The sequence below is a fragment of the Castanea sativa genome, chromosome 8 (assembly GCF_040712315.1).
Source record: "Castanea sativa cultivar Marrone di Chiusa Pesio chromosome 8, ASM4071231v1".
NCBI lineage: Eukaryota > Viridiplantae > Streptophyta > Magnoliopsida > Fagales > Fagaceae > Castanea > Castanea sativa.
Window position 1 is genome coordinate 54,839,268 of NC_134020.1, and position 71,890 is coordinate 54,911,157.

The window sequence follows — 71,890 nt, forward strand, 5'->3', positions numbered from 1 at the left end:
TTACAAGCATGAAAAGCTGTGGAATTGGGGTGGTCATTAGGAACGAGGATGGACAGATTATGGGCGCGCTGAGCTGAAATTTGCTCCTTCCTTTAGGAGCTTTGGAGGTGGAAGTGAAGGCAATGGAAGAGGGGATTAACTTGGCTCGTGACCTAGGTTTGTGGGAGGTGGAATTAGAGAGTGATGCTTAGGTGGTAGTCAAAGCAATCACAGATGCAAAATTGAGGCCAAGCTCTATCTTAAAGGTGGTGGAAGGGATACTAATGGGGTTGGGTTCCTTCAAACACTGGTCAGTAAGCCATGCTAGCAAACGGACTAACATTGCTGCACATATCATGGCTAGGGAAGCTAGAGGCATACATGATTGTCATATTTGGGTGGAAGACACCCCCCTGTAATAGCAATCCAAGTTTAGTTGGATGTAAATTGTGAGAACAGTTTGTCCTAAGTAATGAATATGATGTGAGTTTCACTAAAATTAAAAAAAAAAAAGTGGTCAAAAGTTATTAAGATTTTTTTAGTACAATTTTATGACGTGTATTTTAAGTTAGCACATTGTTTATCTCTTTTATATGTGTGTGTTTAGTTATTTATTTATTTTTTAAAAAGGACCTACATTTGTGAATTCTTTTGGTCGGCAATCCCGTTAAATTGTAAGGAGCTAACATAAAAAAAAAAAAAAATCTAAAAAAATCACTTGGTACACACTTTGTCATAGCCCAAGTGTGTAGTAACAACTCCGCCAATGCATTGTCACAACCCAAGTGTGTGGTAACAACTCAAGCTAATGCTTGTGACTACGCAAGAAACTTGAGGTTTGTTTGGTAATGTTGTTTGTATTTTTTAAGAATACATGTAAGTAAAAAAGTATGTGAAAATACGTTTAATATTGTTTAAACACTGAAAACTGTTATTTAAACTCACCAACCAAACACATCCTTGGTTTCCTAAATACCAAATGTTGGACATCAAGATCAAGGACTCTCCAAGCATATGCATTAGAAAGAAATTTGTAAAACTTTTGCGCGACTTTTTTCTTAATAATTACTTCTGCCTGACTTAAATTTGAGAGTCCAAGCCCCTTCTATAATAATTTTCCAATAGAGTGACAACTTTAATTAAGACAAAGGCATATATATATATGAAACTTTCACAAACATAATTAATAAATTTTAGCTTCTGTATCTTCCCAATAGGCAATAGGCATATTCATCATTCTCCAAAAAAAAAAAAAAAAAAAAAAAGGCATATTCATTTTTTTTTTTTTTTGACTCTGAACCCATTAGGCACATTCAGATTCACAAGAATCTGCAATATAATTTTCGTCTTATTACGGGCACTATAATTTTCATCGATATATACAAAGGACTAGAGTGGTCCATTAATTTCAGATAATAATGTGCACATCAATAACAAGATTATTATTTGAATATGAACTTTTTTTTATTGATTTTGGCAGTGATTGATGCTTTGTGGTTCTCAAATAAAATTGTAAAACTACAATTGTGTATTCCACCATATGTATGTACATTCTTGTCATCCTCGTCAGCTTTGTCCTTGAATTGCTGGCATTCATTTTTTCCTAGTCTGAGTCTTTTGTGTCCTTTGTCCCTTTTTATTATTTTTTTGATAAGTGTCCTTTTTTATTTGTCTGTTTGGTAAAAGATAGAAATCAATTAATTATACCATGTGGGAGTCCAATTTTGGATCTAAAAAACAAGTTTTTTTTTGCGAGACAAGTTTAAATAAATATCATGAAAAAAATCAATAAAATAATATCTTGATTACAATAAAATTAGGAATTTAAATGAAGGATTAAGGTGGAGATTTAGGTTCTCTAAGATTAACAAAGCCCATAAGTCGATGTTGCATAATTTTCTTTTTGACTTGTCCTCTTCTAGATACAATAGTCTAGGCTGTTTAGCCTTATATGGCTAAGCTTAAATCAACTTTGCACAAGTAGTTAAGGTTAAAACTCTTTCCCCAATGAAACACCTTTCTTTGACTCGAAATATCTTAAGTGTTTAAAAATATTGTTGAACTCATTTGTTCATACACAATATTCACAAATACTATAGAAAAGAGAAAACAAGCTCTTTTGCTTAACTATTTCTCTTTCTCGTAACTTACATTTTTTTTATTAGTTTAGATAACTCATCTTTATTAATTTGATTTAAATTACATAAAGTTACTCTTTCTTTACTTTATTAAATAACTTGACCATCTCTTTTATAAGCTTTTGTTAATTAAAAATAATTTTAATTTTAAAATGCACTTACAGTTACTCCTCTCGGAACCCAAAAATTTCTATCAACCCACTCTTATATCAACAAGTTGATCCTTCCCTTCTCTTCTTAACCTAAAAAAAAATAAAAATTAAGACCTCATAATTATACTTGTCAATATTTTCTAATATATATTTTAATTGAGTTTACATTATATTCTATAGGGGTGGCAAAATTTGACACAACCCGTGTATCCGACATGACACGACACGAAATTAGCAGGTTATGAGTTGAGGCTTAACGAGTTCGTGTCGTATTCGGATTGACACGGCTAACCCGTTTAATAAATAGGTTGGGTTAGTGTTGAACACATAGAACCCGTTTGACCCGTCTGACCTGTTTAATTAAATGATATTTTACCAATATACCCTTCAAACTCTAGGTATATAAACTTATTAGTTGTTGTGATTTATTTTCTTTGACATATTGTGATTGATTATTTGTGATATTGGGATATGCTTTAATTTTGAATGATTATTTGTGATGTAGTTACTTGTTAGTTCTGAGTTTTATATTAAAAATATTTATTTGTTTGTTTTTTCATTAATTTTTATTTTTCATTTTGATAAAATCTGATAAATAGGTCAACACGACTGACCCGTTTAATAAATGGGTCGTGTTAGCGTTGAGGAATCTTGACCCGTTTAATAAAAATGTCGGGTTAGTGTTGACCTATGTAGTCGAATACTCATGACTTGACATGACACGAACCCGAAACATGAACACGAATTGCCACTCCTAATATTCTATATTTAATTTCTCAATTAAAATCTTATCACAAATATGATTTATTTAATATATAATTACCATAATTATGATATCTAATAATACATAATTACCATAATTATAATATCTATTAATATGTAATTACCATAATTATATATTAATATATATAATAAATATCTATTAATATATAATTAATAGATATCTTAATTATAGTTACCATAAATACCATAATTATATATATAAATAAAATTTCATTAACAAAAGTGTACTTTAATCTTAATTTTTTTTGATAGATTAATCTTAATTTATTTTTATCTTAAAATAATAGAGATATTTTTTTTTCCAATCATAAGAGACTTTACTAGTATTTTTTTTTAAAGAGATTCAACCTACGGTGTTCGCTCCTAATAATAGATCTTTATCATAATATCAAAATACCAATCAGTTTTAGTGTAGGCAAGAATTGAACCTCAAATCTCTTATACAATCAACAAAGATTTTACTAATTGAACTAATTGAAATTTACAAATAATAGAGATTTTTGAAGTATCTCATTTTTAAAATATATTACAAATTTACGCTGAAAACTAAATAAATTGATGAAAATAATCTCATTGATCAATCCCTAACGAAGACCAAGTAAATGAGCATTACAAATTTTCAATCTATTAAAAGACTTTGGCACGTAGCCAAGTGATATTAAATCAACAAAATAGAATATTTTTTTGAAGCCACAAGACATAATATTTTAGAAATAGAGAAAATGAACCGTACTTACACTTAAGTCTAAGTAAACTAGTCCAAACCTAGGTTATTAAACCTGAACCGGATCAGATGGTCCAATTGATTTAACTGGAAACTGGACTAGAATTTGGCTTTTTATATATACAGAATTGGATTTTTTTAAAATTTCGTGAACCCTTTATATTGCGGTTGGATTGCATGGTTTAGGTAGAACCGGTGGCGGTTCAATCACAGTTCAAACTTGTTTGTTAATTAAGAAAAAATGGTGTAGAATCTAGGCACAGGTGGTTAGACTAAGGGTATGTTTAGTGGGGGTAAAAACAGGAAGAATAGAAAATAGGGTAGAAAATGACATTTTCCATTATTTGGTTCAAGAGAGATAGAAAATGGGGAGAAAAATAATCCCTTCATACCCACATTTTTTTTATCCTCCTAATTTGGGAGGAAAATGGGGAGGAAAAGATGCTAACGATGTCATTTACACAAATACCCTCACTTTATTGCACTCACCTACCTCTCTCACTTTATAACAAGGACATAATAGTCAATTTATATAAATTACATTTTCCATCCTTCCATTTTTCTCTCCAACCAAACAAAAAAGTTTCCACCCTCCCACTTTTCCACCCCTTCAACCAAACATATGAGAAAAAACTAAATCTTTTCTATCTTCTCACTAATTTTCCATCTTCCACTTTTCCACTCCTCTAACCAAACAGACCCTAAGAGTTAAAGCCTAACCACTAAGCTACGCTTGCAAACTGTTGCCAACAATAGAAAAGAAACATACTTAAAGGATACTTAACTCAATTCTTTTTTCTTTTTTTTTTGAAAACAACTTAACACAATTCTATTCTACTAAATTAAATAAATATTGATTTTATTTTATGCTATAACAAATGATCATAATATTTTATTATATTATATATGCCAATTATCCATTTCAAAAAGTGAATAAATAAAAAAAATTATAATTAAAATCCTTCAAAGATATTCAACTTTACTTAAAAAATTAATCATAATTTTTAATGTTTTCATGCTTTATTATTTTATTTTTTAACTTTCTTATTTAGTTTGTAATAATATGCTTGAAAATCATTAAATTTTTCTCATTCATGTAGATATATTAGTCAATTTTGCTAATTTTATGAATTTAATATCTATATTTGGATTTAATTAATTATTAAAGTAATTATGACATCATCGTGGTTCGATCTCGGTCAAACCTTAATTTGACCTTAAAGACTTTAAACCTCTTCCTTTACCGGTTCTTTGAATGGTCCGAGTTTGAAAACTATGATCCAAACTCTAAATGAAAGTATTACAAGTTATGACTAGATCAAGTAGTAAAGTGTAATTCTGACTAATTCTTATCCAACAGCATGTTTTTTTTTTTTTGTAGCACTTATCCAACATGTTATTAGCTTATTATAGAAAAATTAAAATTTAATAATAATAATTCGTGGGATGACAACAGTGACTAAAAAAAAAATCAAGGAAGCACACGAAAAAATCTCATAAGAAAAGAAAAAAGAAAAAGAAAAGATGAAAGCGAAAGTCACGGATTTTTATTAAAATTATCAAATTTATCTTGTCTTTACGGTATCTTTTCTGTTTCCAGAACATCAAAGCCCACCTAGAGAAAGGCAAGCCTAATTTCATTCACACCCAAGATTAGACATAGCACACTCTTGTCACAATTTGGTCGATATTTGTACACGTGTCAGCCTATGATTAGACTACTTTATTTACACGTGGCAGACCTCAATTTGACACATGTCTACTGGGTAAAAAAATAATAATCAAAACCTGTGGAAGTTGTAACAAAGTTCGTGGCAAATGTGTGTCATGCTTCTCTTTCTATATTAAGGTCTGTAAATTGCAAATAAATACAACCAAGTACCAACCTCACTCCCTCGCTCTTCCATCAGAGACCACACACACTATCTTTCTCTCTCTCTCTCTCTACATGCAAAATAGAGAGATGGTCACTAAGGAGAAGATTTTGCTGTTTTCTCTGGCTGTTTTAGGACAGCTGACCGTTTCATTTGCAGAAGACAGACTTTTGAATCCAGCCAAGTTGAAAATGTTTGTGGATGAGCTTCCAGACATGCCCAAGATCCAAGGCTATGATATGGTTTCTGGGGTTCCCAAATCCAAGTCACTCAAGATTGGCATGTTCAAGAAGAAGTGGGTCAGTTTTTTTCTCTCTATTTTCTCTTTTTGTCACTTTGGAAAGCTGGTTTTCTTTTCCTGCTCTCTTGGATTTAGACAATATTTGAAATTTATACTTCCATTCTATACAAATTTCTGATTGATTGATTTTCTTTTTTAGGTTGTCAGTTGTTATAGATTCTATCAGCTAACTCTAATGTTTAAGACAGTGTTCCATGTCCTAGATTTGATTGGTCTCTTGCTTCATGAAAATATATATTGTCCCTTCTGACTCTTTCTGCTTTTTGATTGAATTATGGGAAGCCACAGAAGTAGTAACCGTTGCTCACATACTTCGAGTATTCAGTTTCGAACATTAAAAGCTAACCTCTATGAACATTTAAGAGAGATAATTAATAGCTATGTTGAATTTTAACACTACAATTCTACATCTTTTTTATAGCTCCCCTACTGTCTAAAACTCAGAGAGAGAGAGAGAGAGAGAGAGACAGGGAAGAATGGAAACATGTGTAAAAGTGCTTCTCTTTTTCCTAGACTCCCCCACCAGTACTACCTTTGCCAATTTATCAAATAGAACTACTAATAGCCATGCCATTGGCATGTGCCACTGCCCCCCCTACCCTTCTTTTGCAGTCTCTTTTCCGCTTTTACAATAATTCACTTGATTTATCCAAAAAACAAAAATTCTTTTTTATTTTTTTTTCAATATATTTGGACTTTTTTAAAATATAAACTGACTATGTGCTAAGCTGAAATACATTTGGACTCTCGTGTAATAAAGTGAAGTTAGTAGTGATTCTATATAAACATAATGTTGCTTTGATCAGAACTTATTGCCAACATAGTAGTAAGAGATATTGTAAATAGATTGGTGTCACTTTTTAGTTCTGGATCAAGAATTGGACTTATATTTTGTTGCCTAAAATTTTCAGCCTTACATATCATTAGAAAAATTGAAAATGCTGTCAAAGAGTTTGTTTGCTTTTTAAATTTTTTATTAATTTTTTTTAAAAATGTTTACTAATATATTCCCTAAAGGCAAACGATAATAAATCTCTATTATTATAAGGTTATGTTAATAAATACTTGTAGAGTAATTGTTAATAAGAAAGTTTTTACATTACTTTTATAGAAAATATTAAAAATTATCAATAATATTTATTATTTTTTCATTCTTTCAATAAAATATATTTAAAAATGGTTTGTAAATATTTTTCCATTTATTACGTACTCTTAGTTGTATAAAGTATTGTGCTTCTTGTAGTTGAGCGGTCTATTTCCTATCACTATAGTCTATTTCCTATCACTATTAATAGCACTTTGATTTTTTCAAAGCATTTAGTGTAACTATCACCAGCTATCATGATTAAAAAAATCTCTTAAGAACTGCCCCTAGATCTTTCGGATCTCACAAACTTAAACCAATGTTTCGATTAATTCAACTTAATTCCATTAAGCTATATTAAGGTGAGTTTATGATCTATTTATTTTGCTAAAATTAAAATTTTTTTTTCTAAAAGTATAGTAAATAAATATAAAAGTTAGCTAAAATAATATAATAAAACTCATATTTAATAACAAAAATAAATTAAATAATAAAATAAGTTGAGTAGGCACTAAATGTCTTTGCCGTGCCTCGTTTTTCAAAGAACACATCAGACTAAGTTTAATTCTCTTTGATAAAAAAATCATTCTAATGAGGTAATCAATAGTCGTAATTTTTTTATTTTGTTTTTTTGCAGAAATTCCACAAAGATCTTCCACCAACACCGGTGTTTGCCTATGGTACAACCAAGCACACGGCAACAGTTCCTGGTCCAACAATCGAGGCCCTTCATGGAGTTGAAACTTATGTGACGTGGCGAAATCACCTCCCTAAAAAGCACATACTGCCATGGGACCCCACTATCCCCACTGCCATGCCAGAGAAGGGCATTCCTACGGTGGTTCACCTTCACGGTGGAATCGATGAGCCCGAGAGTGATGGGAACTCAAATGCATGGTTCACCGCTAAATTCAAATCAAAAGGGCCCACGTGGACGAAGAAAAAATATCACTATCACAATAATCAGCACCCTGGAAATCTATGGTACCATGATCATGCTATGGGATTAACTAGAGTCAATCTTCTAGCTGGCTTAATTGGGGCCTACATAATTCGTCAACCTAATGTTGAGGCCCCACTTGGACTCCCATATGGCAGCGAGTTTGATCGACCATTGCTCGTATTTGATCGTGCCTTTCGTACTGATGGTTCCATATACATGGATTCCAAAGGAAATAATCCCTCCATACACCCCCAATGGCAACCTGAATATTTTGGCGATGCTATTATAGTAAACGGCAAAGCTTGGCCACGTATGACGGTACGGCGTCGTAAGTATAGATTTCGTATTATCAATGCAAGCAATGCTAGATTTTTTAGGTTCTTCTTTACCAATGGCTTGAGATTCATCCACGTGGGATCCGACTCAGCTTATTTAAATAAACCCGTGATGACCAATGATATTTTATTGGCTCCCTCTGAGATTGCTGACGTGGTTGTTGACTTTTCAAGGTCAAAGAATGAAACTATTATTCTAGCCAATGATGCACCCTATCCTTACCCATCTGGTGACCCAGTCAACGAAGCTAATAGCAAGGTCATGAAGTTTATCATCAATGGGCATCACGAGCTTGACACGTGGCGAGTACCCAAGAGGTTGATGAAATACCCAAGTCCTGATCTATCCAGTGTGTCGCACACACGGTACATTGCTATGTACGAGTACACAAGTGCCATTGATGAGCCAACTCATCTATATTTGAATGGGAAACCTTATGAGGCCCCAGTGAGTGAGACACCTAAAGTGGGGGCTACAGAGATTTGGAACATAATCAATCTAACGGAGGATAATCATCCTTTGCATATTCATCTGGGATTGTTTAAGACGTTGGATCAAACGGAGTTGGTGAAATTGGATGAGTTCAAAGATTGCATGACGAAAATCAACGATGCGATCAAGTGCCAAATAAGCAAGCATGCACGTGGCAAAAAATTAGAGGTGCCGGCCTATGAGAAGGGGTGGAAGAACGTGTACAAGATGAAACCCGGTGCTGTGACTAAGATTCTTGTGAGGTTTTCTTACATACACTCAAATGAATCATATGCTTTTGATGCAACTTCAGAGCCTGGCTACGTGTATCATTGCCATGTGAGTACTCCTCTCTTTATCTATTTATTATTTTATAAATTTAATCTTTTTAGAATTAGTAAATACAAAATTTCCTTCATCTAAACAATGAATTCAGGCCGGAAATAGTATTATAAAATTGGGTTAGATAAAAATATTATAATGAAATATTTTAGGATTTATATATTTAATGTACTAATTTTTGGAAGAGACTTATGTCTAGTGTCTAGTTTTGGACACGCTAAGATATGACTATGTGTTTAAAACTAGATACGTGTCCGCATCTAAACGTAGCCAGTAGAATTGGCAACTGGACACAAACCCAACTCCAATCCCGAATTTTTTGAATTATCTTATTATTTTACACTTGTCTAGTGCTCTAAATTCGTAAAAATATTCTGTGTAGTAGTTCATAACCTCTCTCTCTCTCTCTCTCTCACTCATTAAGTTTATTATTGTCTAAACTTTAATAAAGTGGGTTTTTATTATTAATTATTAGAATATAGGTTTTTGAACTTTTAATTATTGAAAGTTACAGCTGTTTCACGTACTTATGCCAGCTTACTTCTATAGTTTTGAGTACATTTTCAGCCAATGTTATTAACTTTCAAACAATTTAAATGAAGTGGTACCATATTCCCTTCTCATTTAACGAAAATTTGGCTCTTCAAATAAACTTGCAGATCTTGGATCATGAAGACAATGCGATGATGAGGCCCTTGAAATTCTACAAATAAAGTTGCAGAACTTGGGTTATGTAGACAATGTGAGAATTTGCTATGAGACGCCAAGAATTTTGTAAATTATAATTCAATTGACATTTTTTGGTGTTTCTAACGGAAATGTTCAGTGTTTAAATCCTCTCCGCTAGTGAATGTTTTTATTTATTTATAATAATTCATTGATATTTTTAATTCCTTAAATTTGAGTTTTTCTATATATGCAGGATCATAATTCACAACTGTGAAGTGTGAATAATCAATGTATAACTAATCCCGTTTTATGGTTATGTCGCTTGAGAAGATTAAAAAAAATAGGGGTTCAGAATTGGTTTTGCTCGGGACTTATTTTTATACGTATATTCTACCAAACATTTTTAGGAAATAGAAGATAGTGAAGCTTAAATTGGGAACCTTTGCTGTCTATATATGTACCTTCTAAAAAATAAAGTAATCTGGAATTCGAAAATATGTTTATAACATTGATGTCAGACCCATATTTATCTTTGTAGTTTGTATAGGCAAGAGGGAGCACCAATTGAACATTAAAAAGAAGAAAACTTGGGAAAAAAAAAATTCATTGTTCATTGTCCTTCTTGTCTTCAAATAGCGTGGCGTTGCTAATGCCCATCAATTGGTCCAGGAAAGGGTATTTTGGATTAAAATTTCATCCAAATTAATGCTTAATTCTTTCTATTTTTAGTGCATTTTTATTTTGATCTCTCCCAAATTGATTTTTTTTTTTCATCTCTCACATTTGAGATTAGTTTCAAAGTATTCATCTTGTCTATTTCGGGAAGAAACGTGATCTTATTTCTAACTATAGGATTTAATTCTCTTGCTTGAGTTGTCATTGCCATATCTAGGCTTGAGCACAAACTCAATGGCACAACATATGGAACTGAAGGACAAAGATGAATTGCCTCCAACCATCATCCCTTATTTGTGTAGACTAAAAGTGCACCAGTAGCCATCGGTTTTCTTTTGACTAATGTCAAGTTTTAGATTTGACTCCTAAAAAAAAAACTCGGGCCTAAAGCCACCCCTCCAACAGTTGACATGGCATGTAAAAATTATTTGACATGTATGTAGTAATGGAATGTGAAATTGTTTATCTAGCTTAGGTAGAGCGGCCCAACAAACTTTGAGGATTAAGGAGATATATTTAAATTAGTTTTTTTTTGTTAATACTTAAATAATATTTAGCTAGTTTTTAATATCATAATTTTTTTATAACAAAAATCCATTCTTTTAATATTGTAATATGTTTTTTTTTCCCGTTGATGAAATGTTAAAGCTATAACAAATTTGACTACAAAAAACTTATAAACAATGTATCAATGAATATGATTAGTGACACTTCAAGAAAATAATAAATAAGTATTTGAATGAATGATGTTAGAGATATTATAAATTTTACAACATGAAACTTATAAAAATGTATCAGAAATCACAAAAAGTAATTTAAAATGCATTTAATAGATTGTTGACGTTCACAAATCATATTAATTGTCACATCAATTTGTAAAGGTTTTGATTATAGTATTTCTAGCATTTTTCTATCTGAATTTTTTCTTGTAATTAGTAACACATATTTGTAAGTCCTATGTATTTAAAATTGTATTATCTTTAGCATTACTAAATTTTTTGGAACTTCTTAAAAGTAGAGAAAAAAATGTAAAACTAATTTTTTTTTTTTCTATATCTCAAATATATATATTTTAATTTTTACCCCAAAATTAGGTGCCTTTCTCTAGTAGGGGCTAGACAATAGCCTAAGTGGCCTAGACTTAGGGCTGACCCTGAACTTAGAATCAATAACTCTAATATTTGGTATGTAGGCAATGACGTTGTTCTACAACCTCACTTTTGTATTAAAAACTACTTAAAAGTCTTCGTTTTAGATCTCAAACTATGTCTATCTAGCTGGGCTGAACATGGCCTAATCAATAACCTTATAGTTCTTTCAATTTGTGGCATTTAGAGTAGGACCACAGTTTGTGCTAGAAACTCTTTTCGATGTGATGTATCAAAGATTATTACATTAGCTTATAGTTCTTTCACTTTCACTTTGTGGCATTTAGAGCAGGACCACAGTTTGTGCTAAAAACTCTTTTCAGTGTGATGTATCAAAGATTATTACACTAGCTTACAGTTCTTTCACTTTGTGGCATTTAGAGCAGGACCACAGTTTGTGCTAGAAACTCTTTTCAGTGTGATGTATCAAAGATTATTACATTAGCTTAGTAGTTTGTAAATGTTACTTTACTTTTGCTCTATGGAACATATTTTAATGGGACTAATGGAAATACGGAATCAAAGAGGAATTAGCTTACAACAGCTTAGCACAATGCTTCACCTAACTTGGTACTTTCTACCTAGTTTACTCAGTACTGGTAGTGCTAGTTTGAACTGGAAATCCAGAAAGGTATTTATTATTTATTCTCAGTTCTCACACACCAGATACACCTGCCCATGAAGCAGGTTGAATACATATACTTCAGAACTAGATTGAGCCTCTAAAAAGTATGCAATGATTATCCCTGCATCATACTTGTTTTATTTTTATTTTTTAAATATTCATGACACTTTTTGAACCTTTTGTGTGTGTGTGTGTGTGTGTGTGTGTGTGTGTGTGGAGAAACGACACTTTTTGAACTTAAGGACTTAAGGTATAGAATTGGTGGGTCTCTATGGTCATAATGAGGCAAGAAGTTGTAAATTCTATTAAGACAGCAAAATTTCCTTTGCTATATATTTAAGACCAGTAAGTTAGCTTTCTTTGACTAGAGGCTTATACATATATAAATTGATTTATCAATTTTGTGCTGTGTCCTATTTAAATTTTTTAGTTTTTATACTAAATAAATTATTAATGCAAAACCCAAAAGTTTATATAAAACACTATATAAATGCAATGCAAAACATGAAGAGTTTATATGACAAACTATATATATATATGCTGTAATGGAGAAACTGGACTGTCACAAAAGCTAAACTCTTTGAATTCTCTCTCTTTAATGGAAACCATGAAATTGTTGATGAAGCCTATTGTCTTTGCTGCGCCATCATTCTCTACCTTAAGTCCCTTTTCCCTCTCTCTCTAAGTAAATATTTCTTTATGTTCAATTATTGTTTCTTAATTTGTTTGTTTGCTTCTTTAATTTTTTTTACCATTCTCACTAAGGTTCATATCTCTCTCTCTCTCTCTCTCTCCAAATTTCCTATTTAGTTTTGATTCTCTTATTTGGAATACTTATGGGTTTCTGCTAATTAATTTAGGAATTTTGCGACTTTAACAGTTTAATTTTTATTGATTTTCGTTTTTTTTATCATCGTTGTTTATTGTTCCATGCATAAGCTCGGGTTATAGGCTAGTATAGTTTAAAAAAATTATTCAATTCTTTTTTAAAAAAAATTTATAGATTAATCTTTCCCCTATTGACTATAATTAATAGGAAAAAAGAAAGTATTTTTAATAAATGAATTTATTCAAATATAAATCTTCTATATTTATTTTTTGTGTTCTATTTATGCTTCACCAATTATGTTATATTGTGTGTTTGATTTTTTTTTTTTCATTTTAAGCTTTGATTATTTTATAAGAAAAAATAAATATAACAAGTTATAATTAGTGAAGTATAAAGTGAAACAAGGTAAGCGGGGGAGAGTTAAGGGTGATATGGCCTTCCTCTTCAAAAAAAGAAAAAAGAAAAAAAATCATATCGCTTTGAAAACAGGGATGGAGAGTTAAGGGGATGGCTTTGCTGCTCGCTGTGTGCGGCGGCTACAGCCTTTGAATTTACTGCTTTACTAGTAAATATTTTTGTTTAAAACTTTTTAAAGGGCTAAGTTATTTGTTTTGGGAAAAATAGCTTGATTGAGCTTAATTTTTTTTAGCTTTATTATTGGCATTTTTTTTTGTTGGGCTACTTTTTTTTGGGCTTGTATATTTTATTTCAGATATAATTTATAAATTTTATGGCCTTTAAAGGTGGAACATGCTAAAACTGCAAATTTTTTATAAATATTGATAAGTAAAAAGTGATGCAAGTGTGACGCAAGTGTGCAAATTAATAAGAATTTGATACCTCAATAGTTTGTAAAAAATTTTGTGGCTATAACATTATTCTTGAAAGAATTGATGGCATTATTAAGTGGGGACAAAGTGTAATTTTATTTTAAAAAATTACTAAAATTAGTACTTATTAATATACTGATATATATATATATATATATATATATATATATATATATATATATAAAATTTAGGGGGGGCTATTGCCCCCTAATCCATATGTAGCTCGGAGCATGCTTGAAAACAATATATATATATTGTGGGGTCATGTATTTTGAGATTTGGCCGAGAGCATGTGGTTTGGCCGAGAAGCATGGGTCGTCCGAGTCCGAGGAGCGCCATCTCCTCGGACTAAGGTTAAATGCAAATCTATTATAGATCCTAATGATCAAAGATGACCTTTCAGGAAGTTCTAATGATAGCAACGAGCACCATGAATGTACAAGAGGGATAAGGGCTCAAAAATATCTAAGGGGGAGCTGCTATCACCGCATTAATGAGGAAGTGACCTCCGAACAGTATTATGGCGGCCTACCACCCCAGAAGACTTTTAGAGGGGGATGATGGGACAAATATCAGTATAAACCATCAACTGTCCACATGTAGTCCACATGTAGGGTAAGGATGAAGGGAGAGATGTAATATAAATAAGGGTAGAGATCCCAGAGAGAGGGGGACGAAAAAAGGAGAAGAGAAAGCACTGTAGCAACCTCAACAACTCCTGTAACCGTGGTCATCCAATATATGCTAGAACAGAGCTTCTCGGATTGTGCCGAGGACAAACTTTCTTACACAAACCGGGTACAATTCATGTTGGCTCATCATCCAAAACCATACTAATTGCTATCCACGCACTAAAGCCTAGCTCTTTGACCCACTCTCTACAAATTTATTGTACTAGGTTCACTGGGCCAAGATCCCTTACATTTAGGGCTTGGTCTGAAAATCGTGTCCCTACATATATATATATATATATATATATAAAAGGTTACATTGAGAGACTAAGGCACGTAACATCTGTCACAACTCTTAAGTATCGATTGTAAGTAAACTTATGTCTTCTTAATTTAGATTGTAAGTAAACCTATATAATAATCATTCACCATTCATTGCTTCTTTTAAGTTGTGGCAGTAGAAGTAGAAGATAACTGGAATTCTCGCTTGCACGCCTTCATTGATTTACCATAATTCTAGCTACAAATCAAACGTTTAAAAACATATATACATCCCTGTAAAAGAGGTGGAAGAACATGATAACTCTTAAGCCAAAAAGTATTGTCTGATCAGACTGGACTAGTATTTGCTATTGGGTCATGTTAATGAGTACCTTTAGGGTAATAATTAATAATTCATTTTAAGAAAGTTTTGATATAATTTTTATGGAAAATAAAAAAAAACTGTCGAAATGAATTATTAACCATAAAAACTTTCTTTAAATAGATTGTTAACTATTATCTAAGGGTATCCGTTAGTATTTTCCTTTTCTATTTAGCTTAATTAAGGTGTTTTACCAAAATATGCCAAATTGCTAACCGCATATATAAAAGTCTATAACTAAAACGACAAACTGGTGGCTAAGTGGCTTTCCAATTTCCATAGTGATTAATAGTGAATAAATTTAGTATTTTGTTTTTTATTCAAATTCCACACCAATTAAAATAATCTATGATATAAATTCCTATTTTTTTAGTTACTCCAGATTTGGCTATTTCCATGGTGCTTACTGCCTAATGGTGAATAATTAAAGTATTTTGTTTGTCTGATTGCTTCCACTTCCGGACCAACTACATATATAAAATAATTTATAACATAAAATTCTTATATATGTTTAGTCATTTATTTATTTCTTGTTAAGCTAATTTAGGGTGTTTTGCGAGGAAAATCCTCCTTAGTGAATTGAAATTTGAATCTTTCTCCTAAAAAATTAATAAATAAAGCGTGTGCCAGCCAAACGACCTTGAATACAATAAGTTTGATAATATGCTTTAAAATTTTTAGAATACTATACTATAATTTTCAAGTTGTTAATTAAAAATGGAATGTCACTTGTCAACATTATGCCGATAGTACTGATTAAAATATTAACACGAAATCCAAATTCAGATATGGCAAACTTGCAAACGCTGAAACGCAATGTCACCAACACTAGACTTTGTTTTGATAGGCAAGTCTATCAAATGATGAATTCAATACAAAGGTGAAGTCAATTCAAAATGATGGAGCTTTTCTTATTTTCAAATCCCCTATATTATATATTAATCAGCCTAGATGATGCCTCTACCAGTTGCCTCTACTAGTTGTGTTAAACTTTGAATTAAGTACAAAGCAAGTTTATAGATGGAACAGGTAGGAAAGCCTTTAATTTCAAAATGAAGGATTCATACATGTAGGAGATGAAGACTTGGTTTAACATGTTCTGGCCTTCTAGATGGTGATATAGGGTTTATGGATGTAGCTAGTGCTCGGAACATGTCCTAATTATTTGCCACATGACTTGTTGCTATAGGTCATAGGCGGTGTTAATACCATTGAGTTATCACTGAAACCCTTGATAATTAGTTTCACTAATCAGATATACAGTTTTAGGACCATGGATATTGTTAAATTATTAATGTTAGGCAAAAATTTAGATACAATTCTTTAGATCTCGTGCGTTAAGTTCCCAAATTAGAATAAACCATACAACAATATTAACTAATGTAGTAAAAATAACTTCATGTTTTTTAAAGACAAATTAATTTCAATCATGTGATTCATTCTCCAATGCAACCACATGATAGATTTTAAGTAAAGAACCTAAGTTTTTCCCTTAATATTAAAATTTTAATTTCATATTCATTTGATTTTTATTAACATCCAAGGCCGGCCCTTGATATTTTGGGGCCTTAAGCAAAAACTAAAATGAAGCATTTTTTATATTTATATATTAATTAAATTAATATTATTTAATATATTTATATTATAATATATTTCATTTAAAATATATTTTTTTTGCCTTTTGAGATATAGATTGACTAATTAAATTTTTGTATTTAAGTTCTTCTAACATCTCATTTTCAATCGATAGTACAACTGATCCACTTAATCTTTCTTGAGACATTATTAATCTTAGAAATGATTTTATTAATTTTAATTTTGATAAACTTCTTTCTACAGAAGCAATTGTAACATGTATTGTTAGTAAAATTCTATAAGCAATACATGTATTTGGAAATGAATCTAACATTCTTTTTAATATAATTTAGTATGTCAATTGGAGTATATTCTTTTATTTGTAAAATTTCTTTTAAAACTTTTAACTCTGAAAATGAATCTAAACCATCAATATCATAATAAACATCATGTTTGAAAAAAAATTTCAAGTTTAAGACAGTATTTTTGCAAACTATCATCATCTTGCTGAGAGAGAGAGAGAGGCAAAGAGCAAGAGTGAGAGAGAGAAAAGGTATGAGTAAATTTTGGGGAATTGAGATTTTGATTTGTTTTTATCTGAGACTATTTTGTGGGTAATTTTTTAGACCGGATTTCCATTGTATCCAGTTGATTTTTGATTTGTCTAAAGGTTAATGATAATTTTTTGGGGATAATTGATTTTGTTTAGACTCAAGAATATCATGGGGTATCATTTTTTACAAGAATGTTCCAGATTTTTTGTTCTTTGGTCACAAGGATGTATAAAATTTTTTGGAGTTTCATCTGAAACTATATATATATATATATATATATATATATTTTTTTTTCTACTACACCTTCTATTTCAAAATTTTGAGGTCTCCCCTTCTACTATATATATATATATATATATATATATATATATATATATATATTTTTTTTTTTTTTTTTTTTTCTACTACACCTTCTATTTCAAAATTTTGAGGTCTCCCCTTCTACATGGGACTTTAGGCAATGACCTAATTGGCTTAGTGGAAGGGATGGCTCTGTTAACATCATAGTTGGATTTATTTATTATAATATATTTTACTATTTGATTTGATATAATATTTATTTTTATTTAAAATAATAGTAATGACTAATGAGAAAGATCGAAAAGAAATTATACGTCTAAGATCTGGAGGGGTGTTATTGGAATATGAGTGATGAATTATGTATGGTTCAAGAAATACTGCTAAATATTTAAAATAAAATTATAAATTATGATGTACAGTTTATATACGTACATTAGTCAATAATTTACAGGTAAGTGTACATAGATTTTAATATATTTTCTTAATATCACGTCCAAATAAGTCCAATTTAACATTATTTCTTGAAACTCATATATAATAGAGTAAAAAAATATTCACATGACTTGTGACTATAAAGCAGTCCTTAGAGCTTTAGTTGAAAAATGACTGTTACATACAAGAGAGAGGTGTGCAAATAAGTAAAAAATTACTAGAGGTGAGAAAATATTGTATATATCAAATACATGTATCATTCATCTTACCGTACATGCATGCGTAGCATCGCAGGATTTTTTTTTGATAGAGTAGCAGCCCAGGAATTGAACATGTCTTCAAATAGTATTATCACTATTATTAATTATGGAAAAATAAGGTTACTTTACATTCTCGCCAAGGATTCTTTTCACAAAGCAATATCTAATATCGTCTATCAAACACAAACCCACCTTTATAGTCCCTCAACCTTCCTATACATACCCATATCTTTCTCTCATTCTGTATATGCTTGCATGGAACCAATGATAAAGACCATGGAGAGAGTTTTGCTGCTTGGTTTCTTTTCTTTAGCTCTGTTAGGAGTGTTCACCACATCATCATTAGCCCAAGATACTAGTCCTCTTCTAAATTCATCCAATTTGGAAATGTTTGTGGATGAGCTTCTAGATATGCCCCAAATCCTAGGCTTTGATTCTGTGTATGGTATTCCCAGATCTAAGTCACTGGAGATTGGTATGTACAGTAAAACATGGGTAAGTGGATTTTGCTTTTTCCTTCTAAATACAGTCTTACTGCTTTAAACTTCTTACATGTGTTTTGTATATATAGTTCCTGCTATCTGATTTCGATTACTTAGTCAGTAATTAATGACCTTATCACAACCATCCATATTGCACTTCTAGGTTTTATTGTTAGTTTACCGAAAGAAGGCAAGTGACTAAGTTCTTGCATCTGGAGTAAGTATGCCATGCATGGGATATACATATATTCTCTATCTGAGCATATAAGTCATATATGACTATAAGACTCACATGTGAGAGGGAGGATACTTAAATCTGATGTATGAGATATTTATTACTTGTTTATATTTTAATTTTTTATACATATAAAGACATATATGGTTCCAATTGTGCTGCCCAAATTCTTGCTACATGGGTTTCTTTTTAATGTAATATTGGGGTCCTTCTCATCTCCAATATTCTAGTTCATATTTTGTCTGTTGAGATGGTAGATGGCCCGGGCCCTAATCCTCTTTTGCATCAACAACATATTTCATTCAGCAAAAAAAAAAAAAAAAAAAAAAAGCAGAGTTTTGAAGAGAGAGAGGAAAAAAAAAAAAATACAAATAGTATGCAGAAGCAGAAGCAGAAGCAAAAGCAAATGAATGAAATCCAAATAGGATGTTGGGGTGTTCCTTGTTCATATTAGTGTTCAGGGCTGGAATTACAATCATAGAATGGCTAGACAGTTTTATGTTACAAAGATTTCAACTTCAAGACTTTTGAAACCAAGGAAAATTAATTTTTGCCAATTGGTATTTGTTATAAAAGTTAACCAAAAGGGCTAGTTTTGTGCCTAATAAGGGGAATAAGGAATTGGAACCACTTAGGCCTTAGCTCCTTACGATGCCTTGTACGGTTGCACCCTCGTGTTTGGCTATCAATAGTTTATTTAATTTTCTTAGGTACTTCCGTGGTAAAGATTCTTCGCTAGTTATATACTATTTTTTTTTTCTTGAACTTTTCTTTACATAGCTGATCAATGCCTTATTTAATATTCTTTATTAATAAGATTTTATATAATTAAAGTATCAAAAAGACAAAAATCCCGTTTGTGTAATGATGTCATTACAGCAAAAGACAAGCATGCTGTCCTAGTAGAAGCCTTCCCTAGGTCTTGGTAAATTTAGAAGGAACGTGCTAGTTCAAACTAGTATTTATGCAAATTTTTAGTAACACAATTTATTTAATAATTATTTAATTACTTGTTCGAATGATTTAGGGGGTGTTTGGAAGATAAGTTTAAGTCATATTGTTTAGGTGTTTTTGATATACGTGTGGGTGAAAAAATGTGTAGACCCTACCGGTTTGTGTGTTTAAACTATGAGCAACATTGCTAAAACTAGGCTACCAAACTGGCTGTTAATATACATGAGTGGTTTTATAAGTTGCCTTAATGAGTTAGAGAAAATTTCTTAATCCAGTTTCGAAGAAAATTTTGTCTAATATCAATGTGCGATGCACCCCTAGCAAATTAGTTGTAATTTCATTTAATTTTCTTCACAGAAATTCCACAGAGATCTCCCTCCTACGCCCGTGTATGCCTACGGTGTATCAAAGGAAGCCGCAACTATTCCAGGTCCAACAATCGTGGCCCTTCATGGAATTTACACCAAAGTGACATGGAAAAATTATCTCCCTCCAAAGCACATATTACCTATGGACACAACCATCACAATTGCTGAACCAGCTGACAAGATAGGAATCCCTACGGTAGTCCATCTCCATGGTTCAATCGGAGAACCCGAGAGTGATGGAAACCCAAAATCATGGTTCACTGCTGGATTCAAAGAAAAGGGACCTGCATGGACCAAAGAAACATATAGCTACAACAACAACCAACAACCTGGAAATTTATGGTAATGATGATAATAATTCGATCAAAAGTTTATATTGTTAAGAAATAATAAATCTTCTCACACTGGGTCAATCTCTCCTTAAATAAGTGAGATTTTAAGGGTTCAAACATGAGATCACCATAATAAATTATCTAAAAGGATTAAACAATTACATCAGTTAACCAATATTTTATTGTAACAGGTACCATGATCATGCCATGGGATTGACTAGAGTCAACCTCCTAGCTGGATTGGTTGGGGCCTACCATATCAACCACCCCAAATTGGAGGCCCCACTTGGACTCCCTAGTGGTGCTGAATTTGATCGTACATTGATTGTATTTGATCGCAGCTTTCGTATCGATGGTTCCATATACATGAATTCCACAGGAGATAATCCCTCCATACACCCCCATTGGCAACCAGAATATTTTGGTGATGCTATCATAGTGAATGGCAAAGCTTGGCCACGTATGACAGTACGACGTCGTATGTATCGATTTCGTATTATAAATGCTAGCAACGCTAGATTCTTTCGGTTCTTCTTCACCAACGATCTAGGATTCATCCACGTGGGATCTGATTCGGCTTACCTTGATGAAGCAATGACGACCAATGAGTTTTTACTGGGCCCATCTGAGATTGCTGACGTGGTTGTTGACTTTTCCAAGTCAAAGAATGATAGTGCTATTCTAGCAAATGATGCACCATATCCCTACCCAACTGGGGACCCAGTTGATGAAGAGAATGGCACAGTCATGAAGTTTATCATCTTGACACATCCTGAGAATGACAAATGTCGAACACCTAATAAGTTGATCCAATACCCAGGCCCCAATTTATCTAGTGTGACGCAAACACGATATATAACTATGTACGAGTATGAGAGTTCCACTGGTAACCCAACTCATTTATATTTGAATGGGATATCATTTGAGTCACCAATCACTGAGACACCTAAAGTGGGGGCTACAGAAGTGTGGAATGTGATCAATCTAACGGAGGATAATCACCCATTACACATTCATTTGGCTCTTTTTGTAGCATTGGATCAGACTGAGCTAGTGAATGAGACAGAGTTTAAAAATTGCATAATGAAAATGAACGATGCGATTAAGTGCCAAATAAGCAAGTATGCAATTGGGAAAAGCATAGAGGTGCCAGCTGAGGAGAAAGGGTGGAAGAATGTTTTCAAAATGAGACCTGGATATGTGACAAAGATTTTAGTGAAATTTTCTTACATACATTCAAATGAATCGTATCCATTTGATGCAACTGTGAAGCCAGGCTACGTATACCATTGCCATGTAAGTATTTTCATTCTCTACTTTTTACTATGTTTTCGTTTTGTTTTACTTTTTGTTCAAAGAATGACAATAATTGTAAAAACAAAGTTATAATGGGTCAAGGCTCGGGCCTATTTAACATAAGTGATACAATAAACCTAATTTAGTTTGGTTAATTTTGCACAAAAAAGAAAGAAAGATGAGTATTAACAAGTGTCTTAAGAATAAACGTTAAAAACCACTAAATATTAACTATGAGCTATAATACAAATTAAAAAAAAAAAGTGCACTTACTGAAAATTAATTGCGTAGAACATACAAATTTTTTTTTTTTTTTTGAGAAGCAAAAAAAAAAAAAGTGCACTTTCGTACAAATTAATTTGTTGTGACTGGCTATGATTTTTTAAAAATTAATGTATGTGCAGTTTATTCATTTATTTATTTTTTACTTGTACTCTTTAAGGCTCCTCGTAAGTATTAACACTTAACAAAACTCTTAGAATATTCTCTCCCCCCCCCCCCCCCCCCCCCCAAAAAAAAACCTCTTAGAAGAATGAAAGCCATTTTTCCACCTGGAAATTATTTATATATACCTATGGAGGTCACAAGTTGCAAATGTCAAATGATGAAATGACATCAATGGTAAATCTAATGAGATCCAATAAAAAATATTAAATTAAGAGTTATGAAAATTATAGTGTTGGGTACTCTGTATTGTTACTCTTCATGCATATGATATATTAATGTGCATTTTTTATTTTCATAGCTTATGGTCTTATAGATTTCACGGTTGTGTAAGATTCACACTTTGTGAGAGGAGATGCATATTTTTAATACGCATGGTAGAATTAAGAATAAGAATTGTCAATTTCTCACTTTAATCTGCTAGATAAGACTGGATATGAACCTTGCCATCAATTTTATAGTGAAAAATATTGTCTATTTGCGTACAGATCTTGGATCACGAAGACAACGAGATGATGAGGCCCTTCAAGCTCATCAAATAAGATTGGGCATGAGAAAGATATATGAGGATCCTAAATAAGGTTTGTCACTCTGAGCCTCCCTAGTCTTAATTTTTTTACTTACCTGTTTGATACATTTATGCCTGAAATTTTGAAAATTCTCTCTCTCTCTGAATGCAGGATCTTACTTGTTCTCATGCACAAATTTGAATAATTAATAAAGAATCCCTCATCTTGGAGATTGATTTTAATAATCAAGAAATTAAGAATCCCTCGTCTTAGAAATTGTAGTCTGTATTTGTTGTATCAAAAAAGGAAAATAAAGGAAAACAGTTGTACAATTGATTGGTAAGAATGGAAAACAAGTGTACAATTTATTGTGTTTTACAAAACGTTTAAAATAACTAGCTCAATTGTGGGCATTTCGTTTCAATGTTTAAGTTTTAGATAGACCACTTTACGCAACTTTATGTTGAGGGTTATATACCAAAACAAAAGGACAAGCACCTAAAACCTAAAAACTTTATTTTATCCAACAACAAAAACTAAAATAAAATAAAAGAACAAAAAATTTGAACAATGTTAATATGAAAACCATATAAATTGCAATTATATTTAAGATATACAAATTTGGATAAATTATTTATGTAAATCTTATATGGGATTCATGCCAAGCATGGGCGGAGCTGTTATTGGAATAGGGGGGGGGGCAATGGCCCTCCTAAATTTTTTTAAAAAAAATTTATTATATTAATAGGTACTAATTTTAACAATTTTGTTTAATAAAATTACACTTTGCCCCCCTTAATAATGCCATCAATTCTTTTGAGAGTAATCTTATAGTCAAAAATGTTTTTACAATGTTTTATACAAACTATTGAGATAGCAAATTCTTATTAGTTCGTACACTTGCATCACTTTTTATATATCAATAACCATTCATCACATTAGCAATTTGTAAAAATTTTGTAGTTTTATCATTTTTCACCTTTTAAAGGACATAAAAATTAATAGATTAAATCTAAAACAAAATATACAAACTCAAAAAAATTAGCTCAACAACAAAAATTACCAATATAATAAAACTAAAAAAATTAATTCCAATCAATCTATTTTACCCAGAACAAACTACTTGGCCATTTAAAAAATTTTAAACAAAAATCTTTAGTAGTAAAGCAATAGACTCAAGGGTCGGAGTGGCCGCACACAGCTAGCAGCAAAGTCGCCCCCCTAACTCCAAGTCCTGACTCTGTCCCTGATGCCAAGAGTCTTGTACCTCAACACATCTCTTTCCAATGGAAATGTCTAGGTTTAAATTTCTTCATTATTAAAAAAATAAAAAATAAAAAAGAGGGAAAACAGAGGGATTCGTGTAAAACCTACATGAGCCCCACGTACTAGTGGTCTAACAGGTGACTTGCAAGAAGGTAGGAACTCAAATTGCAAAGAATGATATGTTTCTATTTGTTTGGGAGTGTGTGTGTGTGTATATATATATATATATAATGGGTTATTTGGTATTGTGAGAGACCACGCCCTTGGTACAAACCTTTCAACAGCTTTGGCACATAACCCACACAAATAGGGTAGAGTCATGTTTGTGCCTTTCAAGAGAAAATGGAGGTTCTAATAATGTTGTTCTCCCTTCTTAGTTTTACAATAGAGTTGCTACTTATTTTATTAGAGAAAATAAGAAACGAAAGGAATTGAAAAATATATCTACTTTATTGATGATTTGATATTGAAATCGTACACCTCGTTGATAATAACTAAAGATTACATCACTTTGGTCCTAGATATAATCTAAAACAAAATACAACACTTTGATTCTTAATTAAAATTACAATCTATAGAAATCTCAAATTACTAAGAAGTTGTTCTGAGTTTCCGAGATACTTGGAGTGTTATTGGACTGAAGGTGGAGAGGAGATTTATACTAGATGTATGGGAGTTAGAGTTTAGTCTCCAAGAAATGTGGGACTCCTATAAAATTAGGTTTTCTAAAGAAAAAAAAAATGTTAGAATCAAGGTTAAACTAAGTGGGGAGCAAGCCGAACCAAAAAAGGAAGATAATCTGGAGAATCTGGTCCAAGTGCCGATTGAATATTGGTCCAAATCCTCTTGGATCTTTTTTTTTTTTTTTTTTTGGGTCCGTTTGTTTCATTTTTAATTATGATATGATTTCCTCTTAATTTTGACTTCCTTTTTTGATTTTCTTGACTAAAAATAGACTGGTTATAATTAAGAGATCATAATCACCTGTGGTTGGAATTGGTTCCATATAAGTGCAGTTTACAGTTAAAAAGTGTTTATTTGATATCATTTAATTTTGAGGTCCGATTAATGCTCATGAACTATTGTTTTGATCGTTATGACCTAAATATTTGTTTTAAGAAAAATATTTAGAGATTAAACGGTTAAAATTACAATCTTGTCTTAGAGACATGAGATGCTAATGATATGCAATGCAATACAAGTAAGGTTAAATGGAAGGTGCAAAATGGGGTGTCTATTGGTACATATTCCTTATTTTTAAAACTAACAAAAAATTGTTTTGTGCTGTGTTCTCTAAGCTTGTTTTTAGTGTTTTTCTCCCTACAAAACTTGTTTGGCAATATTTTTCAGTTTTTGACTTTTTGTTTTTCATCCCATCCCATCCTTAAAGAACTTGCATCATTGTTTTTCATCCCATCCCATCCTTAAAGAACTTGCATCAATCCACGCAAAATAGATTACTGTAAAGCTACTTAGCAATAGTAGTCGTACAAATTTGCACGACTATTGTAGCTATGTATATGCAACTTTTATTCATGCTTAGTGTCTCTTAAAGATGAAAGATGAGAGTGGATAGTGGTTGTAATGTGTGAAGAGAGAGAAAAAAAATTGAAAAAATCAAGAAAATTTGATATTTTAATAAAATAGACATAATATGATCTGATGTAAGTGTTTTTGAAAATTGGTCACGCAAAATAGAAAAATTTAGTTTTTATGCTAAAATAGACAAAACATTTTGCACAAGTAGCTGCAAATTAATGCTCCTAATCCACAATCAACATGCTTATATTAAAGCCCATGCCCACCCACAACAGAACCAAATCAACTAAATTCACCCTAATCAACCAAGAGAAGTTATCTTATACGTCCAACATAGACTAACATTTAACATGGAAATCAAACCCACAATCACAGTAAAGGATGAAAAACCCATATTTTTGAGAACAAAAGTTGAAGAGAAAACCCCTTTGGGTTGTTTCAAATATCTATTTTGCACATTATTGTTAGAAATAATTTTCCTACGCGCCTGCACACACATATACATACCCATGCAAAACTTGCATTTTTTATTACAAATTTTGAGAGTAAGGTTAAGTGTGGGTGTAAACCCTAACAAACTCATGCCTACAAAGTCGTGGTCTACCCGCCTTGCACACATCAAGCCATGACAAACTCATACACTCCTAACCATTACTAGGTCACACATTTAAAGTCATTGTCTAGTATTATGCCACATGGGCTTTTTATGCCTTAATAAATGGAAGAGGTTCGAAAGCCTTTAATATATTAATAAATGAAGAATTCATGCATGTAGGAGATGAAGACTTGGCTTACCATGTTCAGGCCTTCTTGTTGGTGATATAGAGTTTATATGGATATATATAGCTAGTGGTCGGAACATGTCCTAATTATTTGCCACATGACTTTTTGTTGTAGGTTGTAGAGGATGTTAGTACCATTAGGCTATCACTAAAATCATCGATAACTAGTTACATTAATCAAACATCAATTTTAAACATATGCATATTGCCAAATTATTAATGTTAGAAAAAAAAATTAAATACAATTTCTTAGGTCTCATGTGTTAAGTTCCCAATTTGACATTCTTGATAACTAGTTTCATTAATCAAACAACAATTTTAAGCACGTGCATATTGTTAAATTATTAATGTTAGGAAACAAAATTTGAATACAATTTCTTAGGTCTCGTGCGTTAAGTTCCCAATTTGACATAAACCATATGACGATATTAATTAATGCAGTAAAAATAGTGTCATCTTTTAAAGACAAATTATTTTCAATCATGTGGTTTATTCACCAATGCAACTACATGGTAGATTTTAAGAATAGAACCCAAGTTTTTTCCTTAATATTAGTATATTATATTTGTAAGGACCAAAAATCATGCACAAGCCCAACAATAATAGCGTTTTATAATTTAAGGCCTAAAACAATGAATTTGTAGAGGGTATCAACAACAAAGTTTACGGCTTTCCGATCCCCCCTCCCTTTTTCTCTCCTCTCCTATTTATACTCTTTGCCCTTACTATCTCAGCCATACACCTCTCATCTACTCAACTCTATTTACTGACACTTGTCCATTCCTTTGTAGTCAGTAATGGAGAAAAGCTTTGGCTCTGTGCTTTGTACTGTTCAGGTCATTTCCATATTAATGCAACGGATAAAGCTGGTACTCCCTATTCAATGCAGCCAGGAAGCTGGGTGCAGAACATTCAATGTAATGTTCATAGTTATCTATCCCAACCCAGATATTTGCAATATACCCCACATCACCAATCTACCTTTCGTACTTTTCCGGACCATCCCACTTCATCCTCGAGCCCTTTACTTTTATTCTCCTCTATTTCTTACGCTTCCCAGTATGTCTTCGGGTCTTTAGGTCTTCGGGTTCTCACAATAGCCCCTTAAAACTTGGGCTATTAATCACGAATTAATAGCCAAGTTTTAACTCCTTGGATGCATTTCTTACGTGCATTTTGCTTTCACACGTATAAACGTCTTTTCGCTGCCTGTGACACGCTCCTGACGCCTCGTAGTCCACGATGTATCATTTATGGTGTCAGGCGGTTCCCTATCTCCGCACGTTCTACGGCTAGATTAATATCGTACGGTTCAGATTGCGCTCTCATTTATGAGTGGGAAAATTACCGCCCCTTTTTTACCCTTATAAAAGCAAACCTTGGGGCTGGCTGAGGTTCATTTTGGCGTTTTGAAGGATTAAAGGAAAAGGACCTCCCGAGGAGCAGTTTTAAGCATTCTTCAAAGGTGTGTCAGTTCTCCTATTGCTTCTCCTTCGTTGTTTATTTTTTCTTTTTCTGTCATAAAGTTTAATGGGTAGAAACGCTAAATTAGTAAAAACGCTAAATTAGTGAAAACGGATGAGGCAAAGGCCGCTTTTAAGGCTCAATATAGGATTCCTGACGATGTAGATATTCAATATTGTGAGGAAGGAGATTGGCTAGTTTTACCCCAACCACCTGAGTCAGTTTTAATTCCCATGATCGCTTTTATCAAAGGCGGAATGGAAATTACCATGGGTAGGGTGACCCGGGATTTTCCTATAAACTATAGACTTACCCCAGCCCAATGTTCTCCCAATGTCCTTAGGATCTTAGGATGTGTAGATGCTCTAAATCGTAAAATAGGGACTAACTTAACTTGGCATGATGTAAACTGGGTGTACAATTGCCAAAAAAGGGAAAAAACCAAATACTACATGAAGTGTAGGGTCCCAACTGTTAGGCTGATCTCTTGCTTGCCTGACTCAAGTAAAGGCATGGACGAGGATTACCTCATCATCTCGGGGAATTGGCATGACAGCTTACACTGCCCTACCCAAGATGGGGTGCTAGGTAGGGTTCCCGAGGACCGACGTGATACTTAGGAATATCAATTGTCTTCTTTTATAATCTAGTATTGATTAACTCTTCCTAACAATTTTTATCCCTCACTGCAGACGACTACCATACCGCTCCAAACAAATCCTTTGTGAACCGTCAGAATCTGAACAGAATTCTCCGGTCGGAAATATTTTTGCACAAGGACGGTCAACTTAGAGTAGCCCACGTCATTCTCGGCTACACTCCTTCCACCAAACGTTTTCAAAGTCCAAAGAACGTAATCCGGGCCAGGGATCTTCATTTAGCTCGAATTGACGTTGCGGTGCCTGACTTCTTACTACTTACACCCCGACCAGCAGGAACACAGGATGCACAACTCCTCGCCCCTCTCGCAGCCAGACTACTTTACTCCCGGGAGCAATCCACTGATCTTGCGGATGAGGAAAAAACTTCAACTTCCGAGCCGAGTTGCCCTAAGGTGACGGATAAAGACTTTGAAGTTTTTATCGTGAAGACACCCCTCACGACTCACAACTTCCTTCAACAAGCAACATGGGCTTCCAAGAGAAAGAACCCGATCTCCTGGATTTGCTACAAGCACATGCCGGCAGTTCTTCTCCTGCTGTGACTGTACCTCCTCATCCCATCACCCCAGCAATGACACGTACCCCTCCCCCCGAGGTCATGGACAAGAAAAGGAAAAGGGGTCAAGGTGGCAAAAATGTCATAGAGATCGAAGAAGGAGAGAACCCTGACCTCCCCTCTAAGGATACTAGGGCGGGAAAAAACCACTCCAAGAAGCCCGCTCATATTGGATCTTCCAAGGAAACTAGTAGCGATCCATCAAGGAAAGCATCTGTTTGGTGCCCCAGCTTTACCTTAAGCTTAGGCAGCCCTGTACTTGATGATGCCAATCTAAGAGATCCGAAAAAAGGGAGCTCAAGTTTGGTGGCTGAGTGTTTGGAAAAGGCCCTATGCCTTCCCGAGGACATGGCTGAACTGCGATCTTTCCGCAAAAGAGAAGTCTTCCTGTCTTTAAAACAAGACTTGGCTAAGGTATCTTTCACAATTCAATATCATCTTAGCTTTATTACTATTGAAAGCGTTAGTCATACTTTTGTAATTGATGTACATTATAGGCTGTCCAGGCTTCGTTCATGGCTGAGGAATGGGTGGATCATTCCTTGGACTTAGCTAGAAAAGCTGAGAACAACGCTGAAGTCGCTGTGAGGGCTCAAAACGAAGCAGAACAGAATCTGAAGGAAACCCTCATTCGACTGGCTGAAGTGGAAAAAGCTCACAAAAACGCAAAATCTGCCTTGCAAAGCTATGAGTCATAAGCAAAAATTGCCCTTGAAGCCCAGAAACAAGCCCTAAACAGACTAGCTCTCACTGTGGTGGAGCTTAAACAGGTGCAAAAGGAGTTAGCATCTAAAGAGCAGGAAAAGGCTAATGCTGAGCAAGCAGCATATGATGCCGGTATGAAGAAAGTTGCTGACAGCCTCACAGCTCAACTCAAAGGTGTTGCCCGTGCATTCTGTCTAGAAGTTTGGGGTCGGGCCTTAGACGCTACCGGAGTATCCACCGAATTTGAGCTTCGAAATCCTAATAGTGTTTATTACCCTTCTGCTTTACAGCTAGCACCTGCTCCTCGCAAACCAACAAGTGACTCCAGTTCCATTCCTCCCTCATCTACAACCACTTCGAACCTAGAACCTTCTTTTGTTCACTCCAAGGGCAAAGAAATAGCCGAGAACCCTTCTCCCAACACCGAATTGGTGAACGAAGAAAATGAAGCTGACCCGAAGGAGATGGGTCAGACAAAAAAGAAGAAGAAAGAGAAGGAACTAGAGAAAAAGAGCACTAAAGAGAAACAAATAAACACTTGTCATATGAGCTCAAGAGTTTGTTAAAAGTTGTTTTAGAATTCGATGCTGTTGTTTTTCTTTGTTGTTGTTGTTTTTTTTTTTTTTTTGTTAAATTGACTTTAAGGAATTAATAGTAGTGTCAATGGTGCATAGTGTTTATTGTCAACATATTGCGATGTTTAAATATTAATTTTTTGCTTTTGGTCACTACCAATTACAATTCTTTACTACTAAAACAATAATTTTTCATATACACATAAAACACAACACGATCATCAACTTTACAACTCAAGCCAGAATAATACCTATGGTACACCTTTTTGTTACCTTGGCACTTGAAATGCCTTATGTATAGTGTTAATTTCACCTAATCTTATGGCCCGAGAAGCCGACTAAGGACTAAGCTTAGTTCCAGATTTTTTTTTTAAACGGTGTTAATTTTTTAAAACTTGTGACTCAAGGAGCCAAACAAGAACTAAGATCAATTTAACACTTGGCTTTCCTTAGGGTGTTAATTTTTCTTAGACTTATGGCCTGAGGAGGCGAACAAGAGCTAAGATCAGTTTAACACTTGGATTTTCCTTAGGGTGTTAATTTTTCTTAGACTTGTGGCCTAAGGAGGCGAACAAGAGCTAAGATCAGTTTAACACTTGGATTTTCCTTAGGGTGTTAATTTTTCTTAGACTTGTGGCCCGAGGAGCCGGATAAGAGCTAAGATCAGTTTAACACTTGGATTTTCCTTAGGGTGTTAATTTTTCTTAGACTTGTGGCCCGAGGAGTCGGACAAGAGCTAAGATCAGTTTAACACTTGAATTTTCCTTAGGGTTTTAATTTTTCTTAGACTTGTGGCCCGATGAGCCGGATAAGAGCTAAGATCAGTTTAACACTTGGATATAAATTATTCCAATAAAGAAGCACAAACTAATAAAACAAAACAGGCTTACAACTTATACAAAAGAAGGCTCTTCCTTTAATAGTAATAACGTCGTAAGTTGTTTACATTCCAGGGGCGAAGAACTACTTTTCCATCTAAATCTTTTAAACGATAGGCCCCCACACCTGCTACAGACATAATTCTATATGGTCCTTCCCAATTAGGCCCTAACTTACCCCAGGCAGGATTTTTTGCTGTCCCCACCACTTTTCTCAAAACCAAATCTCCTGGTACTAAAGGTCTCGACTTCACTCCTTTATCATACGTTTGCTTGAGTTTCTGTTGGTAGCTGCCTATCTTCACACTGGCTACTTCTCTTCTTTCTTCAATAGTATTCAAACTATCACATAGCATGTCATGATTGCTCTCAACATTATACAGATCAGATCTCAAGGTGGGAAAGCCTGACTCCAATGGGATTACCGCCTCTAGTCCATATGTCATTGAAAAGGGTGTCTCACCTGTTGACCTTCAAGGGGTAGTATGCTAAGTCCACAACACATGAGGCAACTCCTCTACCCATCTTCCTTTAGCATCGTCTAATCGCTTCTTTAACCCCGCCAAAATGACCTTATTTGTAGCCTCAGCTTGACCATTTCCTTGAGGGTAGGCCGGTGTTGAATATCCATTCCTTATTCCTAGATCCCTACAATACCTACGAAAAGCCTTGCTGTCAAACTGAAGTCCATTGTTAGAAATCAAAGTATGCGGGACTCCAAAGCGAGTTACAATATTCTTCTAAATAAACTTCTTGGCGTCTGCATCCCTGATATTAGCTAATGGTTCGGCTTCCACCCACTTAGTAAAATAATCTGTGCCGACAAGGAGCCATCTTCTATTACCAATTGCCCGAGAAAAAAGTCCGACGATATTCAAGCCCCACTTAGCAAAAGGCCATGGGCTAGATAATAGATTTAAGACTCTCCCTAGTTGATGAATGTTTGGTGCAAACCTTTGACATTGGTCACACTTCCTTGCATACTCCTGGGAGGCCTTTTGCATATTGGGCCACCAATACCCTTGAGTCATGGCCCTGTGGGCTAACGATCTTCCCCTAGTATGACTTCCACATATTCCATCATGCAACTCTTCCAATAAAGGCTCAACAGCTTCAGGATGCACGCAGAGCAGATATGGCTCCGAGTAGGAACGTTTATACAACTTATGCTCCCCAGAAAGCCAGTAACGGGGGGCACTTCTCCATACCTTCTCTGCTTCCACTTTGTCCTTGGGTAACATACCATGTTTTAAGAAGGTCACAATCGGATCCATCCAGCTTGGGCCAACGTGAATGCTGTGAACCCCAACTGCTGGGATGCCAGTCAGACTAGAAGTCATCAAATCCTCTACCATTACCGTCCGCGGTAACTTCGAGCCTAAGGATGTGGCTAACATGGCCAACGAATCGGCATGAGCATTCTACCCTCTTGGAATTTGTCTTACTTTGAAACTTTTAAACGTGCCTAACACCTCTTTGACTCGGTCGAGATATTTTTTCATTCTTTCATCTCTTGCCTCAAATTCTCCATTAACTTGCCCGACGACTAATCTGGAATCACATTAGAGTTCAACTATTTCTCCTCCCAAATGCCTAACCATTTGAGCGCCTGCCAAGAGAGCTTCATACTTGGCCTCATTATTAGTGGCTACAAACCTTAGCCGTAATGACTTTTCCATGACTAATTTCTCAGGGGTGATCAACACAATTCCAATCCCTGCTCCCTTTCGATTACATGCCCCATCCATATAAACTTCCCAAAGAAGGACACTCCTAAGCCCAATAGACATCACGACTAGCATAACATCTTCCTGCCTAATGCCACCCTCCGTAAATTCAGCCACGAAATCGGCAAGAACCTGTCCTTTAATAGCTGTCCGGGACATATACTTAACATCATAAGCTCCAAGCCTAGTTCCCCACTTAGCCACGTGACTAGTGTAATCTGACTTCCTCATGATAGCTTGCAAAGGAAATTGGGTAAGTACCACTATCGTATGGGCTTGAAAATAATGGGGAAGCTTCCTTGTTGCATGTACGATGGCTAGAAGAGCCTTTTCCAAAGGTAAATATCGCCTCTCGGCCTCTTGCAAAGATTTACTAATGTAATACACCGGTTTTTTGAATTCCACCATCATTCTGTATTAGGACAAGACTTACAGCATAATCTGTAACTGCCAAATAGGCATACAACACCTCTTCCTTCTCCGGCCGTGATAGTATTGGCGGATTCGCCAAATATTGCTTCAAATCCTCAAAAGCCAAATTACACTCATACGTCCACTGGAAATCTCGCCATTTATGCAAAAGGTGATAAAAGGGTCGACACTTGTCCGCAGATCGCGAGATAAACCAATTCAATGCTGCAAACATTCCAGTCAGCTTCTGTACCTCCTTAGGATTCCGAGGAGGATGCAACCCCAAGATAGCCTTAATCTAGTCAGGATTAACTTCAATTCCCTGGTGCGTTATCATATACCCAAGAAACTTTCCCGAACTTACTCCAAAAGAATACTTGGAAGCATTCAAACGCGATTTATACCTCCTAAAGACTGAGAAGGTTTCTTGCAAGTCCCTCAAATGGTCCCCTACTTTCTTACTTTTAATTACCATGTCATCGATATATGCTTCCATATTATGCCCCAACTGTAATTCAAACATTCTAGTCACCATTCTTTGATAAGTGGAGCCTACATTCTTAAGACCAAAATGCATTACTCGATAATGGTAATTGCCATTAGGAGCATGAAAAGCTGTCTTCTCCTGATCACTCAATGACATAGGTATCTGATGATAACCTTGAAAAGCATCTAGGAAACTCATCCGGGGATGCCCAACAGTTGCATCCACCAATTGATCAATTCTCGGAATAGGGAAAGGGTCCTTTGGACATGCCTTATTCAGATCAGTGAAATCGACACAAACTCTCCACTTTCCGTTCTTCTTTTTAACCACAACAGTGTTAGCAAGCCACTCAGGATAAAAGATTTCATTGATTGCCCCCGCTTACTTTAACTTATTAACCTCCTCTTTTACTGCCTCGGCATGCTCTTAGGATGCACGCCGAGGAGGCTGCTTACGGGGCACTGCGTCGAGACTAACATTCAAATGGTGACAAATGAATTCTGGATCAATTACTAGGACATCATAGGTCGTCCATGCAAAAACATCAATGTTATCCTTTAAGAACTTAACTAATTCCTCCTTTTCCGATACTAGTAATTGGGATTCCACCTGAAAATATCTCTCCTTACTCTCTCCTATAAATATCTTGTCCAGCTCTTCAGCAGAACCTCCATCCCCATCGATACCCATCCCCCGAGCAGGTTTCTTTAATTGCTATAAAGCTTTCGGAGTTGCCCCCGTTGCTGAACCTTGCCCTGTTCTAACACTTGCAGACATCAGGCATTGCCTGACTACCGACTGACTGCCGTGTAATATTCCCACCTTTCCTTGGATAGGATATTTCACCATTACATGCAAAGTTGAAGAAACTGCCCCCATTGCATGGAGCCAGGGCCTAGCCAAAATGGCTGTGTAAGGTGAATACGCCCTGACTACTATGAAGTTAACCTGGACTTCTGCATCCTCAACCTGTACAGGCAGCCTAATCATCCCCCGCGGAATCACCGGTTTCCCATCAAAGCATACTAACAGAGAATCGTACTTTTCCAAATCCTCATCTTTCAACTTTAAACCATTAAACAAGTCGGGATACATAATTTCTGCACCACTTCCATCATCCACCAAGACTCGTTTTACGTCATATCCTCCGATACGAATAGTTACTACCAATGCATCATCATAGGGTTGACATGTCCCCTCCTTATCTTCCTCAGAAAAACCAAACACTGGCGTTGCCGAGAACCTCATTTTTTTAGCCAGTTGATTGCTTCCCTCCATGACTTCATTCCCAAAACTACTATGCACGGACATGATTCGAGAAGGATCCTCGGCTCCTCTTCTCGGCTGTGCCAAAATGATGTTAATGGTGCCTAATGCTGGCCGAGGAATATTTCCACGATACATTCTCGTACCTTGATGTCCAACTTGTCCGCCTGGCCTAGACAAGAAATGATTGAGCTTTCCCACCTTGGCTAATTGGTTCAAATGGTCACGCAACGTCCGACCATCTTGTTAGGTTGTCTAAAGTATGGTTCGTCTCGTATTTTCTCCAATATTTGATGTATATGTTCCTTGAACAATGAATTAATCAAAGGAGTTTCAGCTGGCAATGGACGACTTGGAAAATCTTGCCTAGGCCGACTGCCTTGATACCCCATTCCCCGAAGATTTTTCTTCTCCGGATATAGCTTTGCTTTACCTTTGCTTTGAATCTGGTCCTCCTCAACCCGTTTATACTTGTCTATACGATCCATAAGCTGGCGCATGTCTACAACTGCCTTCATTGTCCAGGACTTCCTCAATCCGTGCTCCGTAGGGAGCCCCACCTTAAAAGTTCTTACAGCCACATTTTCAACATCTCCGTCAATTTCATTATACATTTTCCAATACCGGTCGGAATAAGTTTTGAGCGTTTCTCCTTCCCTCATTGCCATAGATAGTAATGCATCCAAGGGTTTTGGGACCCTACTACATGTTATGAACCGAGCCCCGAATGCTCTAGTCAATTCTTCAAAGGACTTTAGGGAACCTTCCACCAAAGCATCAAACCATCGCATGACCACTGGTCCCAAACTGGAAGGAAAAACTTTACACATCAACGCTTCATTATTCGAATAAACTGCGATCTTTTGATTAAAATGACTGACGTGTTCTACAGGATCAATCCTGCCATTATAAATGGTAAATATAGGTTGAGAAAATCTGTGGGGGAGTTTTGCCTTATTTATCTGGGCCACGAAAGGGGATTTAGAGATTTACCTCAAGGCTTTACCCATTGCATCATTCCCCTCACCTTGGTATGACCCATTCTCATCTCGCGTCTCCTCCCTCTTTGCCCGGGCACCAGAAGAAGTAATCAAATGGGACTCATTGCGAAGAGACTCAGATGTTTGATGATCATTTCCTCCTCATTTTTCCTCAGAGCTATCACTGGACGAGTAAGACAAGCTCCTCCTACCACGCTTTTTGCGATCTAAACGTTTGCGCATATAATCTATCTCTGATTGCATTTGCTGCAACACATCATCACAAGACATTTGCCTCTCAGTCTGTGATCGTCATCCAGCCACTTGATCACTACGATACGATTCCACCACCACACTTGGGGTGTGTTTCTTTCCATCTCTGCGTTGCATGTTTATAGCTGGGTTTCCCCTTTGGGAACCTACTGATTCTTCCCTTTCCTGATTCGCCTCCGCCATTCACCTTCAAATCAGAACGTCCTACTTTATTGTTCCCACAGACGGCGCCAATTGTAAGGACCAAAAATCATGCACAAGCCCAACAATAATAGCGTTTTATAATTCAAGGCCCAAAATAATGAATTTGTAGAGAGGGTATCAACAACAAAGTTTATGGCGTTCCGATCCCCCCTCCCTTTTTCTCTCATCTCTTATTTATACTTCTTGCCCTTACTATCTTAGCCATACACCTCTCATCTACTCAACCCCATTTACTGACATTTGTTCATTCTCTTGTAGTCGGTAATTGAGAAAAGCTTTGGCTCTGTGATTTGTACTGTTCAGGTCATTTTCACATTAATGCAACGGATAAAGATGGTACCCCCTATTCAATGCAGCCAGAAAACTGGGTGCAGAACATTCAATGCAATGTTCATAGTTATCTATCCCAACCCAGATATTTGCAATATACCCCACATCACCAATCTACCTTTCGTACTTTTCCGGACCATCCCACTTCATTCTCGGGTCCTTGACTTTTATTCTCCTCTATTCCTTACGCTTCCCAGTATGTCTTCGGGTCTTTAGGTCTTTGGGTCCTAGGGTCCTCACAATATTAATTAAAATTTTAATTTCATATTCATTTGATTTTTATTAACATCATAATTGGATTTATTTATTGTAATATTTTTTACTATTTGATTTTATATAATATTTGATTTTTATTTAAAACAATAGTAATGAGAAAGAAAAGAAATTATACGTCTAAGATCTGGAGGGGAATTATTGGAATATGTGTGATGTATAATTCAAGAAATACTGCTAAATATTTAAAATAAAATTATGAATTATGATGTATGGTTTATATATGTACATTATTCAATTATTTACGAGCACGCTTAAATTACATAGATTCAAAATGATTGCATATATTTTATTAATATCATGTCCAAATAAGTCCAAGTAAACACTATTTCTTGAAAGTTGAAACTAATATTGTAGAGTACAAAATATGTAAGGCAATGGCTGATCTTCAAGGCTGGGATTTGATTTAAGAATTGTCTGCAATTAACAAGAATTGATGCAAAGTCAGCAGATGAGCTATCATTGTTAGAAGATAAATTAACAATTGCTTTAGCATCAACATCTAATTCAACCGCAAGTAGCCCAAGAGACTCTTTAGGGTCTTTTTGTAATAGACTATATTTGGACTGTTGTTTAATATATTTCCCTTTTACCATATCCATGTATATGTGTGTGGTGTGTGTGTTCCATGACTTATGTTGTGATTATAAAGCAGTCCTTTTAACAAGATCTTTAAATGAAAATTGACTCTTACATACAGGAGAGTAGAGATGTGCAAATAATTAAAACTATGATAAAATTTAAAAGTTAAAAATTTAGTTACAAAACTAGTTGTAACTTAATATTACAATTTTACTTAAGATCTTTTTATTGGGGGTGAATTTTGACAAATTTACCATTGAATTACATTTTCTTTTTATATCTTTCATGTTTGCAAATTTTTTTAAAAAATTAAAAATCAATAGTTATGTTATCAATAATATTTTTAAATTGCAAGTTTTTGTAATTTAAAATTATGCATGAAACATTATCTTATAGTAAATAATATTTGATTGACACAAAATTTGACATGTGTATTAATAGCGTAGAGAACATGCAATTCAGCAGTTAAATTTTCGAAATATGTAGTAATGTTAATGATATTAAGTAAGATAGTAGCCAAGGATTACAACCAATTTTGTAGTTAAATTTTGTCTAATTCAAAAAAAAAAAATTACACATAAGATATATGTATCATTTATCTCACAATAGATTAAATGAGAAATAACATTTGTATTACAAAAGTGAAATCATTTAGGTTACAACCAATTTTGTAGTTAAATTTTTTCCAATAATAAAAAAAATTCATACATAAGATATATGTATCATTCATCTCACAATAGATTAAATGAGAAAAAACATTTGTGTTACAAAAGTGAAAATCATGCATGCATACTTAGGGTATGTTTGGTAATTATTTTTTCCTCTTATTTTATGTTTCAAAAAACAATTTGCTATTTTTGAGACTAAATAACTTGTTTGGCAACTCAAAATAATGGAAAGAAAACAAAAATTATTCTCAAAATTCAATTTGTGAAAGAAACTGAAAATACGTAAAAGATTGTTTTCAGTTTCTAATTTTCGAAAGTCAATGAAAAAATGCATTTAATTTAATGAATCTATTTTATTTAATGAGTTAGCATTAGAGTTCAAATCCTAGTAACAATATATTATAGTATTTTTTTTTTCAAAAAACTATCTTTTTAATTTCAACTAACCAAACATGTTTTTAATTTCAAAAATACAAGAAAATTATTTTTTCATTACATTTCTAAAAATAAGTTTTTGAAAAAAAAAAATAAAAATTGTTACCAAGCAAAACCTTAGCAGCGCAGGAATTTTTTTTTTTTGTTTTTGTTTTTGCAGGGTAGCAGCGCAGGAATTGAACGTCTTTAAATAGTATTATTACTTTTATTATGGAAAAATAAGGTTACTTTACGTTCTCGCCAAGGATCCTTTTCACAAAGCAATATCTAATATCGTCTATCAAACACAAACCCCACTTGTATAGTCCCTCTCCCTTCCAATAAATACCCACATCTTTCTCTCATTCTGTATATGCTTAATGCTTGCATGCAACCAATGATAAAGACCATGGAGAGAGTTTTGCTGCTTGGTTTCTTTTCTTTAGTTTTGTTAGGAGTGTTCACCACATCAGCATTAGCCCAAGATACTAGTCCTCTTCTAAATTCATCCAAGTTGGAAATGTTTGTGGATGAGTTTCTAGATATGCCCAAAATCCTAGGCTTTGATTCTGTGTATGGTGTTCCCAGATCTAAGTCACTGGAGATTGGCATGTACAGTAAAACATGGGTAAGTGGATTTTGTTTTTTCTTTCTAAATACAATCTTATTGCTCAACACTTCTCACATGTGTTTTGTAGATATAGTTCCTGCTATCTGATTTTCGATTACTTAGTCAGTAATTAATGACCTTGCCACAATCATTTATATTGCACTTCTAGGTTTTATTGTTAGTTCACCGAAAGAAGGTAAGTGACTAAGTTCTTGCCTATGGAGTAAGAATACCATGCATGGGATATACGTATATTCTCTCTCAGAGCATGTAAGTCTTATATAATTGTGAGACTCACATACTGTATGAGAAAGGATACTTAAATCCGATATATGAGATATTTATTATTTGTTTACCTTTAAATTTTTTATATATATAAATGTGGTTTCCGATTGTGTTGTCCATATTCTTGTACACATGTTTCTTTTTATTATAATATTGGGGTGTCCAATATTCTAGTTCATGTTTTGTCTGTTGAGATGGAAGATTGTCTAGGCCCTAATCCTCTTCTGCATCAATAACATATTTCATTCAGCCAAAAGAAAAAAGAAAAAAAAAACAGGGTTTTGAGGAGAGAGAGAGGGGGAAAAAATAGTATGCAGAAGCAGAAGCAGAAGCAAATGAATGGAATTTCAATAAAATGTTGGGGTGTTCCTTGTTCATATTAGTGTTCAGGGCTGGAATCAGAATCCAAGAATGGCTATACAATTTTACGAAACAAAGATTTCAACTTCAAGACTTTTGAAACCAAGGAAAATTAATTTTTGCCAATTGGTACTTTTTATAAATGTTAACCAAAATGGCTAGTTGTGCCGAATAATAAGGGGATTAAGGAATTGGAACCACTTAGGCCTTTAGATCCTTACGATGCCTTGAACGGTTGCACCCTCGTGCTTTCGCTATCAATAGTTCGCTTGACATATATATAATCTAGTTATATACTTTTTTTTTTCTTGAACTTTATATATCTAGTCTTTACATAGCTGATCAATGCCTTATTTAATATTCTTTATTAATAAGATTTTACATAATTAAAGTATCAAACACCCCGTTTGTCTAATCATCATGTCATTACCGCAAAAGACAAGCATGATGTCCTAGTAGAAGCCTTCACTCGGTCTTGGTAAATTTAGAAGGACAAAATTTTCCTTAAACTCACTACGAGCTAGTTCAAACTAGAATATATGTAAATTTTTAGTCATATGAGTTATTTAATAATCATATAACTTGTTCAAATGATTTAATATATATGAGTGGTTTTATAAGTCGCCTTGATGGGTTAGAAAAAATTTCTTTAATCCTATTTTGAAGTAAATTGTCTAATATCAAATGTGCGATGCACCAATAGCAAATTAGTTGTAATTTCATTTGATTTTCTTCACAGAAATTCCACAGAGATATCCCTCCTACACCTGTGTATGCCTTTGGTGTATCTAAGGAAGCCGCAACTATTCCAGGTCCAACAATCATGGCCCTTCATGGAATTGACACCAATGTGACATGGAAAAATTATCTCCCTCCAACGCACATATTGCCTTGGGACACATCCATCACAATTGCTGAACCTGCTGACAAGATAGGAATCCCTACAGTAGTCCATCTCCATGGTGGAATCGGAGAGCCCGAGAGTGATGGAAACCCAAACTCATGGTTCACTGCTGGATTCAAAGAAAAGGGATATGCATGGACCAAACAAACATATAGCTACAACAACAACCAACAACCTGGAAATTTATGGTAAATGATGATAATAATTATCTCAAAAGCTTAAATTATTAAGAAATAATGGTTCTTCTCATGGTAAATCGATCTCTCCCTTTATATGTGAGATTTTAAGGGTTTAGACACAAGGTCACCATAATAAATTATCTGAAATGTTAAATATTTAAATAATGACGAATTTAATCATTTAACCAATATTTAATTGTAATAGGTACCATGATCATGCCATGGGATTGACTAGACTCAACCTCTTAGCTGGATTGGCTGGGGCCTACCATATCAACCACCCCAAATTGGAGGGCCCACTTGGACTCCCTAGTGGTGCTGAATTTGATCGTACATTGATTGTATTTGATCGTAGCTTTCGTATCGATGGTTCCATATACGTGAATTCCACGGGAGATAATCCTTCCATGCACCCCCATTGGCGACCAGAATATTTTGGTGATGCTATCATAGTGAACGGAAAAGCTTGGCCACGTATAATAGTACGACGTCGTATGTACCGATTTCGTATTATAAATGCTAGCAGTGCTAGATTCTTTCGGTTCTTTTTCACCAATGGTCTAGGATTCATCCATGTGGGATCTGATTCAGCTTACCTTAACGAAGCTGTGACAACCAATGGGTTTTTACTATGCCCATCTGAAATTGCTGACGTGGTTGTTGATTTTTCCAAGTCCAAGAATGATAGTGCTATTCTAGCAAATGATGCACCGTATCCCTACCCAACTGGGAACCCAGTTGATGAAGCTAATGGTACAATCATGAAATTTATCATATTGACACGTACTGAGAATGAACCGGGGCAGACACCCAATAAGTTGATCCAATACCCAGGCCCTAATTTATCTAGTGTGACGCAGACACGATATATAACTATGTATGAGTACAACAGTGCCACTAATCAACCAACTCATTTATATTTGAATGGAATATCATTTGAGGCGCCAATCACTGAGACACCTAAAGTGGGGGCTACAGAAGTTTGGTATGTGATCAATCTAACGGGGGATAATCATCCTTTACACATCCATTTGGCTCTTTTTGTAGTGTTGGATCAAACTGCGCTAGTGAATGAGACAGAGTTTAAAAATTGCATGATGAAAATGAATGATGCGATTAAGTGCCAAATAAGCAAGTATGCAATTGGGAAAAGCATAGAGGTGCCAGCTGAGGAGAAAGGGTGGAAGAATGTTTTCAAAATGAGACCTGGATTTGTGACAAAGATTTTAGTGAAATTTTCTTACATACATTCAAATGAATCGTATATGTTCGATGCAACTGCGAAGCCAGGCTACTTATACCATTGCCATGTAAGTATTTTCATTCTCTACTTTTTACTATGTTTTCATTTTGTTTTATTTTTTGTTCAAAGAATGACAATAATTGTAGAAACAAAGTTATAATGGGTCACTAATATTATTATTTTTGTGTGTGTTTTAATAAGTACTACTGTTTACTTTTAAAAAAAAAGTTATGATGGGTCAAGGCTCGGGCCTATTTAACATAAGTGATACAATAAACCTAATTTTGTTTAGTAGAAAAAGTAAACTAAAATAAAAATAAATTGCAAAAAAAAAAAGAGATGAGTATTAACAAGTGTCTTAAGAATAAACATTAAAAACCACTAAGTATTAACTATGAGTTATAATACAAACTTCCTTCTTTTTTTTTTTTTGAGAAAGCTATAATAAAAACTTAAAAATAAAAAAATGTGCGCTTACTGAAAATTAATTGCATAGAGCATACAAATTAATTTGCTGTGACTAGCTATGATTTTTTTTTAAATGAATGTATTTACAATTTATTTATTTATTTACCTGTACTCCTTAAGGCTCCTCGTAAGTGTTAATATTTAACAAAACTCTTAGAGTATACTCAAAAAAAAAAAAAAAAAAAACTCTTAGAAGAATTAAAGCCATTTTTCCACCTGGAATTGATGAACCTCACTCTTGAATATCACCTGCAAATTTTATATATATATATAGTTATATAGTTATATAAACATATTAAATTAAGTGTTATGAAAATTATTGTGTTTGTACTGTATTGTTACTCTTCATGCATATAATATATTAATGTGCATTTTTTTTTTCATAGCTTATGGTCTTAGGGATTTCATGGTTGTGTAAGATTCACGGTTTGTAAGAGGAGATGCATTTTTTAATATGCATGATAGAATTACGAATAAAAATTGTCATTTTCTCACTTTAACCTGCTACATAGGACTGGATATGAATCTTGCCATCAATTTTATAGTGAAAAATAGTGTCTATTGACGTGCTCTAATTTGCTCCTTAACGCATACAGATCTTGGATCACGAAGACAACGAGATGATGCGGCCCTACAAGCTCATCTAATAAGATTGGAGAAAGATATATGAGGATCCTAAATAAGGTTTGTCACTCTGAGCCTCCCTAGTCTTTTTTAATTTATCAGTTTGATACATATATGCCTGAAATTTTGAAAATTCATGAATGCCAGATCTAACTTATTCTCATGCACAAATTTGAATAATTGAGAAAGAATCCCTCATCTTGGAGATTGATTTTAATTGTCAAGAAATTAAGAATCCCTCGTCTTAGAAATTGTAGTACTAGTATTTGCTGTATTTGTTGTATCTAAAAAGGGAAATAAAGGAAAACAATTGTACAATTGATGGGTAAGAATGGAAAACAAGTGTACAATTTATTGTGTTTTACAAAACGTTTAAAATAACTAGCTCAATTGTGGGCATTTGGTTTCAATGTTTAAGTTTTAGATAGACCAATTTACGCAGGATTATGTTGAGCGGTATGTACCAAAATAAAAGGACAAGCACCTAAAACCTAAAATATTTATTTTATCCGATAACAAAAAATTTGAACAACATTAACATGAAAACCATAAAAATTGCAATTATATTTAAGATACACTAATTTGGATAATTTATTTATGTAAATTTTATAAATGGGATTCATGCCAAGAGTTTTGTATCTCAACGCATCTCTTTCCTAGAATTTTTAATAGAAATGTCTATTAAAAAAATAAAAGAGATGAAAAGCAAAGGGATTTATGTAAAACCTACATGAGCCCCACGTAGTAGTGGTCTATCTACAGGTGCCTTGCAAGAAGGTGGGAACTCAAATTGTAAAGAATGAGAATGATATGCTTCTCTTTGTTTGGGAGTTGACATTTTTTGTAATTGGAAACATGATATATATATATATATAAGGGGTTATTTATTTGGTACAATGAGAGACCACATCCTTGGCCCAAACCTTCCAACGGTTGTGGCACATAAATTTCTAACTATTACCCATGAAAGGAAAAAAAAAGTATTGTAGTATTGGTTCATAGAGATTTTTCACATGGGTCCATGTTTTCCAGTAGATGGAAAAAGGGTGATGGGGGTACCCTTTTTTTTGTGAATTAGTAAATTTATGTTCATCTAGTAGAAGTTGAGTTAAATAGAAAATAATTAAGCTGTGTGATTATCTCGGTGCTCAATATCCTAGGCCCCTTGCTCTATAATGAAAGTTTTGGCTCTGTGATGCTAACAATGATTAACTGTACTAACTTATGTTTATCTATCCTATGGATAGATGAATGCCTATTCAGCTGGTACTGCAGGAGAGAGGAGAAAGAGGGAGAAAAGGGGTGCTAAGTGCTAACCTGTAAATCTTATTGTTATGTGATTTCAATAGATGCTGCATGTTTCTTTATTTTAATGGTATGAGCGATATAACATTTAAAGAGAGCATTTTTTCCCTTCTTTTATGGCAGGTACTACCTTGGGGTGTTCAAGTAGATGAAATCATGGAAATCTTGAGGCGTGCAAGGATAAGTGGACTTTTGTTTTTTCATTTTGACGTATTCACCTTATCATGTTAGGATTTTAGAATCATTGTGGACGTTGTAATATGTGGTCTTTTATATATGTGTGGTTGTAATAAACATTGAAAGAGATTTGGGCTCCGTTATATAATATTGAATTTTGGCATAATCTAGATTTTGTAATGTGGTTCTTTAAAATATATGTACATTGTTTTTTTTTTTTCCAAAATAAAAAAAAAAATTATTTTGAGGGTTGGGAGACCCTAAAAAAAGGTTATTCCTTGCACTAGTTGTGTAACTTAGGACCAATGACAGAACTAAGGAGGCAAAAATAATATCTTACACACACGTATATACATATATACACATGCACAAAGCATACATAGTACTTATGACATTTGGGAAAAAAAGGACATTCATTTAAATGCCAAGTGATATTATAAAATCAGAAAATGCATAAAAAGATTGTATATTTATAATATTGTGTCTAATTACTAGTTTTTTTTTTCTTTTTTCTTCACATACATAATCTTTTCATCAACTTTATGTACTTTGATAAAGTCAATTGATCCAGAGCTCTAATAAATTGCTCCACTTCTTCCCTTTTGGTTTGTCCTATATTTCAATTAATGTGATTTTAATTATTTTAGTAAATTGCCATTTTTCATCCAAAAAAAAAAAAAATTGCTGTGTATTTAAGAACTTATCTATTTTTTTTATTTTTAATTAAAGAAAAATGGTTTTTAAAATTAAATATTAGAAAGACATGCATTAATTGAAATTCCTTCAAAAGTCTTAACAAAAAGTAACAGAGAAAATATTACATAGTTTACTCAATAACCCAGGACAAAACATCACAATTACTCACTTAAGTATGGACAAAAAAAAGAAAGATAATGGTTTTCTTATGTTGAAGATTGGTTTGAGCTGAAGCAATATTGGGGATCTCGGAAAACATAGCCAAGAATGGAAATGGTTTATTTGATGTATGGCTTTCTTTTATTTCTTTTAACTAGTTTCTTGCTAAACTTTCTCTTTTATTTTTCTTTTTCTTTCACTTTCTAGCTAAACTTTCTCTTTTATTTTTCTTTTTCTTTCACTTTCTATAGAAAGTGAAAGAAAAAAAAAATAAAAGGGAAAGTTTAGCAAGAAACTAGTTAAAAGAAGTAAAAGAAAGATATACATAATTAAAGTGAGAGTTATGGTAATGTTGTAGCATGTTGTCATTAGTCAAGAATGTGTTTTCACAAAATTTGCACACAGTGAATACACAACGCATGTTGTGCTTATTTGTGTAATTTTAGGTCTTCTGCTATTTGGTAGATAGTGTCACAAAAGACACACGTTGGAGGTGTAGATTCTTGCATGGTAGGTGTTGGTATAGTAGAGATGTTGTTGAAGTATCACAGTAGCAGGACAATCAAAGCTTAAACGATAAGAAGGTTGAACAAAATAAAGGCAAAACGACATCTAAAGGTTTTGTAGTTGGACATAAGAAAATGACAGTGTATGAATTAATGAACACACGCAGACAACAAAGCTCACATGTGAGAAGGCAAGGCAGAGTGAACTCAGTCACATGAAGAGCCAACTGTCGTTCAATCATTGGCTGAAGTTTGGGTCGTTGTACAGTGTAATCAGTTAGGAGTTAGTTATGGAAATTCCCAATTTCCCGCGTCTTTGCTTGCTCTGTTTTTGTGTATATAAAGCAGGTAGATATTTATGTAATCTGTATCTTTCATAATCAATTCAATCAGAATCTTTCAATCAAAGTTTCTCTCTTTTCCTTTTGCCAAGTCTCTTTGAAGTTTCTGGTAGTTTCTAGAAGTTCTTCTTCTTTACATGGTATCAGAGCTTTGATTGCTCATCCATGGCATCTGATTCTGCTGCTAACAATTCTACTTCTAATTCAACTCAATTTGTTCCTTCTTCCATTGTTTCAATGGTTGATGAGTCCGCAAACAATCCTTACTTCTTGCCAGCGACAGAGAGTCCTAGTATCATCCTCACATCGCAGCCATTAACTGGACCTGAGAACTACATGAGTTGGGCAAGATCAGTGTTCTTGGCCTTGAGTGCCAGAAACAAATTTGGTATTGTGAATGGTTCAATTCTAGAACCAGATCCATCTTCTTCATTGTTCAATACTTGGAGTAGATGTAATACCATTGTTCTTTCATGGCTGACTAACTCTCTGAGTTTGGATCTCAAGGCAAGTGTCATGTACATCAACACTGCCAAGGATCTGTGGAATGATCTCAGGGATAGGCTTTCACAAGGCAATACTCCAAGACTGTTTAAGCTTCACAAGGAGATTTCTCATCTTTCATAGGGTTCTCTCTTGGTGAGTTCTTACTTTACCAAGTTTAAGACACTTTGGGATGAATTCATCAATTATCAGCCTTTCATTGTATGTACTTGTTCTTGTACATGTGGATCTAAGTCCTCTCAATTGGATGCTTAACATAACGAACATGTGTTTCATTTTTTTAATGGGATTAAATGATAGTTATGGGAACATTATTGGTCAAATTCTGTTAATTGAACATTTTCCCTCTGTTAGCAAAGTTTGTTCTTTGATTCTGCAAGAAGAAAAGAGAAGAAGCATAGGCCATGGTGCCAATGTGGTTTATCCTACTGAGGCTACTGTCATATATGCCAACAATAACCAACATTTTCAAGGAAATTTCCAAGGTCACAACTAGGGTTTTCATGGTGGAAAGAAAGGAAATTCTAAGGAGGACAGACCAACTTGTACTTATTGTGGACTTGTTGGTCACATAGCTGACAAATGCTACAAATTGCATGGCTATCCTTCAGGGTATAAGCCTAAAGGAAGTAATAATCCCTTGGCTAATCAGGTCTTAACAATTTTGCCCACTGATATTGGCAATTTTGGAGGTGTGGATGGTTTTGGTACCTCACAATTCTTCCAGACTAGTGGTGGTTTTCCTACTGTTGGTGATCAATCTGATGTAGCATATGCACCACAGAATTCTTTCGGTTCAATGCCACAAACTTCTTTACAAGCTTCTTTGCCTTAGTGTCCTATAAGCCAGCTTCAATGTGAGCAGCTTATTAACCTTCTGAAGGATCTTAAGGCATCAAGATCAGGCTTTGGCACTTTACCAGCTCATTAAGCAACTTCTGTTATGGCTCCTGTTTCATCCAATCCAGCTACTTCTGCTCTTGCTTCTTCATCATCATCTTCTTTTCAGTCAAACTTCTCAAGTAATTCTTATTGGATTCCTCCAAATTTGTCACATTCAATCTTTTCTGCTCATACAGTTGATAGGAATGTTTTTAAATCCAATGATTGAATCATTGACACTGGTGCAACAGATCATATGGTTCACTCAGTGTCTCAACTTACCAGTATTACTTCAATTGTTCATTCCTTTGTTCATTTGCCAAATGGGGAAGAGGCCTTAGTAACACATATAGGCATCATGCAAATTTCTCCTAGTTTAATCCTCACTGATGTCCTACATGTTCCCTCTTTTAGTTTTAACCTCATCTTAGTTAGTAAACTTACAAAGCATCTGTCTTGTTGTCTCATTTTTCTTGGTGATTTTTGTTTCATTCAGGACCTTGGTTAATGGAGCATGATTGGTCTGGGTAAAGAGAGCAGAGGGCTTTATTTGTTGTAGCACGCTCCTTCACATACTACATTAGCTGCCAAAGTCAACTATCCATTAGCTTCAACTTTGTGGCACATTAGATTAGGTCACCCTTTCTTTTCAAAACTTGTTTTACTGAATAAATTTGTAGCTTCTGATGTTGCAAACAGATCAAATTGTTGTGATGTTTGTCATTTATCCAAACAAAAAAGGCTACCCTTTTCAATAAGTGCACATGTATCTCAAAAACCTTTTGAACTTGTACACTGTGACCTATGGGGTCCTTTTTCAACTTGTACTGTGGAAGGTTTCAAGTATTTTTTTAACTCTTGTTGATGATTTTACTCGTTGTACTTGGGTGTACTTGCTTAAGAATAAATCTGATACTCAATTCTTGATTCCACAATTTGCTAATATGGTTCATACTCAATTTGATACTAAAATCAAAACTACTAGGAGTGATCATGGTACTGAATTTTACTTCAAACATTTTTTTTTTTTCATTCTAATGAGATTTTGCATCAATTGTCATGTGCTGATACTCCTCAACAAAATGCCATTGTTGAAAGGAAGCATCAACACATTCTCAATGTTGCAAGAGCATTGATGCTTCAATCCAAGATTCCTTTGTCTTTGTAGGGGGACTGCATTTTGACTGCAGTGTATCTTATCAACAGAACCTCTTCTAAAGTCATGGGTAACAAGAGTCCTTATGAAGTTCTTTTTCATACCCCACCTTCATATGATCATCTCAGATGCTTTGGTTGCTTATGTTTTATTTCCACACTGTCCAATACCAGGCACAAATTTGCACCTAGAGCTAGAAAGTGTGTTTTCCTAGGCTACCCTCATGGCATCAAGGGATATAAGGTTTTGGACATTAATTCTAATACTGTTCATATTTCTAGGGAAATTATTTTCTATGAGCATATTTTTCCCTTTGCTAGCTCCCACCATCCCTCTAATTCCTATCTAGATTGTTTTGTTTTCCCTCATTGCTTTTCAGATCATCCCACTGCTTCTTTTGATCTTTCACCTGCACCTCAACCTATTTCCATTCCTTGTGCATCTTCTAATTCCCATGCGCTTTCTGATATCAATGATTCTGTAGTAGACTTACCTTCTGTCTGAAACTCCCATTCCTACTTTCGATTCTGCAGATACTATCATTAGTACCGCAGATTCAGCTTCACCTTCCCCTTTACCTACTTCCACTTCCCTTCTCCCTACTACAATCCCTGATTTACCTATCTTAAGGAGGTCCATTAGACCTTGTCATCCTCCAAGTTACCTTTCAAAGTATGCCTGTAAAGCTGTTAGTGCTAAACCAGTTTCTAGTATGCCTTATGCTATTTCAAATAGGTTAAGTTACTCTCACCTTGGGTCTAGCTTTCATTCTTTTGTCATGGCTGTTGCTTCTACTCCTTCAAAGCTTGCTACTTTCCATCAAGTAGTGCAGTACCCTGAATGGAGGGTTGCTTGGACAAGGAAATAGTTGCCTTGGAGTTGAATAACACATGGATTCTTACTCCTTTACCCCCTGGCAAGTCTCCTATTGGCTGTAAGTGGGTATTTAGGATTAAGTATCACTCAGATGGGTCTATTGAGAGATATAAAGCTTGTTTGGTTGCTAAAGGTTTTACACAGAAACTTGGATTAGATTTAACTGAAACCTTTTCACCTGTAGCCAAGTCTGTTTCTGTCAGAATTGTGTTGTCTTTGGTTGCTGTGAAAGGGTGGTTTCTTCACCAACTAGATGTTAACAATGCTTTCTTGCATGGAGAGTTGGTTGAAGATGTTTACGTGTCCTTACCACCTAGTTTTCACAGCAAGGGGGCCAACCTGGTATGCAAGTTAAACAAAAGTCTTTATGGCCTAAAAAATGCATCAAGACAATGGTTTGAGAAGTTTTCTTCCACCATCTTGCAAATGGGCTTTGTACAATCTAAATTTGGCTATTCTCTATTCACTCATACATAAGGTGCTTCCTTCACAGTGTTATTGGTCTATGTTGATGATATTTTATTGACTGGTAATAACTCTGCTTGTGTGCATGATTTGAAGAAGTTACTTAATGACAAGTTTGGCCTAAAAGATCTTGGGTCATTGAGGTATTTTTTAGGTCTTGAAGTGGCAAGAACAACTGAAGGTATTAGCCTCAATCAAAGAAAGTATGCTCTAGAAATTCTCAAGGACACTAGATTTATAGGCCCCAAGCCAGTTAAATTCCCAATGGAACAAAATCTAAGGCTGTCTAAATATGAAGGGAAGTTGCTTGCTAATCCTGGACAGTATAGGAGATTAATAGGAAGACTTTTATATCTTACCTTGACAAGACCTAACATCACATATGCAGCACATAGATTGAGTCAATTTGTATCACAGCCACGAGAGCCTCGCTTGCTGTCAATAGGGTTCTTCAATATGTTAAAGGTTCACCAGGGAAGGGTCTTTTCTTCCCAAGTGACTCAGGCTTGCACATAAAGTCCTTTTGTGATGCGGATTGGGCAGGGTGCCCTGACACCAGAAGGTACTTGATAGGTTATGCAATGTTTTTGGGTGAATCTATGATTTCTTGGAGGTCCAAGAAGCAAGGAGTTGTGTCCAGGTCATCAGCAGAGGCCATGGCAAGTGTGGCATGTGAAATTACTTGGGTTTTACAATTACTCAAGGATTTGAAGATCACACATCCTAAACCAGCTATGTTGTTTTGTGACAACCAAGCAGCTTTATACATAGCTGCAAACCCTGTATTTCATGAACGGACAAAACATATAGAGGTAGATTGTCATCTTGTGAGAGACAAAATCATGGAGGGAATGATAAAGACTTTTCATATAGCTTCTAATTCACAAGCGGCAGATATATTTACTAAAGCTTTAGGAGTTTGTTCTTTCATGAGGTTATCTGAAAAGTTGGGTTTAAGAGATATTTTTCTTCCAAAGAACTCTTCATCAATCCAAGTCACAGAACTTGAGGTTTAGGACTTGAGGGGGGATGTTGAAGTATCACAGCAGCAGAACAATCAAAGCTTAAACGATAAGAAGGCTGAACAAAATAAATGCAAACAACATCTAAAGGTTTTGCAGTTGGACATAAGAAAATGACAGCGTATGGATTAATGAACACACGTAGCCAACAAAGCTCACACGTGAGAAGGCAAGGCAGTGTGAATTTAGTTACATGAAGAGCCAGCTATCGTTCAATCATTGGCTGAAGTTTGGGCTGTTGTACAGTGTAATCAGTTAGGAGTTAGTTATGGAAATTCCCAATTTCCCGCTTCTTTGCTTGCTCTGTTTTTGTGTATATAAAGCAGGTAGATATTTATGTAATCTGTATCTTTCATAATCAATTCAATCAGAATCTTTCAATCAAAGTTTCTCTCTTTTCCTTTTGCCAAGTCTCTTTGAAGTTTCTGGTAGTTTCTAGAATTTCTTCTTTATAGATATAGATGTAGGTGTAGGTTCTTGGGGTTTGGTTTCTAAGGGTGTGTTTTGTTAAGAAAAGGGATGAGAAGCAAACTGTCAAGAATGAATCAGGTCCAAGCAAATGTAGGAAATTAAAGAAGGAAGGTATGAAGTCTATGAAGTTGAAGAACAAGAAGAGCCTAAACGACAACAATAGACTAAAAGAAAGAAAGAAGACCTGTAGCAGAACGGTAGCGTTTTGGGTTGAACAATTAAATAGATTGCTTGTAGTTTTGAGAAGTTAAGTGAGACATGTGAGTATCACATGAGATTAAGTGTACGTTAGTTAGAATTAGGGACAAATTTCATAAGATTATTGGCTTCATGTTTGAAAGGAAGTTGGTTTCTTTTCCCGCCTAAACACAGAGCTTGTACATTGTAAAGTAATTACTTTCATTTTCTCATTTTCAGTGTAAAGAAAATTATCTTTCTCTCTGTGTGTTCTTCCAGTTTTTTCTAGAATCATCCTCTGGTTTCCAGGTTTTCACATGGTATCAGAGCATTAGCAAGATCAACTCAAATTGTTTTCTTTGTTTTGCTTGATTCTTGTTTTCTTTCAAGCTTTGAAGTTTCAACAATGGTGTCTACTGAAGAAACACGGTTCAATTGTAGTTAATGTATATGTTGACTATATTCTTTGATTTTTTTTATTCCCAATTTTCCCCTTCTAGTGTAATTGTTGTTTGTAGATGAATTGAGAGTATGTTGTAGTCGATTTCCTTTAATGTGAGAACAACATTTCTACTTCTAATGTAATATTTTTCTTAATTTCTTCCAATATCTCAACCACCGTACTCATTGAACACTTCTATGCAAAACTATCAATTTGGTATTTGTTTTTTTTTTTCTTAACAACTTTAGCCTCAATTGAATTAGTTTCCTTGTATTAATATTACTATGATCATGCTAAAATAATGAAATATTAGCCATGTTATTGACATGCTAAATGTTTCTCCATGCAAATTATGATCACATTTCTATAATGATTTTTCATATACATAGAGTATTTTAATTATAAAATAAAAAAGTTTTAAGAATTTGTAATATTAATACTAGTAGGTACCTTAGTTTTAATCTACTAGTCTTTTTCTCCTTTCAAAAAATATATTGCTACATTAATTTTGAGAGCAAAAGCTGAGAAGAAAAGAGAGAAAAAAAAAAAAAAAAAAAAAAAAATTTTTGGGTTGTTTTCAAATAACTAGTTTCATTTAAAATTGAGGAATAATAAACAGCACCCCAAACTCTTGGGCCTTCATAAAAAATGGGCCTTTGACCCAAACCCAAAAAAAAACCAATCAAACACTCCGCCGTTTCTTTATCTTATATTCTTTGTTCCCTCCTCTGCAAGAGATAGAAATATAAACACTCCGCCGTTTCTCAAAAAAAAAAAAAAAACTAAATGGCTGTCCATCTCGGCTGTCCATTTCACTTTATCGCGAAATCTCAACCGTCCAATAAACATAGAGTCACCAGCAGCTTCAACCCAAACCACTCCGTCAAGGTGAGCTTAACAACTCTCACTTTCTCTCTTCTTTTTTTTTTTTTTTTTTAATTTTCTTTTTAGTAAATAATTGAGAAAGCAGATGGCAGAAATGGAAATTAATGAAAAAAGTTGTGGTTGTTGGGTGTGTTTGGAAACGCAGTTAAGGAGGGAGTACACGAGCGTAATGATAGTCCCGACAGGGATAGGAGCTGCCATTGGTGGATACGCAGGTGACGCTCTTCCTGTAGCTCGCGCTCTCTCCTCCGTGGTTGATTGCCTCATCACTCACCCTAATGTATGTGGTAATAATGTATTGTGCCTCTACGACCTGTCGTTTTTCTTTTGGTTTTGGTAATTTCTGTGTTTTGGATGAAGAGTATCTCCAGTAATTAAAGCCCAGTTTTATTTGTTTGGGCCTGTAATATGGGCCTAGTTTTGGTTTTAGAAGAATGGCTCTTTTGCCTTGTTGGGCTATACTTGATAGATTTTATAGCCCAGCCGAACTTTATTAACTTGACCAACGGGCCCATAGGCCCGTTGGGCTCGAAGACTACTTAAAGAGAGTCCAGATTAAAAAATGTCAAAAATATCTCTAATTTAACAAAATTCAAAAACAAATAAACTACAAATAAACTTTTACCAGGTTTGATACTTTTTTTTTTTTTTTTTTCCCCCTAAAAACTAGCACACACTAAATCGGCATTTTACGCATTTACAAATTCTAAATTTTAATTCCTTAAAAGTTCATTCATTTGTAATCTCACTAACAATAGATAAATTCAAATTGAAAAATTACATTAAACTAAAAAAAAAGAGCCTCATTGAATGTGTGAAGCGCATGTGATGAGACTAGTATGATTTGTTTAAATAATTTGATGAGTCATTTGATTACAATATATGATTTGTGTGCGCGCGCATGTCTCTCTTGTGTAGAATGATCATTTGAATTATTAGATGATATTTCAAAATGGTTTGGATGAAAACTTTGTCCTTTTATTTTTTATTTTTTATAATACAGCCAATATTACATCTTTGTTTTTGGGCACATTTTGTACGATCATAAATATGTTGGGTTGTAAATTTTGGTAATTTAGAATTTAGATTGCTTAATATATATTTTTATTTGGACGTATATTTTGACAAATATGCTATTAGATTATACTTTCTTTGATACTTGCAAAATTTCAAAATGATCAAAGATTAATAAAACAAATTTGGTGCACATGTTAAGAATAAAATATTAATCCAATAAGACCATGTATAATTTGGTGGCATAAAATAATGGCAGGTGCAACCAAATTTGTGTCACATTATTTATGTATTATCAACAACATTATATTAGCTTTATGTTTTTTGCAGGTGCTTAATGCAGCGATGCTGTACTGGCCCATGCCTAATGTTTTGTACGTGGAAGGTTATGCTCTTGATCGGTTTGCTGAAGGATTATGGGCGCTTCAACCTGTTCACCAAAATAGGGTGTGTTTTTTATGTCCCTTTCAATTTGCAGTTCTGTCAGGTTAAATCCTTGACCAATGTTATGCATTTATGTATGGAACTTGTGATGTGAAGCAGGTGGGGTTGGTTCTTGATGCTGGATTGGAGGAGGAGCTTCGGATACGCCATTTACAAGTGGCTGATGCTGTGAGGGCTTCCCTTGGATTGCCTGTGGTGGAATATATTGTGACTGACACCCCTTTGGAGGTACCCATTTTTATTTTAGCTGAGATATGCAGTAAAATGTAGTGATTTCACTCACTCAGCTTGTTTTTTAAATAGGGCTATGCTCACTCACCCCTTTGGAGGTACCATTTGCTAGGTGTTCTTGTTTGAGGGTCAAGTACTTAGTGATTGTTGAATAGGCTGCATCACATATCTGCTTATGATTTTTAACTTCATGAGGACCATTAAAGTCTGTGAAGAAAAATAGGAGCTCTGATTGGTCAGCGACGTGGTAAGCGTCCTGTAATGGAAAAGTTTTTCTTATATTCTAGGTTGTTGCAAGTAATATTTTTGTGCGAGTTTTCACATGTTACACATCTGATGGAGAATTGGTTTTTTTTTTTTTTTTGGCGTTTTTAATATTTTTCTCTTTCACGGTCAAAAAGTCATGTATACTTCTAATTATTATGATTTTAGATAAATTCTAAACTGCCTAGCCAAGAGAAAAGAGTTTTTCTTCCAATGTGAGTGCAAGAATCTGAATGGAACAAATATTACAGGTAGAAAAGTGGGTTGATCCAAAGAGTGGGCAATCAACAGGGAGGATTAAACACCCTGGCTCATTACTGAGAGCTGTTCAGTCTTTAGTTAACCGATCAGCAGTGAATGCCATTGCAGTTGTTGGACGCTTTCCAGATGATGATGTTGAAGACACAGATGAATATCGACAAGGGATGGTATGACAATAATGGTTTTGTTATATATTTATCTTTAGGTAAGGCCATCCTGCTGCCACAGTTACTTAACATTGAACATAATGAGCATGTGAAGGCATGTTGTAGGGTAGCTATCTAAATTATTGAACAAGACCTTCATTACAGCCACATCTGCATTAATGAGAGCCATTGTCATTCATAATTAAATTATATTCAAATATTACAATACCAGTTCTAAATAATCCAGGAAGGTTGAATTAAAATAACTTATATGTCTATTTTCCTTCACACTTGTCCATTATTACTTTTAAAATTTATAATAAAATTTCAGCTAAATAACATCTCCCCCGGCAGTGGACAGTGGTTCTTAATGGTTCTTGATGTCAACTGTGTCTATGGTTATTGATAGGTGTGGCTCATTGGGTGTTTGAGCGCAAAGCTTAAGCGAGTGCTTTTCCACCCATAGACTGTAGTAAGTTTTTTAGCATAATGCAAAAATTATATTTCCCATAAAAATGCTTCAGCTTGAACTTTGTTCTAACCAATAGCTCTGATACCAATTTGTAAATGAAAAACAATAAACATGCATAACTATAAAAGACAAACAGCACAAGACACAAGAATTAATGTGGTTTGGTAACTCTATGACTACATTCACAAGCAACACAAGCCAAAATCCAATATCAATGGTATGAGTTACAACCATTTCACAGGCTCATAAACCTCACAAACTATAACAAACAGATATTTTTATATTCTAACTCTCACATTTACAACAAAATCTACACCACCACTCTATTTGTATGGATTATTACACCTACCTACTTATTTTCTTTACCATTCCTACCTGATATTATTACACCTCCTTAGTAATCTTCTAATCAATGCATAATTCCAAAACCCAAAGAAACCTCTAAACTTATCCTTTAGTGAGTTGGACTCAAAAACTTCTTAAGTTGATCCCAAGAATTTGGTATGTTTCTGAAAGCTCAAATATGTGTGAAAATAGAGTGTTTAGACCCCCAAAATTAAAAAGTTACGGCTCGGTTGATTTTACTCTAACTTAACTAAGTGCAGAATAGAGTAAATGCGAGCGAACAAATAATAAAACTACTCTAAGCCATATTCATCATATATCAACAATAAAATGAAAGCTAAAAAAGTAGGGAAGAAAGATGGAAACACAAGATAACACTGAGACGTGTTATCGAAGAGGAAACGAAGAACTAGGCGAAAAATCTCTCCGCCGCCCTCTAAGCGGTAAATCGATCCACTAGAGAATAAATTGGAGTACACGAATAACAAAAGACCCTCCAACCTCCTACTACCAACTGACTTAACCAAGCCTTATCTTCTCTAGCTCTCAAAATCACGCAATTCAGCCTAATTGCATTCACCAAACAAATGGCTTCTTCCAATGCTTCCCAATAGCACCAAAACCTCACTTTACACTCAGAATGGGTGCGGTAAGTGTTTGGGCTATTAACCTTTCAAGGATATGAATATGGAGAAGTAGGAGTTTAAGGAAAAACACAAAGGATTGTGTAGAGGATTGTGTAGAGGATTGTAGGTATAACAATCTCTAACTCTCAAGGGTTGTATCTAGGGTTTTCTCTTTGAAAAACACTTCTAATAATATGTGGGTAATGAGGGTATATATAATGTGGGTGAAGACATAGTGGAGCAGATATGCCAAAATAGCAAAACAGAATGTTTCGTAGGTATTTCGCGGGAAGGCTTTACCCGCGAATTACTTGCGAAAACTAGCTGTCATGACTTTTCGCATTCCAGTCATGTGCTCTGCACGTGGCTCACTTCGCGGGATAGCTTCTTGCGAATCTTCTCACGTAATCCACTTGGTCTTCAATAAAAGCTTGAGTCTTCACACGCTCTCTCACACACAACCCTTACAATAAAATCCCACGTAGAATACAAGGTAAATATGATTGAACATAATTACAATAAAGTTTGGCACGGAATTTAAGCCAACACAAAATAGTTGTAAATAACAACTTTACACTTTCAATTTAGTTTGATGATTGGTTTTAGCTGAAGCAATGTTGTTTCATTTTATTCTATAAAGATTCACACTTCGTTACACCTTGTTCTCTTTGCTTTGCAGGGAATAGATCTATTGGCAGGAGTTGAGGCAGTAATAAGCCATTTGGTGGTTCAGGAATTCAGAATTCCTTGTGCTCATGCTCCTGCATTATCACCCCTTCCCCTGAGCTTGTCTCTATGCCCAAAATCTGCTGCAGAGGAGGTCAGGATCTCTTTAGATCATAACCAATAAAAAAGTTACTTTTGAAGCCTAGGGGTGAAGTACTCTCTCTCTTGTTTGTATGTGTGTCTGCCAATACACGCGAGCATTGTATGATAGGATGACATCAGTGATTTAGATGCAAATGGTTTTTGAACTAAATAGCATCACCTTGAGCCATAAGCAAGAGATAGAGGGTAAGGTCATGGGTTTGATCCTATAGGACACCTATTGTATCGTTGTTTAGTTTTGGATAATTTTTTTTCATACTGAATAAATATGCAAATAATGTGTACTATTTACTCTTTTAGTATGCCAATAACATATTCATACCAATTAAATGTAAAGAGAAAAAAAAAAAGTACTTAAAAAAAAGGGCGTGACTTGTGAGACCAGCACTACTTTATGAAAGGGAAATTTTTACTGTCATCGGATCGAATATTCATGAATTAAGTTGCAGATTATCAGAATTGTCATCGGATGGAATATTCATAAATAAGAAGTGGTTTTTCTAAATATGCTAGCGCAGTATATTTATTCTTGAAGAACATAGCCAGCTAAGATGAAATAGAGCTGTGCAGATCAAGCTTGCAAGTTGAAGGATCTGAAAGGTCACGAGGGAAAAAAAAAAAGTTAAATTGGTATGGTTAGAAGTAAAAAAATTTCATGCTCTAGCTGAAGCTTAAGGCTTTTCTGTTTGTCATTTGCGGAGTAGATTTTGGAGATTTGGTCGGGAAAGCCTCACTTGTGTTGCAATTTCAGGACAGCATATAGACACTGGTAAATTAAGATAAAAAGCTAGCCTATTGATCAGCGTCATTTACATGATTTCAATAGTAGCTTATATCCAAATCTAGACTGTCTCATGTGTCATTCCTACTTGCCTAGACGTTTACAGGCTGATTTTTGCTGGTTAACTATTCTCATTCCCTCTATCTCATATATTTTTATATCAAATCCTGTGCAACAGTTAGGACACACATTCTTGCCATGTGTGCTTGCTGGGCTAAGTAATGCACCACAGTACTTGGTCAAGAACAATGAGTCCTTGGAAAAGGGTTGCATTTTGGCAGGTGACGTTGATAGTGTTGTTCTTCCTATAGATGCGTGTGGAGGAGATGGTACTCTTGCTTTTGCAAGAAGAAAAAGGAACAAGGTATAAATTCAGACAACTATTTTCACATTTTCTTCTTTTCCTGATTAATAATGGTGGTTAAATATGCCAAGAGCAAATTGGCTTAATCGAAGTTTTGATTCTTAGTCACCCCAGTCCTCCTTATGCCCCCAATAATTTTAATGATGAGCAATCAAGTTTTGGTTTCCAGTTCCTTAATGATTACTAATGTTGTTTTTGATACAGCCACTTATTATTGCTGTGGAGGAAAATGAAACAGTTCTCAATGATACACCAGAGAAACTTGGAATTGAAGCGGTATGTGTCTTAATACTTTTACACCCCTCTTTTTGTTTTCATTCTTTTAGGTGTTCCCTGAAAGAAATTCATTGAAGAACTAATATTTATGTTACATGAATCATCATTAGTGTTGTAATTCTCATGTTGCCAGAAGGGTAAAATAAAGGCCAAAATGCAATATTTCATTTTACATTTTTTGACCATTGTCCATTTAGGCACCCTTCAAATTTATCACCAGTGGTTGGGATTTACTCTACTAATAAACTTGCTTAGTCCTTGTGAACTCTATCAATAGAGCCACTTCCATAGTTCAGTTTGCAGCATGCCTAGGAGACGGTATTTCATGAGACATCTCTCTCACAACATGTGTGTCTAGAGTTGTGAGACTGTTCTATAATTTGCTTTCGAAAGTTTTAGAGACATTTGTTTTTCTTTCGTCTTTTAGAGTTACATTATGAAGCAATACCTACATACCTCTGATGTTCTTTTTAAATGAAGATTTTGGAGAAAATGTCAGTTAAATACTATAATTTGGACAAGACACCTTAATATATAATACGGTTCTTCATAGTCATGTCTTAGGTAGATTGATATGTTGGTAATTGCAATTTTCCACAAAATTGAGGAAAACGGATAAAGCGGAAGATAAAGAAAAAAAAAAAGAATCAATGCCCCTAATAGGCCGTCACAATCTCCTTAGTGACCATCGGAATCCATTCTTCCATCCAAACAAACTATTTTTTTTTTTTTTTTTCTGACATTACTCCCTAAGGAAACCATATATATATGGTTATTGAATGGGATTTCACCTCTCATACAGATCAAGGTCTCAAACTATTGGGAAGCCATAGGTGTTATTGCAGCTCACAAGGCAGGAATAGACCCAATTTCACTCAGAAGAAACAGAATAAACAACATTCCATGCAATTTCAATATGCTTTCTAATGGTTATGCGCATTCCAGGATTATGCCCATCACCTGATTAATGCTTGAGACTATTTGTTCAACTTATATTCAAAACAAATGTTCAAAAGTTATTCTTTGGACTAATTTCAAGCTCTATCTGGTTCACACTTTAAGTTTTTTTTAGTGAAAGAAGAGCCGAAAAGCTTGGCAGGTCACATTGGAGTAATCAACGTGAGGTTAGTCAGCACTTTGTTTTGATGGCAACACCTAAATGCTTGTGGGTGTTGAGTCCCTTCAATGTTTCAGAACATTTGGACATCTGTTCAGTTGTACACATCAACTTTTCTTACCTTAGAATAATATGGTGGTTGGTTTTGTAATGTTTTTATCTTTTAGCTGGCAGTGGCCCATATGAAACTTTACGATGCTCATTTATATAATTCTCAACATTGTTTTGTCACATCGTTTTGTCATATTGTTCTATCTTCTGTGATGAGTTATTTTGTGACTGAGATGCTTATGCCGCATCCAAACGACCTTTTATATCATGGGATTGTGTGACCCTGAAAAATCAAGCAAAATTTTCGTCTATGAAGAAGGAAAAGAAAAGATTGAACAACTAACCTGTACTAACTACAGATTATGTTCATGTTCATCTAGCCATAGAAGAGGAAAGGGACCCCCAAAAAAAAATGAAGATGTTATTTACACAGTTATATCATTTATTTGTTTGGTTGAATTATTTTTCATTGGTCAAGGGGATTTTTTTCTTCCATCCTAAAGGGAATGCATATTAAAAAAAAGAGTATAACTATACTTTCACACAATAAACAAGATAAACTGATGAAAAAAAGTTCATTTAAACGTATTCTTAGGCTACAATATAACTTGTCTTTCGCTATCCAAAAAATCTAGTGCTAACACATTCTTAGGTTACAATACAATGTGTTCAAGAGAGTCTCATGGTCCACGTTAGCCCTATGTGCTAACGTGAACTTGAGTCCTTAGCCCTGCTACGAGTGCCACTCCCAATGTGAGCTTCCCCCTGTCCTCTTAGAGAAAGCTTTATGACCCTCTCATGGGTATTTCTGCCCTTAATGATGGCTTTCTCCATCCCCTTTGTGGGTCTTGAGCTACCCTAGATTAGTTGTCTCCCTCACTGATGATGGTTAAATCACCCTCAAAAGCCGTTAGAGGTATTTTTCAGCCCAATTTTTCGAATGTAACTTTTTTTAATGTACAGTTTTTTTTAAAAAAAATAATTCATTTTCAATTTTAACAAATAAACTACATTGACTAGACATTAGGTTCATCTATCCTCAATAAAGGAAATGAACAAAAAAAAAAGGAAAAAAAAAGAAACAAAATGAAGATATTATTTGTACATATAAATCATTTATGGCTTGTTTAGTTGAATTTATTTTCACTGGTTGAGTTTATTTTCATCCTAAAAGGGCCTGTAATTTTTTCTCTAGGGGCCTAGTCTCTCCTAGCGTATACTATTCTTGTAATTTTTTTTCCTTGTAATTCTTTAGAGATAAGTACTGTCTGTTTCTCTTCCAAAAAAAACCCATTTTTTTAATCCAATTTGGAAGAATAAGAAACTAAATTCAACCCCCCCCCCCTCCAAAAAAAAAAACCTGCTAGAGCAACCAGCAGCTAAACTGCGCACAAGCATACCTAACTACACAACTACAACAAACCAAAAACCCACATAAAGCAAATATTCCAACAATATAAAGTACCAACTGTGAGATGAAATGAAAACTAATCACCAATTAGAAAAGGCAAATGCAAGAAAATATGCATCCATTAACAAAATCTTTTCACCTTGTAAAAACAATGAGTAGAATTTTGATGCAAAATTATTCAAGAAAATAGCAACTATAGCACTACAAAGTCCAAAACAAATCAACCTATATGCCATTTGGGTACTACAGGGGAAATTGCAATGGTACACAATAGTTGACAAAATTCCCATTCGGAACTAGTACAAATTAATAGTATGTTAGTTAGCTCAAAAAAAAAAAAAACAAAAATAAGCAATATAGTGACCCATTGAGTCAGACCCTAATGCCCTTCTCACTCCAAAATAATTTTTGGGGGGCCTAAAATAAATTTCTGTGACAACAATTACTGAGGTTACGAAAATGAAAGGGCAAGTCATGGGCATGAATGAGGGGTCAATTGTTCCCTTCATCTTTTTCACAATATGCGTGTACCATAATTGTGTGGGGTTTATATTTTGTAAGAGAGATGATATATATATCGGATGCATAAGATAATTATTGTCTCTTTTTATAGTTTGATATATAATTGTGTGGTATTTATACTTTATATATTGTGAGAGAGATTGTACATATTATGTATAAGATAATTATTGTCTCTTTTCGTAGTTTGATATTATTTTTTCCTCCATTTTTTTATATAGTCAAATCATCATTTAAAAAGAGAGAGAGAGAGAGAGAGAGAGAGTGAGAGAAGATATTATTTGTACATATAAATCATTTATAGCTTGTTTAGTTGAATTTATTTTCATTGGTTGAGTTTATTTTCATCCTAAAAGGGCCTGTAAGTTTTTCTCTAGGGGCCTAGTCTCTCCTAACGTATACTATTCTTGTAATTTTTTTCCTTGTAATTCTTTAGTGATAAATACTGTCTGTTTCTCTTCCAAAAAAAAAAAAAACCCCATTTTTTTCATCCAATTTGGAAGAATAAGAAACTAAATTCAACCCCCCCCCCCCCAAAAAAATAAAAAAACACCTGCTAGAGCAACCAGCAGCTAAATTGTGCACAAGCATACCTAACTACCCAACCACAACAAACCAAAAACCCACATAAAGCAAATATTCCAACAATATAAAGTACCAACTATGAGATGAAATGAAAACTAATCACCAATTAGAAAAGGCAAATGCAAGAAAATATGCATCCATTAACAAAATCTTTTCACCTTGTAAAAACAATGAGTAGAATTTTGATGCAAAATTATTCAAGAAAATAGCAACTATAGCACTACAAAGTCCAAAACAAATCAACCTATATGGCATTTGGGTACTACTGGGAAAATTGCAATGGTGCACAATAATTAACAAAATTCCCGTCCGGAACTAGTACAAATTAACAGTATGTTGGTTAGCTCAAAAAAAAAAAGACAAAAAAAAGCAATATGTTATAGTGACCCATTGAGTCAGACCCTAATGCCCTTCTCACTCCAAAATAACTTTTGGGGGGCCTAAAATAAATGTTTGTGACAACAATTATTGAGATTACGAAAATGAAAGTAAGGGCAAGTCATGGGCATGAATGAGGGGTCAATTGTTCCCTTCATCTTTTTAACAATATGTGTGTACCATAATTGTGTGGGGTTTATATTTTGTAAGAGAGATGATATATATATCGGATGCATAAGACAATTATTGTCTCTTTTTATAGTTTGATATATAGTTGTGTGGTATTTATACTTTATATATTGTGAGAGAGATTGTACATATTATGTATAAGATAATTATTGTCTCTTTTCGTAGTTTGATATTATTTTTTCCTTCATTTTTTTATATAGTCAAATCATCATTTAAAAAGAGAGAGAGAGAGAGAGAGAGAGAATATTATTTGTACATATAAATCATTTATAGCTTGTTTAGTTGAATTTATTTTCATTGGTTGAGTTTATTTTCATCCTAAAAGGGCCTGTAATTTTTTCTCTAGGGGCCTAGTCTCTCCTAACGTATACTATTCTTGTACTTTTTTTTTCCTTGTCATTCTTTAGTGATAAATACTGTCTGTTTCTCTTCCAAAAAAAAAAAAAAAAACCCATTTTTTTCATCCAATTTGAAAGAATAAGAAACTAAATTCAACCCCCCGCCCCCAAAAAAAAAACACCTACTAGAGCAACCAGCAGCTAAACTGCGCACAAGCATACCTAAATACACAACTACACAACTACAACAAACCAAAAACCCACATAAAGCAAATATTCCAACAATATAAAGTACCAACTGTGAGATGAAATGAAAACTAATCACCAATTAGAAAAGGCAAATGCAAGAAAATATGCATCCATTAACAAAATCTTTTCACCTTGTAAAAACAATGAGTAGAATTTTGATGCAAAATTATTCAAGAAAATAGCAACTATAGCACTACAAAGTCCAAAACAAATCAACCTATATGGCATTTGGGTACTATTGGGAAAATTGCAATGGTGCACAATAGTTGACAAAATTCCCGTCCGGAACTAGTACAAATTAACAGTATGTTAGTTAGCTCAAAAAAAAAAAAAGACAAAAAAAGACCCAAAAAAAGACAAAAAAGACAAAAAAAAGCAATATGTTATAGTGACCCATTGAGTCAGACCCTAATGCCCTTCTCACTCCAAAATAATTTTTGGGGGCCCTAAAATAAATGTCTGTGACAACAATTACTGAGGTTATGAAAATGAAAGTAAGGGCAGGTCATGGGCATGAATGAGGGGTCAATTATTCCCTTCATCTTTTTCACAATATGCGTGTCCCATAATTGTGTGGGGTTTATATTTTGTAAGAGAGATGATATATATATATATATATATATATATATATATATATATATATATATATATATATATATATATATATATATCGGATGCATAAGATAATTATTGTCTCTTTTTATAGTTTGATATATAATTGTGTGGTATTTATACTTTATATATTGTGAGAGAGATTGTACATATTATGTATAAGATAATTATTGTCTCTTTTCGTAGTTTGATATTATTTTTTCCCTCATTTTTTTTATATAGTCAAATCATCATTTAAAAAGAGAGAGAGAGAGAGAGAAGATATTATTTGTACATATAAATCATTTATAGCTTGTTTAGTTGAATTTATTTTCATTGGTTGAGTTTATTTTCATCCTAAAAGGGCCTGTAATTTTTTCTCTAGGGGCCTAGTCTCTCCTAACGTATACTATTCTTGTACTTTTTTTTCCTTGTCATTCTTTAGTGATAAATATTATCTGTTTCTCTTCAAAAAAAAAAAAAAAACTCATTTTTTTCATCCAATTTGGAAGAATAAGAAACTAAATTCAACCCCCCCCCCTCTAAAAAAAAAACACCTACTAGAGCAACCAGCAGCTAAACTGCGCACAAGCATACCTAATTACACAACTACAACAAACCAAAAACCCACATAAAGCAAATATTCCAACAATATAAAGTACCAACTGTGAGATGAAATGAAAACTAATCACCAATTAGAAAAGGCAAATGCAAGAAAATATGCATCCATTAACAAAATCTTTTCACCTTGTAAAAACAATGAGTAGAATTTTGATGCAAAATTATTCAAGAAAATAGCAACTATAGCACTACAAAGTCCAAAACAAATCAATCGATATGGCATTTGGGTACTACTGGGAAAATTGCAATGGTGCACAATAGTCGACAAAATTCCCGTCCGGAACTAGTACAAATTAACAGTGTGTTAGTTAGCTCAAAAAAAAAAAAAAAGACAAAAAAAGACAAAAAAGACAAAAAAAGAAAAGAAAAGAATATGTTATAGTGACCCATTGAGTCAGACCCTAATGCCCTTCTTACTCCAAAATAATTTTTGGGAGGCCTAAAATAAATTTCTGTGACAACAATTACTGAGGTTACGAAAATGAAAGTAAGGGCAAGTCATGGGCATGAATGAGGGGTCAATTGTTCCCTTCATCTTTTTCACAATATGCGTGTTCCATAATTGTGTAGGGTTTATATTTTGGAAGAGAGATGATATATATATCGGATCCATAAGATAATTGTTGTCTCTTTTTATAGTTTGATATATAATTGTGTGGTATTTATACTTTATATATTGTGAGAGAGATTGTACATATTATGTATAAGATAATTAGTGTCTCTTTTCATTGTTTGATATTTTTTTTCCCTCCATTTTTTTTATTTAGTCAAATCACCATTTAAAAAGAGAGAGAGAGAGAGAGAGAGAGTGAGAGAGAGAGAGAGAGAGAAGATATTATTTGTACATATAAATCATTTATGGCTTGTTTAGTTGAATTTATTTTCATTGGTTGAGTTTATTTTCATCCTAAAAGGGCCTGTAATTTTTTCTCTAGGGGCCTAGTCTCTCCTAACGTATACTATTCTTGTAATTTTTTTTCCTTGTCATTCTTTAGTGATAAATACTGTCTGTTTCTCTTCCACAAAAAAAAAAAAAAAAAAAACCCATTTTTTTCATCCAATTTGGAAGAGTAAGAAACTAAATTCAACCCCCCCCCTGAGAAAAAACACCTGCTAGAGCAACCAGCAGCTAAACTGCGCACAAGCATACCTAACTACACAACTACAACAAACCAAAAACCCACATAAAGCAAATATTCCAACAAAATAAAGTACCAACTGTGAGATGAAATGAAAGCTAATCACCAATTAGAAAGGGCAAATGCAAGAAAATATGCATCCATTAACAAAATCTTTTCACCTTGTAAATGCAACGAGTAGAATTTTGATGCAAAATTATTCAAGAAAATAGCAACTATAGCACTACAAAGTCCAAAACAAATCAACCTATATGGCATTTGGGTACTATTGGGAAAATTGCAATGGTGCACAATAGTCGACAAAATTCCCGTCCGGAACTAGTACAAATTAACAATATGTTAGTTAGCTCAAAAAAAAAAAAAAAAAAAAGGACAAAAAAAAAGCAATATGTTATAGTGACCTATTGAGTCAGACCCTACTGCCCTTCTCACTCCAAAATAATTTTTGGTGGCCTAGAATAAATGTTTGCAACAACAATCACTGGGGCTATGAAAATTAAAGTAAGGCAGGTCATGGGCATGAATGAGGGGCCAATTGTCCCATGAAATCTTTTTCACAACTCTCATGTTCCATAATTGTGTGGGTTTATATTTCGTGAGAGAGATAATACAAATATATGATATATAATTTTTGGGAGTCCTAAAGTAAATGTCTGTGACAACAATTACTGAGGTTACGAAAATGAAAGTAAGGGCAGGTCATGGGCATGAATGAGCGGTCAATTGTTCCCTTCATCTTTTTCATAATATGCATGTGCCATAATTGTGTGGGGTTTATATTTTGTAAGAGAGATGATATATATATCGGATGCATAAGATAATTATTGTCTCTTTTCGTTGTTTGATATTTTTTTTTCCTTCATTTTTTTTATTTAGTCAAATCATCATTTAAAAAGAGAGAGAGAGAGAGAGAGAGAGAGAGAGAGAATATTATTTGTACATATAAATCATTTATGGCTTCATTGGTTGAGTTTATTTTCATCCTAAAAGGGCCAGTAATTTTTTCTCTAGGGGCCTAATGTCTCATAACATATATTATTCTAGTAATTTTTTTCCTTGTTTTAGTGATAAATACTGTCGTTTTCTCTTCCCCAAAAAAAAAAAATCCCATTTTTTCATCCAATTTGGAAGAATAAGAAACTAAATTCACCACCCCCCCCCCCCCCAAAAAAACGTGCTAGAGATGAGATGAGATGAAATTCATGAGAGAAATGGAGAAGTGATTTGTGTTGTTAATTAGTTTTGGGATGAACTAATCTATGTTGTTTGATTTTATTGTTAAATTGATTTGTGACCAAGATGTGCAAGATTTAAGTCAAGTTGTGCAAAAATATTTTTAAGAGTAATTAAATTAATAAAAAAAATATTATATATATTAAAATTTTTTTTCAAGTCAGGGGTTCATTTGAACCCCTGGACTTACAAGTTTAGTCACCCCTGAGTATGTTAGTGACCCATTGAGTCAGACCGTAATGCCCTTCTCACTCCAAAATAATTTTTGGGGGGCCTAAAATAAATGTTTGCAACAACAATCACTGAGGGTATGAAAATGAAAGTAAGGGTAGGTCATGGGCATGAATGAGGGGTCAATTGTTCCCGTCATCTTTTTCATAACACGTGTGTTCCATAATTGTGTGGGGTTTATATTTTGTAAGAGAGATGATACATATATTAGATGCATAAGATAATTATTCTATTTTTATAGTTTGATATATAATTGTGTGGTGTTTATATATTGTGAGAGAGATTGTACACATTATGTATAAGATAATTATTGTCTCTTTTCATAGTTTGATATTATTTTTTTATATAGTCAAATCATTATTTTTTTTAAGGAGAGAGAGAGAGAGAGAGAGAGAGAGAGGAAATATTTCATTTTTAATTAAAAAAGGGTAAAAGAAAAAGAAAATAAAATAAGTAAGTTTAAATTAAAACCAAATTCTTTATGCTATAGTTTATTATTTTTCATAAAAATGATTGCATAAGTGATATAAGTTGAAAATAAGTATATAATAGTTCACAACTTGATATTGTTTTTTACCTTAAACTTGAAAGTCCTGTATATATGCACAAATGGTTATTATACGGTTTAAAATTATTATAATTTAATCATTTATGAGTTTAACAAAAAATGACATAAAGTTATGCTTGGTGTTTTTTCTAGTTGCTAGAAATCATTTTATGAAATTTATGTGTATTTTTTACAATGAAATAATTGTGGGGATAAAAGGCCCAAGATATGTTTTTGGGTCATGAGTTTGGTCCGAGGACGCTTACTTGGCCGAGGACGGATTGATGGTAATAATGATATCAAACTTGCAGACCCAAGAGCAAATATAGCGAACGAAGCGAATGTAAATAATCCGAGGAGGGTTACATCCTTGGCTAAATGCAGTGAGGATCAGGTGATACATCGTGTTGACTAGAATGATATTTTGGAAGGTTTTGGGGATGAAGACATGTTTCATAAGAGCACAGAGGGCAAGGGCGGTTGGGAAATATCTCAGAGAAAGCTGCTGTCACCGCATTGAATGATCTGTACCTAAGTTTCTAGTCGCATTAATGAGGTAGTGATATCTGAACAGTGATCCTCAGCCTTACAGCTATTACCTAAAGATTTAAGGAAGGTATTGATGGGACAAGTATCCATGTTAGCAGTCTAGATCTACACGTGGAGAGCAAGGATGAAGGAGGGGATGAAGTATAAGAAAGAAGGAGGCCCCGGAGAAGAGGGGATCGAGAGATAGAAAGAAAAACATTATAGATTGAATATTGGTAATTAATCTTTAAGTGAGGAGAAATATAAGCACTTGGTTCTCGGCTTAAGTCCGAGGATAAGTTTCATCTTATAAATTCGTTCATCCTTGTTGTTTCGTAATCTTGGGCCACTGCTGTTACCGTTTAAGCTTATTAGAATCAAGATTTCTGACCTACACTCTATAAATTTATTGTATTGGGCTCTTTGGGTTTATACCTTCCTTTTTGTTGGGTCTAGGCACGAATTGCGTTCTTACAATAATTATAAAACATCTTACTCATATATAAAATTGTCATAACAAATAAACATACGACAATGAATATATTATATCTTTCTATGAGTTTTCTAACAATGGAAACACCATTTGATATTCATATGGTGACATTTTTTAATTATTGTATGGATTGGTTTAAGTGCATGTATATATACATTGTGTGTGTTATGCACATATGTATCTATGTATGTTTGTAGATGTAATGAGATATATGCATGTTAGCAAGGCAGATCATCTCTCTTATCTTTTGTGTTTTACTTTATGATTTACCAGTTATAACTTGTTATGCATTATTTTGACTTTCTTTATAAAATAACTTAAAATTTTAAAATAAATATACACATGAAAAGTTGTGATTGGTGGAGCATAAATTGGTACACAAAAACTAAGATGGAAGATTTGTGTGTGTATACAAGAAATGTCGTATCTACAACATTTCTCACAACACTTTCACAAGAAATTTTAAGTAGCATAAATATTCGTATTCGGACATGTATATTGGTTATAAAGTTTAGTTATTAAAGTAAATCATTACTTTGCTACTTTATTAAATATCAAACACGATCTAATCTTGTTGGATAGACTTTCTATCCACTATAGAAGTCTAGAATTAATGGTTGAGATTCATTTCCTGTAGATAGGTTAAACCAACCCTTCTAATTCAGGTGCAATACGGGCAACTAAACCACAGTCAATGAAAACAAGTGAGAAGGTCTATTATTAATAGTCCATCTGCATGGTGGGTGTTTCCTGATAGTGATTACTTCATCTACCCGCTCTTTAGTCCTATTGCTTTTGAATTCTTGCTCGTGATGTGCTTCATTTTGTGGTAGGTATTATATTCTCTCTACCCAAATTTTTTTATTATAAAATGTTAATTAATTTTACCATTCCTTATCTGTTTAAATTTTTGGTTAAGTAGTTTACAATGATAGTAGAACATGTGGTAAAATTCCCTAGATAATGTAAGCCTGGAAGGAGAATTCAAATAATGATGAAGTAATTGAATTTATCATTTATTATGAGCTAAAACATTTAGGGAAAAGTGATAGTTTGTTATTATTATTTTTCGATGAAAAGTGATAGTTAATTGAAATAGAACCAACATACATAGGAGCAATTAGGCATAATAGTTTTTATTCTAAAAAAGAAAAGACTACAGCCAAAGCCTTGCTTTTCTATTTTGATATTCATTAAAGAGAAATTAATCAAAGTATTACGTAACTCATATTAGTATGAACAATGCCAATCAATGCCACTAAGTTATAAACCTCTTAACAATCATATAATCCTCTTAACAATCATATAATCACAAAATTTTATCTCAAAGATTTCATAATCGTTTTTTTTTCATCGCACCTATTATATTGAACACATGCAGGTTTTAGTTAGCTTAATTGGTAAAAAAATTTATGGTTAAATAAAATATCTGAGATTCAATCATCTACATCAAAAATAAATTGGTATCTTAGTTTGATGATAAAGAACTATCATCAAGAATGAATGTCATAAGTTGAAACTAAAAAAAAAAAAAAACATTGAACACTTGATTTTCAAAATTAAAGATAGTGATTACGTATAATTTTCAAAATTACAGTTGCAAAACAGTGTGAGTTAATATATATTGCAGAATAAAAAAAAATTAATGTATGAAAATGACTAAAAATTTGTCACCATAAGAACCACAAGAGCCTCAGAGAATTAAAAGCTATAAGGGCCGTTTAAGACATGAGAACAGGGTTTAATTTTATCCACCCAGTAGTAGCCAGTACTCTATTGCCAGCACTGAGTAATTGCCTTTCTGAATTATTGTCCTCCAATTGTATTGGAATGCGTGCAAGGCTTAGCTTCTTGTCAATTTTAAATTACTAGCAGTAGCTT

General features: G+C 34.0%; 6 protein-coding genes and 1 pseudogene across 7 annotated transcripts; 4 read left to right on the top strand and 3 right to left on the bottom strand.

Moving 5' to 3' along the window:
* Positions 1-5,648: 5,648 nt before the first annotated feature.
* LOC142607652 (multicopper oxidase LPR1-like) lies at positions 5,649-10,026 on the top strand. Its single transcript, XM_075779219.1, has 3 exons — positions 5,649-5,949; positions 7,673-9,124; positions 9,787-10,026. Exons 1-3 carry the CDS (start codon positions 5,725-5,727, stop codon positions 9,838-9,840), a joined length of 1,731 nt encoding a protein of 576 aa, XP_075635334.1. The 5' UTR covers positions 5,649-5,724; the 3' UTR covers positions 9,841-10,026.
* Positions 10,027-18,507: 8,481 nt separating this feature from the next.
* LOC142608130 (multicopper oxidase LPR1-like) lies at positions 18,508-23,273 on the top strand. Its single transcript, XM_075779841.1, has 5 exons — positions 18,508-18,833; positions 20,367-20,719; positions 20,901-22,005; positions 22,938-23,030; positions 23,130-23,273. The coding sequence occupies exons 1-4, from the start codon at positions 18,594-18,596 to the stop codon at positions 22,989-22,991; spliced, it is 1,752 nt and encodes a 583-aa protein (XP_075635956.1). The 5' UTR covers positions 18,508-18,593; the 3' UTR covers positions 22,992-23,030; positions 23,130-23,273.
* Positions 23,274-31,423: 8,150 nt separating this feature from the next.
* LOC142606571 (uncharacterized) lies at positions 31,424-32,016 on the bottom strand. Its single transcript, XM_075777886.1, has 2 exons — positions 31,958-32,016; positions 31,424-31,856 (listed from the first exon to the last, which is right to left on the bottom strand). Exons 1-2 carry the CDS (start codon positions 32,014-32,016, stop codon positions 31,424-31,426), a joined length of 492 nt encoding a protein of 163 aa, XP_075634001.1.
* A 931-nt stretch (positions 32,017-32,947) lies between these two features.
* On the bottom strand, positions 32,948-34,700 carry LOC142606572 (uncharacterized). Its single transcript, XM_075777887.1, has 3 exons — positions 34,488-34,700; positions 33,928-34,328; positions 32,948-33,524 (listed from the first exon to the last, which is right to left on the bottom strand). The coding sequence occupies exons 1-3, from the start codon at positions 34,698-34,700 to the stop codon at positions 32,948-32,950; spliced, it is 1,191 nt and encodes a 396-aa protein (XP_075634002.1).
* A 24-nt stretch (positions 34,701-34,724) lies between these two features.
* LOC142606573 (uncharacterized) lies at positions 34,725-36,286 on the bottom strand (annotated as a pseudogene).
* Positions 36,287-39,373: 3,087 nt separating this feature from the next.
* Positions 39,374-43,696, top strand: LOC142605586 (multicopper oxidase LPR2-like). The gene is made up of 4 exons (XM_075777004.1): positions 39,374-39,628; positions 40,995-41,347; positions 41,544-42,648; positions 43,646-43,696. The coding sequence occupies exons 1-4, from the start codon at positions 39,374-39,376 to the stop codon at positions 43,694-43,696; spliced, it is 1,764 nt and encodes a 587-aa protein (XP_075633119.1).
* A 9,893-nt stretch (positions 43,697-53,589) lies between these two features.
* Positions 53,590-61,150, top strand: LOC142606104 (uncharacterized). Of its 2 annotated transcripts, none has more exons than XM_075777504.1 (9): positions 53,590-53,740; positions 53,883-54,017; positions 55,082-55,198; positions 55,295-55,423; positions 55,942-56,118; positions 58,220-58,360; positions 59,328-59,513; positions 59,718-59,789; positions 60,592-61,150. In XM_075777504.1, the coding sequence occupies exons 1-9, from the start codon at positions 53,639-53,641 to the stop codon at positions 60,751-60,753; spliced, it is 1,221 nt and encodes a 406-aa protein (XP_075633619.1). In that variant the 5' UTR covers positions 53,590-53,638; the 3' UTR covers positions 60,754-61,150. The 2 variants fall into 2 exon arrangements, with proteins under 2 accessions (XP_075633619.1, XP_075633620.1); XM_075777505.1 differs by having other exon boundaries at positions 60,862-61,150.
* Positions 61,151-71,890: the final 10,740 nt, after the last annotated feature.

Excerpts from the sequence above, each read along its gene's own strand:
- LOC142607652 (XM_075779219.1), top strand. The coding sequence starts at position 5,725 with ATGCAAAATAGAGAGATGGTCACTAAGGAGAAGATTTTGCTGTTTTCT. Across the intron at positions 5,950-7,672 it reads GCATGTTCAAGAAGAAGTGG|AAATTCCACAAAGATCTTCC; the intron begins GTCAGTTTTTTT and ends GTTTTTTTGCAG. Across the intron at positions 9,125-9,786 it reads GCTACGTGTATCATTGCCAT|ATCTTGGATCATGAAGACAA; the intron begins GTGAGTACTCCT and ends ATAAACTTGCAG.
- LOC142608130 (XM_075779841.1), top strand. The coding sequence starts at position 18,594 with ATGGAACCAATGATAAAGACCATGGAGAGAGTTTTGCTGCTTGGTTTC. Across the intron at positions 20,720-20,900 it reads CAACAACCTGGAAATTTATG|GTACCATGATCATGCCATGG; the intron begins GTAATGATGATA and ends TTATTGTAACAG. Across the intron at positions 22,006-22,937 it reads GCTACGTATACCATTGCCAT|ATCTTGGATCACGAAGACAA; the intron begins GTAAGTATTTTC and ends ATTTGCGTACAG.
- LOC142606571 (XM_075777886.1), bottom strand. The coding sequence starts at position 32,016 with ATGGATATTCAACACCGGCCTACCCTCAAGGAAATGGTCAAGCTGAGG. Across the intron at positions 31,857-31,957 it reads AAGCTGAGGCTACAAATAAG|GTCAACAGGTGAGACACCCT; the intron begins GTCATTTTGGCG and ends TACCCCTTGAAG.
- LOC142606572 (XM_075777887.1), bottom strand. The coding sequence starts at position 34,700 with ATGGGTATCGATGGGGATGGAGGTTCTGCTGAAGAGCTGGACAAGATA. Across the intron at positions 34,329-34,487 it reads TCATTTGTCACCATTTGAAT|AAGAACGGAAAGTGGAGAGT; the intron begins GTTAGTCTCGAC and ends GTGGTTAAAAAG. Across the intron at positions 33,525-33,927 it reads ACCTTCTCAGTCTTTAGGAG|AATGATGGTGGAATTCAAAA; the intron begins GTATAAATCGCG and ends GTCCTAATACAG.
- LOC142605586 (XM_075777004.1), top strand. The coding sequence starts at position 39,374 with ATGCTTAATGCTTGCATGCAACCAATGATAAAGACCATGGAGAGAGTT. Across the intron at positions 39,629-40,994 it reads GCATGTACAGTAAAACATGG|AAATTCCACAGAGATATCCC; the intron begins GTAAGTGGATTT and ends TTTTCTTCACAG. Across the intron at positions 41,348-41,543 it reads CAACAACCTGGAAATTTATG|GTACCATGATCATGCCATGG; the intron begins GTAAATGATGAT and ends TAATTGTAATAG.
- LOC142606104 (XM_075777504.1), top strand. The coding sequence starts at position 53,639 with ATGGCTGTCCATCTCGGCTGTCCATTTCACTTTATCGCGAAATCTCAA. Across the intron at positions 55,424-55,941 it reads TGACTGACACCCCTTTGGAG|GTAGAAAAGTGGGTTGATCC; the intron begins GTACCCATTTTT and ends CAAATATTACAG. Across the intron at positions 59,790-60,591 it reads AGAAACTTGGAATTGAAGCG|ATCAAGGTCTCAAACTATTG; the intron begins GTATGTGTCTTA and ends CCTCTCATACAG.